At 41.9% G+C, this 72,089-nt stretch overlaps 1 long non-coding RNA gene across 1 annotated transcript; it reads right to left on the bottom strand.

The window, feature by feature from the left end:
* Positions 1-30,414: 30,414 nt before the first annotated feature.
* On the bottom strand, positions 30,415-35,412 carry LOC120441666. The gene is made up of 3 exons (XR_005614170.1): positions 35,369-35,412; positions 33,657-33,830; positions 30,415-30,478 (listed from the first exon to the last, which is right to left on the bottom strand). It is a non-coding gene; the product is annotated as an uncharacterized LOC120441666 (long non-coding RNA).
* Between the last annotated feature and the right edge of the window lie 36,677 nt (positions 35,413-72,089).

Here is a 72,089-nt window from a genome sequence, read left to right as displayed (position 1 = left end):
ACAGCTGTGGTGGAACCCAAGAAGTCGGAAGGGAAGGTGACGTTCATCTCCACATAGCCAAGGTATGGAACCGCTTGGCCATTCGCTCCTTCTATCTCCAAGAGATTCTTCAGAGGGTGTATCTCTTGGTCAGAGAGATAATCATGGTGGAAGGAGTGAGAGATGGTGGTTACCTGGGACCCCGAGTCTAACAGGCAGTTGAATACAGTCCCTCCAATTGTGACCTGTGCTGTACTTCTGGTTCCAATGAGTCCTTTAGGCAGTGTGATGGAATGTCCATTTTGGCTTCTTCTATAGGGCTTAATATGGTCAATACTGTATAGACTTTTCAGTCTAACACATTTTCCACTGATGTCATCAATTGTGTAGGGACCTGAAAAATCCGGTTCAAGTCTTCCTCCTTTTCGCCCACGTTTCCTCATGTTTAGAAGCAGAATTCGATCCCCCACATTGTACACAACATCTTCTGATGGAAATACTGCCTCTCTTCCATACATCAGAAAAAAAAGTGTGTATTTTGTTGTGGTGTGTACTTTTGACCGCAGTGAAAACAGGGTGGGATCTAGAGACACATCCCAGTTATTCTGCTGGTCATTTACCAATCTTCGGAGGGCTCTAAATGCAGGCATAGAAATATGTAAACACAGTAATGAAAGTTTAATCAGAAGTAAAGAAATTAATAAATTATTAAGTAACAATTAAGTTTGAATAACATAAATAATGTTATTAAAAACTGAAAGATAAAAATTAGGCATAGCTTTTTATGTTGTCGTTGGCCTTTTCATCTAGACCATTGGTCTGTGGATGGTATGCTGCTGTGACACTTCTTTCAATTTGCAAAAGCTTGCAAAGATCAGAGTTGAGCTTCAAGACACAAAGACAAGGTTCTTATACACATTCAAACACACAAAAAATCTTTGACCCCTGCAATGCCTTTTACCCTATCTTGGTTTTCTAACTTTAAATCCATTTCAATAATCTGCTCAAACACACTTAAAAATATTGTTTGATTTTTTCTTTGAAGTAAGGCACAATGTATACAAATATCCAAGCACGCTGCATTTCTTCCCTACACTACTCAGTATTATTAGACTGACAGATTAGGAAGGTTGCTGGTTCGATCCCTGGCTCCCCCAGTCTGCATGCCAAATACCCTTGGGCAAGATATTAACCCCGCGTTGCTCCCCGATGCATCCATCAGAGTATGAATGTGTGTGAATGGTGGTTAGAAAGCTCTTAAAAGCAACAGTTCTTGTGTGATAATGGCATGTTGTATACAGCGCTTTGAGGACTCTGGGAGAGGAGACAAGTGCTATATAAGAATCAGTCCATTTACATTCACAATCTAACACATCCATGAAGCTGTTCATACCCAGTTAAAACATGTTAGCCACAAAATGAAGACACGCAACAAAGTTCATTTTATAGAGATTTTTATCTACTTATGTTACACATAATCAAGAAAACAAGAAAAGATATTTAAAAAAAAAAACTATATACAGTGTTACTTTTAAAATGTATTCCACTACAGATTACATGGCCTAAAATGTAGTTTGTAACTTATTCTGTTAAGTTACTCAATGAGAGTAATGTATTCTGAATACTTTGGATTACTGAATATTATTATCATGCTTTTTACAACTACATGAATGTACTATTGCTGTGTGATGGCTGTGATGCACTGATCTGTGTGAATGTCATTACTATTACTGAAGGTTACTCCCCATACCAATACATGATTTTTAAATCTTAAAGTAAATGAGTAACAGTAGGATGGACATGAGGTAAGGCTGCACTTTTTGCAGTGATCTCGTATAGAAAACTATTTCTGTATCAGTGATATGTTTTCTTTCTGTCTGCTTTCACAACCAAACATGATTATTTGTAGCTAGCACGTTGCTAATGCTATCCATCAAGTCTAACAGTCTATGAGCTAACCTCAGCTAACACCAGCCTCCAGATGCTGCAGAACCTCCTTCCTAATGGAAGTAGTCTGAACAGTTTATGGCTGGGGTGACTGGAGTCCTTGATGATCCTCCCCAATTTCCTCAGGCACCGCTTCCTGTAGATGTCTTGGAGGGAGGGAAACTCACCTCCAATTATCCATTCAGCACACCGCACTACTCTCTGGGGAGCTTTGCGGTTGTAAGCGCTGCTGTTGCCATACCAGGTGGTGATGCATCCAGTGAGGATGCTCTCAATGGCACAGCGGTAGGATGCGGGGGCTTATGCCGAATCTTTTCAGTCTCCTGAGAAAGAAGAGGCGCTGCTGCACCTTCTTCACTGTTTTGTTTATGTGTACTGACCATGTGAGATCCTCCGCCAGGTGTACACCAAGGAAACGGACGCTGCTCACTCTCTCCACAGCAGCGCCGTTGATTTTGATGGGGGTGTGTGCTTCTCTGCTCCTTTGGAAGTCCACTATCGACTCCTTTGTCTTTGTGACGTTGAGGGTGAGATGGTTGTCTCGACCTCCTCCCTGTAAGCCATCTCATCACCTTTGGTCATAAGAAAGCATTCAGCACCCAGACTTTGGCATCTTGTGAAAAACAGTATTTGTGCCAATTCCTTGGTTGAGTTTCCACAATGACTGTGGTGAACACGAAGAGTTGAACAGAGAGGATGAGGAGAAGGCGCTCCGTTACAGTCAGTCATGATGCTCATTGTTTTGGTTCATACTGTAATCAGGATTATTGAACATCTAACACAACAGACACGTCAGCAGCTCACTCTATTCTTCTACTGCGCATATGCAAAAGGTTAAAGTTCAACCAGTAGATAATGTCTGACAGCAGTTTAAAGATGGATCCTGTTGTGTTCTTCATCATCACCTACCTGACACCTCACACCTGTATGTCACCTGCAGCTCAGCCAGGAGGAGGCACAGAGGATGCAGGGAGGGAGAATGGATCTGTCAGAGAGTTGCTGCTGTTTGTTTGATCTGCGCCAAACTAAGAGAACAACAGATCCTCAGTTAATCTGATGAATGATGTTTAAATGTCTCCGAGCGCTCATGTTAACCTAATCAAACCCAACCATTCATCTGAAATACTCGTTTTGTCTTCAAATCAGGGCAAAAATAAATACAAATCAACAAGTGAACTTATTGAAGAAATCCAATGTTTGCCATGAGCACCACCTCCTGCTGGTTCCAGTGTTAGTCAAACGCACACAGCAAAGGACAGTGTGTGGCGTCCTGCTCAGTAAAATAGGCCCCAAGTGAACCAATTTATGGACGCAACACACGTCATGATCTCAGCTGCCCCATTTGAAGTTGTGCATTTGGTGCTGAGTAACATCCAATGAAAGGAAGCAAATGGAGCCAAACTGGAGCACAGACTACTTGGATGGTCTGTTAACTACAGTGAAGCAAACACAGGTGCAGTTTTTCTGTCCCTTTGGCCAAAAAGCCAGAAAAGATGTGACGTTAGGATGGATTAGAGTTCAAGTGACAATAATGAACAGAGCCTGCTGCTGTAACTCCATCAGACTGTTTGAAATTGCAAATGTCGGGGCAAGAATGGTTGGTCAGTGCGAGTCACACTCAAATGTTCCTGCTTATTTCAGTGATGTGAAGTCCTCGTTGTCCTGTAGCCTCTGGACTGCATGCAAAGGGAAAGCATCAGTCATTCAGTGAGGACAGATTTCATTGTCTGTAGTGAAGTTTCAAAGAATCCTTTCTCTGTGACTCAGGAGGATGAAATAGAAACATTGCTTTAGGTCTTCTGTGTTAAAGACACGAATGAAGCAGATCTCAGGCTCAGCCTGGAGACAAATCATTTGTTGACTCACGCAAATGAAAATCCAATATTTTGAGCCAAGTTCATCATCTTTCTAAAACTGAGGATGAAAAGCTGAAGTATGTTTGGCTCTTATAGGCTGTGCAGGAGCCCATTTGGGCCTGTCAGACAGCAGAGGAAGCAGAATGGAGGAGCACAGTGACCTGCGTAGATGGCACAAACAGTGGCGAAACAGCCACAAACAAATCATCCAGAATGATCCCCCTTTCAACCAACAGGTGAACCAAGCGCTCCTCACGGAGAAAAGCAATCACAGCCTTGTTCATCCGAGAGCCATAAGTTATATTCTCATGGCCCACCTGTTCACCAACAGCTAGCAGAACCTGCTCCACGGTGTACTGCAGGTAAAACTGGCCAATTAACTAAAATTCTTCACTTCACACAACACAATGAAATAAACTTGCCGTACCTTTTAACCACCCATAAAGCCCAAAGTTTTCTGGAAAAAACAGTCCAAACGTCCCAAACTCACTCAGCGGCTCCACGCACTCACCAAACACCTTCACACACCCATTCACTCACACTCCCACCATGCAGTGCAGGAAGGAGAGGAGAGGAGAGGAGACCTTTAACACATCTTTATTATATCAGTGCTTCAACTTACAACCATAGCTGAAAATGAATGCCAAATCAACATATGAACAACCCTCCCCTCCCACCATCAACCCCACTCAAATACAGTAAACACAAAAAAAGAAAACAAAACCAGAAAACACTCCAGTCGGCTTTCATCACAAATTCAGAACTAAATCATCATCAGTTATTTTACACAAAACTCCATCAATGCCCCAAATAGAGACAAACTCTTCAATGTTGGACACCATCTTGTAATAAACAAACCCGACTTTCAAACGTGCACCCACCAACCCTTTAAACATAATTTCTAAATTAACAGATCCTGTTACCTTCATTTTGTTCCTCCTTGTGAGCCATATACTCATCTTAGCCTGACCTATTAAAAAATTAATCAAGCAAACCTTCCTACGCTGCGCTGCAGAGTACCTCGGACCCAGGATAAAGAGACCCTCCTCCAAAACACTCCCAAGGCCAGCAAGCCACTGCCGCAGCAATGAAAAAAGGCCAGCTAGCCTGGGACAGCCAAGCCACAGGTGCTGCAGTGTTTCCTCAGTCAGACAGAAAAGACAGTGGCTCTCTGTTCATGGATCCATATGTGCCACGTGTCTGTTCGTAGCCACGGCCCCATGCACTATCCTCCACTGGAGATCCGCACTGCGTTTCTCTATGGGAGGTTTGTACAGGGACCTCCAGCTGCCCCTCGGAGATGACCCCGGAGCCAACACACCTGACCACCTCGACTCCAGAACACCAGCCAACAATCCCCTGTTCAGCACCTTTACAGCCGCCTCATATATAGCCTTCTTTGAAATCCTTGACAGGTCACCCAGAACAGGTGTTCGTAAGGAAAGAAGAGAGCCTCCCTCCTCATCCTGCTCCCCAACTGCAGCACAAACAGACAGTGAAGGGAAGTCAGCTGAACTTGGTTGACCACCTGCAGAGCGAGTCCCCAGTGCAGCCCTTACGAGTCCAGAAAGAACACCCATGACTTCTTCCACCAGCTTCTCCAGAAAGCGCAGAGACCTGATCCCATTCTCCTGAGCCAGCTTGGCAGCCGTGTAAAAAAGAGGCTCCTCACCAACATCACCATAAAATTGAGAACAGTCTCTCTGTACTTTAAAAACAGTCTTCCAAGCAGTCAAAACAGACTGGTAAAAAACGGACGTCTGCGAAAGGTCCATACCAGTTAGGTCTATAAGAAACAGGTGCTTGTCATATGTAAGGTCCTTTATTCTGTGAAGCAGCGTAGATGCAGTCTTGAACCAGGGTGGTTGTTGTCTTTGATAAAGATAACGCTGTGCTGTCTGAAGACGGAACGCTGTGATGCGGCTGTGAAGGTCAATCAGACTCTGACCCCCCTCTGACACAGGTAGAGACAGCACAGCAGACCTGATCCAGTGAAACCCTCCCCAGAAGAAATCGACCAGTCTTTTTTGTATCTCCTTGAGAAGAGAGGCTGGAGGTTCAACAACAGTAGCACGGTGCCAGAGGACAGAAGCAGCCAAGTTGTTAACAACCAAAGTCCTTCCCCTGTAGGACAACTGTGGCAGGACCCAAGTCCATCGAGACAACCAGGCACTAATTTTTTCAACAACACCCTCCCAGTTCTTCCCCTGAAAAACATCAGTTCCCAAAAAAACCCCCAAACACTTCAGTCCCTCCCTGTTCCACTGTAAGTCTGCCGGTAACACTGGCTCCTCTTCATCAACCCACCCTCCCAAAATGAAACCTTCACACTTTGACCAGTTAACCTTTGCGGTGGATACTTGCTCATATAAGTCCAGTGTCTGTCTGAGTGTGTTAATATCACTTTGACTGGTTATAAAAACCATAACATCATCAGCATAAGCTGACAATTTTACTGTGCTTCCTGCTTCTTCAAAGGTCAAACCTGAGAGTTCCTGTCTAAGATGGTGTAAAAGGGGTTCAATGGCCAGTGTATACAGCATACCAGAAAGAGTGCACCCCTGCCTGATGCCTCTATGAGTTATCTTTTGCTTTTATGAATGTATACGCCCATAACTCAGCTGCGGGTCGTGTGCGATTATTTCGCAAAATTGATGATGAATTATCAAAATTAAATAGTGGTTCAATAATAGTGGTGGGAGGGGACTGGAATTGCACAACCCACCCTTCAGTTGACTGAAACACAGGAGAGCCCCGCCCACCTTCGGGCTCACTTTTGTCTACAGTCATTCTTCAGAATGATATGACAGATGTGTGGAGAAAGCTCCATCCCACAACCAGACAGTATACATATTGAGAAGAGATATTTTACTGTTATTTTGTCACTGCATTAGAATCATATAATAAGCGTTGCATTAAAGCATTTATTGAAGCTATTGACATTACATTAAAGTTTGGATGACAGTGATTGTTATAACCTCATGTTAATCTTCTATTTACAGGTGTTGGTATAATCATATAGTCTTTCATTGCAGGTGTAACCATGATCATCTTTATACATATTGCCGCTTGGTGCTTATCATAGAGTTGTGCTCATGTCAGTAAGGGTTAAAAGCTACAGTCAGCGGGATGTCTGACTGATCTTTTGAGGGAAGTGGCGTAGAGCGTAGAAGGCCGCACATGCTTACAAAACACATATACCATGTTATTCATCATGATCCTTTATTCATTTATATTCTTTTATTAAGCTTTGAATAGTGGCATTTGATTAGAACATTTATTCAACATATCACATATACAGGGAGTGCAGAATTATTAGGCAAGTTGTATTTTTGAGGAATAATTTTATTATTGAACAACAACCATGTTCTCAATGAACCCAAAACACTCATTAATATCAAAGCTGAATGTTTTTGGAAGTAGTTTTAGTTTGTTTTTAGTTTTAGCTATTTTAGGGGATATCTGTGTGTGCAGGTGACTATTACTGTGCATAATTATTAGGCAACTTAACAAAAACAAATATATACCCATTTCAATGATTTATTTTTACCAGTGAAACCAATATAACATCTCCACATTCACAAATATACATTTCTGACATTCAAAAACAAAACAAAAACAAATCAGCGACCAATATAGCCACCTTTCTTTGCAAGGACACTCAAAAGCCTGCCATCCATGGATTCTGTCAGTGTTTTGATCTGTTCACCATCAACATTAGCGTGCAGCAGCAACCACAGCCTCCCAGACACTGTTCAGAGAGGTGTACTGTTTTCCCTCCTTGTAAATCTCACATTTGATGATGGACCACAGGTTCTCAATGGGGTTCAGATCAGGTGAACAAGGAGGCCATGTCATTAGTTTTTCTTCTTTTATACCCTTTCTTGCCAGCCACGCTGTGGAGTACTTGGACGCGTGTGATGGAGCACTGTCCTGCATGAAAATCATGTTTTTCTTGAAGGATGCAGACTTCTTCCTGTACCACTGCTTGAAGAAGGTGTCTTCCAGAAACTGGCAGTAGGACTGGGAGTTGAGCTTGACTCCATCCTCAACCCGAAAAGGCCCCACAAGCTCATCTTTGATGATACCAGCCCAAACCAGTACTCCACCTCCACCTTGCTGGCGTCTGAGTCGGACTGGAGCTCTCTGCCCTTTACCAATCCAGCCACGGGCCCATCCATCTGGCCCATCAAGACTCACTCTCATTTCATCAGTCCATAAAACCTTAGAAAAATCAGTCTTGAGATATTTCTTGGCCCAGTCTTGACGTTTCAGCTTGTGTGTCTTGTTCAGTGGTGGTTGTCTTTCAGCCTTTCTTACCTTGGCCATGTCTCTGAGTATTGCACACCTTGTGCTTTTGGGCACTCCAGTGATGTTGCAGCTCTGAAATATGGCCAAACTGGTGGCAAGTGGCATCTTGGCAGCTGCACGCTTGACTTTTCTCAGTTCATGGGCAGTTATTTTGCGCCTTGGTTTTTCCACACGCTTCTTGCGACCCTGTTGACTATTTTGAATGAAACGCTTGATTGTTCGATGATCACGCTTCAGAAGCTTTGCAATTTTAAGACTGCTGCATCCCTCTGCAAGATATCTCACTATTTTTGACTTTTCTGAGCCTGTCAAGTCCTTCTTTTGATCCATTTTGCCAAAGGAAAGGAAGTTGCCTAATAATTATGCACACCTGATATAGGGCTTTGGAGTTGACGTCACTGGAGGTGGGCCACGCCCCCTTTCCGCCATGACAGTAGGCTAGACACAGGATACAGCTTCAGCTATGGTTCGTACGTGTTGTGTTATCAGTTGCAACGTTTGATCACACGATCGTGAAGGCAAGAAGCTGGATAATGGGCTCTCTTTTCATCGTTTTCCATCCTGGAGGCAACGTGAGGGATCCCATGTATCCGATATTACTAAACAAAGACGTCAGGCTTGCATTGCAGCGGTGAGACGAGCGGATCGAGTTCTGTGCAATCCCCAGCTTTTTGTTGGTTTGGTCTCCGCATCTTCTTTCCGGTGAGTTCTAAATTAATTCATATCACTATTAAAATGCTTTTAGTGTTATTTTCAATGTGCTGAGGTCATAGATAATGAGATAAAACATGCTAATGTGTGATGCTGCAGAACCACGTCATGTCATCATGTCGACTGAGTAGCTTATGATTTAGCATTATTGCAGGCAAACCAGCATATGAAATGGATGTAACAAATCCAGACTGGGCACCAACACTGCTCATGGGCCTCTAAAACATACTAAATTGCTCTCATTGTACACTAATCCGCACATAACTTCCAGATGAATCACACACCTGTCATGTGCACTAATTTTATCTTACAGGCTTTTATGCAGCTGCAGAGTCTGAAGGTGTGCCCGTGCAGAAGTAATCGATGAAGATCTGACAGAAGAACAACAACAAAATTACAATGTCATAGCTGTGGACAGCAGTTGTGTTGGACAAGTGGAGGTTGAGGTACCACCTGTAAATGTGGACAGTGGTGATCGGACAGACAGCATCACAGAAGCTAAAGGGCAGACGAAGCATTGTGTGTGCAATGAACAGGGCAGAGCAGAAATAAACACAACACTGCTTGATAAGATTGTTAAGGTTTGCTGTGTTTTGGTGAATATGTGCCCCAGTGTGGTTGTCAAACCAGCACCAAATGAAACTTTCTCTTGTTGAGCATTCATAAAGCTGTTGTGTTGCATGTGTAGTTCATTGTAAATATTTGTACTTTGTGTGAAGTAGTTTCAATAAAACAGAAAAGAATAGTATACTTTTTTTTTTTTTTTTATTCTTGATCTTATCACATGTACTTAGCAAGTACATAGAAATGAAATGCAAACTATTTACATGGCAACACACAGCTGGCATCAATCTTGAACCACAAAATGAAACATTACAGGCTATTTAGAGCAGCACATTGTTTGGAGAAGTATTTCCCAACAAGTTCAGGAAGACACACTTTAAGAAAGAAGTCTTGTGCTTGCTTTAAACGTGGTTCCCAGAAATCCACATCAGGGAAGATGCGTATGACAGAAGGTCTCTCTGTGTCCACACAACGAGGTCACAGTGCAGTTTCATTCATTCGTTGTGAGTGCAGTACCTGAAACACACAAAAACCACTTTTAATAAAAGGTCTGTAATGAACCAAGGCTAATATAGATGGTTTGGCTGTACGTGCAAATCAAAAACTGTAACAAGGAAGTTGTTTAGAAAGTTATCATGTTCAAACCGACTTACCTTTTTGTCTTAACGACAACGTACAGTTGTCGCAGGCGTGAGGCATAAAGATGGACAAATCTTGCACCCAGCCGTTCGTGAATTGGATGTGGGCCTCCAGGGATTTATAATTCTTAAACTGGTTTGCTGTGTATGCGCTGACTCCACAGACAAGGTATGCAAAGATTGGGATAGGACAAAGGCGGTAAGATAAAATTAGTGCACATGACAGGTGTGTGATTCATCTGGAAGTTATGTGCGGATTAGTGTACAATGAGAGCAATTTAGTATGTTTTTAGAGGCCCATGAGCAGTGTTGGTGCCCAGTCTGGATTTGTTACATCCATTTCATATACTGGTTTGCCTGCAATAATGCTAAATCATAAGCTACTCAGTCGACATGATGACATGACGTGGTTCTGCAGCATCACACATTAGCATGTTTTATCTCATTATCTATGACCTCAGCACATTGAAAATAACACTAAAAGCATTTTAATAGTGATATGAATTAATTTAGAACTCACCGAAAGAAGATGCGGAGACCAAACCAACAAAAAGCTGGGGATTGCACAGAACTCGATCCGCTCGTCTCACCGCTGCAATGCAAGCCTGGCGCCTTTGTTTAGTAATATCGGATACATGGGATCCCTCACGTTGCCTCCAGGATGGAAAACGATGAAAAGAGAGCCCATTATCCAGCTTCTTGCCTTCACGATCGTGTGATCAAACGTTGCAACTGATAACACAACACGTACGAACCATAGCTGAAGCTGTATCCTGTGTCTAGCCTACTGTCATGGCGGAAAGGGGCGTGGCCCACCTCCAGTGACATCACGCTCCAAAGCCCTATAGGGTGTTGATGTCATTAGACCACACCCCTTCTCATTACAGAGATGCACATCACCTAATATGCTTAATTGGTAGTAGGCTTTCGAGCCTATACAGCTTGGAGTAAGACAACATGCATGAAGAGGATGATGTGGACAAAATACTCATTTGCCTAATAATTCTGCACTCCCTGTATGATTTCAGTTAGGTTATTGCACACATGAAGAGTTGGCCTCTGTCCTTATAGACAGAGTGAATGCTGAGGTCGAGGCACACACGCACACACACAAGCAGTAGTTAAACTCATGTGTAGGGGAGAGTTCAAATATTTAAATAACAATATGCAAGGTCTTGTAGCTGTCTGATTATGCTTGCAGGAAGGACTGTTTGTTCCAGGGGATAAGCAGAGTTAGAAGATTACTGGGAAGGATCTGGCCTCGGGAAGAAGAAGATAATAATGGATTGGATTTCATATAGCGCTTTTCAAGGCACCCAAAGCGCTTTACAATGCCACTATTCATTCACTCTCACATTCACACACTGGTGGAGGTAAGCTACAGTTGTAGCCACAGCTGCCCTGGGGCAGACTGACAGAAGCGAGGCTGCCATATCGCGCCATCGGCCCCTCTGGCCAACAGAGTAGGGGAAAGTGTCTTGCCCAAGGACACAACGACCAGGACAGAGAGCCCAGGGATCAAACCGGCGACCTTCCGGTTGCAGATACGCTTCCCAACACCCTGAGCTACGGTCGGGGATGTTCTTTTAATGTGTTAAAAGTTGTCAACATTCATTGTATTGTACCTACTTTACGCATGAGGGGGCGTTCTAATACCCTGATTTTCATAAAAACTATTGTTGTGTGGTTTTCGGTGAGAGATCTTATGCTGTCTGCGTGCAGTGTTCATCTCCCACACGTGTGTGCATTAAAATCATCGTTTGACTTGACCCGGCCGGACCAGTGTTGTTATTTTGGTTTTCCTCCTGTATCCATCCCCAATATTTTGAACCCGTGACAGTTTGGGGGCTCGTCCTGTGGTATTGGGGTGGAAGTTAGAGGTTTGGACGGTCCGAGGTGTTCAGACAGACAGGCGCGAGTCAGTGGTCTGAAGTGAGTGGGCAAGCCGGCACATCTAAAAGGTGAGGCACTACCTGTTGAATTATTCTAAAGTGTGCCAAATTGGACATGAACAAAATTAAAAGTCTGCTCACTGAAATTACTGGTGAATGTCTGTTTTGATTTTGGTGAAAATCTCATGAGAAGTTGAGGTTGAAATAATGAAAATGGAAGGTTGAAAGGGTTAAAGTCCCTAAAAAACAGTGAAAGTGAGTTCGAGTCTCACGTAGAAGATAGGGAATTGGTTATTTTGTGGGTTTGAGTCCCAAATTGGTCAGAAGGTTAAACCTGCGTCAGTCATACACTTTCTCTGAGGTGTTGATTGTTGTTTTAAATTATTATAAATTTTTTAAGAATGGCAGTGCAGCTGCTAGGAAGCGCAGAGCCCGGAGGTTGTGCTCCCTCTTTGGTTCGGACGCGGGCCATCGACCTATCGGCGAATAGGGATAACACAGTTTGGCTTAACTGCAGATTACAGGGCAGCCTGGAATAAGCTAAGAGTTTGAGGCTCTTTGTTTGCGCTTTTTTGGGTAGCAGAGGTGCGTCCTCGGGCCTTGGAGGCTTTTAAATTCAGTTAGGGATTTTAGAAATTAGACCAGAAACAGTTAAAGTCTGATACTGGTGAATTGAACGCAAAAAACCTGGGGTTTGTCCGTTTGAGGAGGTTATGGTAAATTTCTCGAAATTGGTTAGGCACGAAAAACTGTCAGGCCTGAGAGTGAGTGTAAATATAAGACGTCTATGTAATATAATGTAAGAAGATTTTCGTGTGTAGCAAAGCCTGTGACTCTGACAGCGTGCTGCAGTGCTGCAAGCTATTTTTAGACCATGTGTGAACATGCAAATGAGGTGGCTGCTGTGAAGTGCACAGAGGACCTTCACTTTCTGTTTAGGGTGTTATTGAGTTTATAAGTATGATTTGCAAATATTGTTAAAAGCCTGTAAATAAGATGCTGGTTTTGCTCACCATATTAGTAAAAATGAGTTTTGATTTATTGTTGTGAATATATGATTAATGGCTGTGGTTGGCATATTTCTCTTGTGATGCAAAGCCGGATGTTTTAGAGTTTGAAAATGCTTTTGATTCAAGCAATGTATTCGTGATGCTATAAGAGTTGAGTTTCTTCTTCTTTCAGTTTGAAAACGCATAGATATGTTTGAAAAATGCAGTTACCTTTTGATTTTAGTATAATGTATGGTGTATTTCAGCATGAGTCACTGTAGTCTATGTTGAGGTTATGTGAGTGTTTACAATTTGGATTAACGGCTGTGAGTTAATTTGAAACAAAAGTTGAGTGTATTTAGAAAACCGGATACTTAATCCACAGAAGATTTTTGAGCTGTAGTCCAACCTGTAATTATAGTGTACGGTCACTGATCACAGCAGACGATATGAAGAGGGCTTTGCAGCTGCTGGGTGTGAGTAGCTGTGTGTGTGTGACAGGAACTCTGCATGCCCATAAAAGGCAACTGCCTGACTGTGTGAAGTGTGAACCCAGAGAGAGTGAGTAAAATCCACGCAGATGAAGCAAATGGATCTTTTAAGAAAAGAGATACTAATTGTATGTTTTAGTGTGTTAATACAGGTGGATTTCTCTCAACATGGAAACTTGAGTACAGCGGCAAAAGGATAGATTAACAGAATTGGGAGGACAAACAGGCCAGGCTTTGGCTTAAAAGTTTACAGCTTGACCTCTCACTTTGTCCCCACCCTGAGAAGAAGCTTAAAGGACAATTAATTTCCTGATGAAGACCGAGAAAACATCGTGGACTTGAAGAGTTAACAGCAGGCAAAAGACAATGCAAGTGACCCATAACACTGAAGGGTCCAGCAGCATGTATGAATATCACTGATGGAACATGAGCTTTGAACTACAAGCTGGAAACCTGTCAAGTGACAAGACTGTTTGAAGCCACTGGATGTTATTTTGCCAGGCTGGGAGTTAACCTACAAGGAAGACACAGAGAAGAAGAAACCGCTGAATTGGTGACTGTATTTGTTGGAGATTTTAAGGCCACACAGGACACTGCGGGCGGGCGTACAGGATATAATTGAATTGAAATTGAAGGCTGAACTTATGATGGTTTAGGGATGTCCACCACATGACAACAAAGAGGTAAACAAAAGAAGGTAAAATAAAGAGTGAAACTAACTAACAATTACATTAATGAATAGAAAACACACATACACAAATTGTTACATGTTTAATTATTTTTGGAAAGTATCAGAAGCGAGACAGTTTGAATCCACAGCTCAGTGAAAAGATGCATGAATTAAACCTGATTATAAAATACATACGCAATAAAGTAGCAGCTTACACACAACATTAACATGAACACTTAAATACATGATATAAATTGGTATTTCTGACCGGAGAGAGAGAAACGGGTCGTTTAAGCACTGATGATAATAATGACAATGTCTCAGTTTTGTTATTTGTAGGTGCCAGAAGACCTAATTTTCCACATGCAGCGGTCGGAAGAAAGTTATATTAATATCACTGGAAAGGGTCAGGCAAGTTTCTGGCTGAATTGTTGATGGCACCATGTGTCCGTGAATCTCACAAGCAAGCTCTAGCTCATGGCTGAGGACCAGGAATGCTGTTATTTAAGGTGGGAAATAAAAATTTGAGGTAGCAATCTTGGGAAAGTACACTGACTGCTTAAGGTGGAGAATTGTGAAGGAGTCTGAAACATTGCAAAGACACATATACAAAAACACACACACAACCAGAGAAATGTGAAAGGAAGGCACCTTTTAAGGTAACGCCTTGTTTGAGAAAAAGTTAAAAATAAACCGCCTACAAATGCACACACACACAATGAAAGAAACAGCTTACACTCATGAACATGTGAAGATTTTCCAGCAAGGTTAAAGCAGCAAGACTTAACATACACCTGTTGTTAAATGATAAAGTTTATCCACTACTAACAAATAAACTTTCTGGGTTGCAGGACAACAACTTAACTTCCAAATGAAAGAGTTGTTTCATCACTGACCAACCAGTGATGAAGCAACAAATTTAGTGGATAAGAGTCAAATTGTGAGATGTTTTCTGCTGAGTGAATAATACAAGTGATTACAGGAGGAGGGAAAATCACTTTTTGTTCTTTTAAACATGATCTTAAGAATTTTAACACGTACCTGTGTTGTCCTGTCAACTTGGTGGGTTATGAGTTGATTATATGGTGAGAAAAAACAAAAAAGGGGAGAGAAGGCTGACACAGGGCCTGGCCCGGTGTTTCTCCCCTCTCTGAATAACACAGCCAAAACAACATCATTTTCCTGTTTGTCTGTTTTTGTTTTGTTTTTGTTTTTTCTCTTTATGTTTAATTACAGGCTGCTTTGCCAGCCCGGAAAGCCGAGGCTGACCTGGACTCCTGCTCTCCCCTCTACCATCTTTGATGTGACCCTGACCAAATGCTGCAGCAGCTGGATCCACAACAACAACAACCTGAAAATGTAAACAGTGCTGCAGGAAAGCGATCTCATGCAGCAGAGACGGAGAGCGTTAAATCCAAGGCTCGTTTCACTACACGGGGGAAATTTCCAGACAGCTTCAGCTGACGGAGCTGTGACGAGACGCCCAGTAGGCCCGAATGAAAAGTGGGGCCGAGCAAAAGAATGCTGACCTTAATAACTCTGCATTTAACACTGTGCAGGACAATGATGGACCAACACAAATGATCGGGCAGCAAAAAGGGCGTGCCAGAGACAGGAGGAGTAACTGAGGTCAGGAGGCACCTCAGAATGGACAGAAGCACCAGAAGAAAAAATAAGCTGAAGGCACAGGTGTCGGGGCTCGGCCAGGAGCTGACTTCTGAGAAGAGCCGGACAGCAGAGCTGCAGAAGGCCTTGGAGCAAAGCAAGGAAAACATCAATAAGCTTCAATATGACGTGTACGGAAAAGACTCTGAGGTTTCTGCCCTCAGTAAGAGCTCAAGGCATCAGAGCAGAAACTGAGCAGGGCTCAGGAGGAGCTGGACAAGGAGAAGATGCAGGTTGCACTTCCGGTGAACATGGACACTGGAGAAAAGGACTGCCTGATTTGGGGCCAGAACCAGGACAGACTGAACTTGACCTAGCTTTGTCCTTGAATTGTTTTCGAGAGTGCATGTGCGAGGTCAAGCAATGGCTCCTGGCAAATACTCTTATCCTTAATGATAAGAAAACTGAAATTGTGGTCTTTGGCAGTAACGTTCTTCGTGCCCAACTTCGTGATGCTTTTGGTTTTCTCACTAGTTCCTTTTCTGACACTGCTAGGAATCTGGGCGTGTTACTTGACAGCTCGTTTAAACTTGATAAACAAGTGTCTGCTGTTGTTAGATCCAGTTTTTACCAACTCCGCCTTATTTCTAAGGCCAGGCAGTATATCCCGCATAAAGACCTGGAAAAGCTCATCCATGCCTTTGTAACTTCGAGGCTGGATTATTGCAATTCACTCTATTTTGGTCTCCATTCTGCCCTCCTTCATAGATTACAGACAGTCCAAAATGCTGCAGCACGCATTCTAACCAAAACTAGGAAGTTTGCCCACATCACTCCCGTCCTAGCTGATTTGCACTGGCTGCCTGTGAAATACCGCATCCAATTTAAAATTCTGCTGATTACTTTTAAAATCACTAATAACACAGCACCGAGCTATCTTAAGGAACTCCTAAACTCATATGTTCCTGCTAGGGCTTTAAGATCATCTTCACAGTTACTGTTGGTGCAGCCTAGATCTCGGCTGAAGTCTAGAGGTGACCGAGCGTTTGCCCTGGCTGCACCAGAGTTGTGGAACAACCTTCCGATTGGCATCCGGGCGTCTGATTCTATTCAATCTTTTAAATCACGGCTTAAAACGTATTTGTTTAATCTTGCTTTTTCTACCGGTTAATGCTGGCCTTGTTTGCATAGATTTATTCTATTAATTTTCCTATTATGCTTTTATTTGCGCTGTGTATGTCATATCGCCATTGTGTATTGGTGGCATTTTCCTGTGAACATAATTTTACATTTTTACATTTTTATGACCCTGATTATACTTGTGTTATCTCCTTGTTTTATGTTAAGCACTTTGGCATACCGCTGGTTTTTAAATGTGCTCTATAAATAAAGATTGTTGTTGTTGTTGTTGTTTGAACGGCAGCAAGGGTGGCAAACAAGCTGAAATGGAGGAGGGCAGGACCCCAGAGCACGCTTCAGGCTGTGGTTTACCCAGAACACCAGAACAGGAAAGTGATGAACACAAACACACACAAACACACACATCTACATACACTGACTCAGAATGAAGAGAAATACACACATGAACACATGTGCACTCGTTGATTGAGTGAGAAATGACACACACACACACAAATCGAAATGCTGATTCACTGAGAAGTGATACACACACATATGCTGATGCAATGAAGAATGCTTTGCTAACAAATGCTTATGCTGATACACATAATGTTGCACACAAACATCCAAACACAGAATCTGTTACAACAACAAGAAGCCATTGATTACTTATTGGTTAAATGCGTTTCATGTCACCCAGAGGGCATTTGTGTAGATTTAGGGGACAAGGTCTAAAGCTGGTTGGTTATGAAAACAATGTCTGTGCGTGATGTCTGTTTGTGGCTCAAGGCCTTGAATGAATTGTTTACTGTGCTTGACACAGCCTGATGAGGAGCAGTGATACAGAATGAAAAGGGTGAATTAACGGTGTGAATTTATTTCGGAGCGCCACAGTTTCTGTGATTGAGATTTGATTGAAGGAGGAACAAAAGTTGCTACAGCACCTGAGGTTCTCATTCCCACACCATGTTGCTCCGGGAGGAAGAGAAACTTTTTGGTGAAGTTTTGGTTGATTTTTGGGTTTTGCTTAGCATTAGGTTGATTTTATCAGTGATGTTTGGGTTGTTTTCTTTCTCTAAGAGAGAGATGATTTTATGTTTGGACATGTCTGAAATGGGCCCCAGTATTTGGTATTTTGTTAGTATTTTGTTGGTTACGTTTGTTTTTGCTTTTGTTACAGTGCACTGAGATAAGAAAATCGGAGAGGTGTGATCCACCGGTGGTGATATTATGATATTTTGTGAGTTCATGATTTAACAATCAGCTCTTTAAACCAGGTCTAACAGATTGAAATTTAAAGCGCTATGAAATATTCTTACTGGAAACAGTTGCAAAGTGCGCTTCTCCATGATTATAATGGGCTCTGGAGAAATTCACTTATATGGGACACTGATTACATCATATAGTCCTGAGTCTAAAAGGATTGCAGCGAGTCAATCGAGTCCAAAAAACAAGGAATTGTTTCCTTTAAAATGATGACGTCATCTTGCTGGTGATGGATACTCGAATAGGTTGCGCGTGAGACTCCATTATCAGCAACATCTGGTATGAATGTGTGTGAAGGTATGCATGTGACTGGACTGTGATAGACTGACGACTAAAAGTTTGACTGACTCGATACTGAGACAAAACGACACAGACTTTAGGATTAGTAAATGTGGAGCAACAATTCACCCAGCCTGCAACAGATGGGTGGATACTTTGTTTTGTTTTGTTTTTGCAGGAGCAGGAGGATAAGAGAGAGCAGAGGGGGAGAATGTAGCTTCACATGAGAGTGTGGAGCTGCAGACTTAACCCTTTGGTGGCTAATTTTGAGTTACTGATGTTTGCATTAAGAAAATTGTGTTTTATTAGCTGTGTTTCGATTAAAGTATCCCATCATATTGTTGGGAATGCCAAATGCTAAAGTGAAGAAAAGGTTTGATTTCATTCATGATTGGAATATGTTACTAATAACCATAGCATGTCATGTTACGGCTGTGTGCAGACAGGAATAGGACCCAAGGTGCAGACTCCGGAGACAAAACGGTGAACTCAAAACAGCTTTATTGCTGAACAAAGAAAATCTACAAAACCTAAACTGAAAAGAATCTAACGAAACACACACACACAGGGAGCCACAGGGAGATACACACAGCATGAGGGACGACGCGACACTGACTCAAAGAAACACAGGGTTTAAGTACACTGGGAAGTAACGAGGGGAATGAGACACAGAAGGAGGGCACAGCTGGGAGAAATCAGAACTAACGAGACAAGGAAGCAAAGCAGGACACATTCACATAAGACCCGGACCTTCAAAGTAAAACAGGAAGTAACACAGACTGAACTTACAGACAGACTCACAGGCAAGCACTACAGAGGGAACAGAGGTGGGAACAGGGCAGACACAGACACTGACTGGACACGAGGATATAGCCGACAGGGGAGACAGCAACTAAGGATAACACAGAGACATAAACCATCAGACAGAACTTCAAAGAAACCAAAGACTAGAAATGATAAATATAATAAACTCAAAACCCTGGGTCAACGACCCAGGCATCCTAACATAGCAGGCCTCTGTAAAAAGTCAATTAACTTTTATAGAGGAAAAAGCCAAAAACTCTAATAATATCTATGAATAACAGGGAAATGGTGGACTTGTCACATTCAAAATGGAGATATGTAATAACAAACACTGGTCCACGTGATTTAGGTTCTTTCTTGAAATAGTCAATAATTTAAAAAGCTGAATATAACCGACAGGGGCATATGATAGGATGTGGAACTGCAAAAGAACAAGAGCAAAGTAAAGAAAGAAAAACCTATTGTGTTCAGTTTTGGTAAATTCAAATTAAAAGGTACCACTACACTCAGAAGATTAATATGAATTCTGTATGAAGTACATGACTGGTGACTGGAGAAATATTATGAAAGGTGAGAAAGGTAAGCCCCGATGGGGGTGATAAAACCATAGATTTGAATTGAATTCTTATAATTTGGCACCAAACATGAAATTTCTCAAAAACTGTGTTGTTGTTGTAAATTTAGTTTGTGTTGCATCTGATATGTGCTAACATAGAAGTCATTATACATGGGCTCCACTCGTTAAAGGGGGACAGAGGGCCTTAGGACTAGGAAGAAGCAATGGACCTCGCTAAACTGGATTATGAGGTGTAGGTGATCTCTTTTAAAAAAAAAGAGAGAGAGATCAAAGGGGGAATTGTAAGATTATTATATCGTTTTATGCCACGTTATACCCCTAATTAGAGATTGTGAAACTATTATGTAGTTTTAGTTGAGTTATAAGAAATACTGTTTTCAGAGAGTTATGACCTTATTTGGCTGATTAGAAGAGAGCAGAATGTACCGGAGAGGTTTTCTGCCTCATCTCATCAGGAGGAGATAAGACGGGAGCCAAGGCCGCTACTGAGGCGCCATGTGAGAGAAAGAATGTGAACGTTTAGGCTTTTACGTTTATGCTTAAAAGTGTTGAATTGTATGGAATAAAATAATGGTCGATCCAGCATTTATACACCGAGCATTGTCCTTCCTTTAGCCCAGAGACCGGAAGAATTGGGAGAACTTAACAACTAAAGATTATTCAAATCTTGACAACAAGCATAAAATTCTCCAAAATTTAGAGACAGAGTGGAATTCTAGATAAACATAATTTAGCAAACCACAGAAGGATGGCGTTGGACATCCTGAGGGTGGAGAGGGGTTGGTGTGACCAAGGTATGGTTTGGCTGTTGTATGTATATTTCAAAATGATACAGCTCTGGATGGACCAGTTACCAGGCCATGGGAGGATGACAGACTTTATTAAATGAGGAGAAGGAATTTTCTGGGATTGAAGAACCTTCTGGGTAGGTGGTTGACTTAAACATGCATAAATCAAAAGCTATCATTTTAGTATTGAATGTTAATTGATTGATAAATGGTCACGCTTACAGCTGTATTGACTTGTTATAGACACAGTCTACTTCATGTTCAAGAATTGTAATTAACAGATTGAAAATAGTGACACTAAGAGAAGAGTATGCAGTGCCACACTATCAGATGCCAGTGACGGTTGGGCTCAGTGATGAATCAGGTGAGCTGGATTAATGGCTGAATCAAGACATAGATTCCCCTGCTGTGCTCAGTGAGGGAAAACCAGGGGGAAGTAAACTTTTGAAAAATTTTTTTAAAAAAAAGGCATTTTATATGTGAAGTTCATATTAATACAGGTTTTGTTTCTAGGCAATTCTGCAGACGCAGGCTCTGGGCGGAGCCCGGAGTGTAACAGATCTATCATGATAACTAATTTGATTTCATTCCCTAGCACAGGATGACAAAGCTGGAGGAATGATTTGGGAGAGGAGAATTTCTGATGCTTCCTGAGATATGATGTCACTAACCTTTTCTTTTAATTTTCTAGCTCGGATGAATGGACACAAGGGAGTGTGTCAAAAAAGGGGGAAGTTGAGTTTTAACATGAAACAATGGTTTTATGAACATTTTTATGACTTTTCTTGTGTGTTTAATAATTTAGGTATGTAAAACTTAAACTTATAATGACCTTAATGTTCCCAGAATTTTTGGGGGGAACAACTGAGAAGCATAGATCAATATTTCCATGTTTAAGCGTTAATGATTGAAATAAACTAAATAGCGTTTAGGAGATAAAATGCCTGTGTTCACAAGGAGCTGAGTACCACACTGGAGTGGAAACTGTGGGACGGTAGGTTGAAGGAAAGACATGATTTTTGTGAAAAGGGGGGGGGGGCAAATGTTGGAATTAAAAATGGTTAATTTGTTTTTGCTGTCTTTGATTAAAATGAGTGGTTAATAATTTTCATACACACATTGCAAATGTGCTCATGATGACTTGGCGCTCGGTCTTTTGAAGGTCATAAGCTTCGTTTGGCGTGATTGTCCGGACTGATATATTGTAGGTATTGGCTTTGAGTGCAGAGGGCTAAATGCAAACACGCTTACACACACATAGATTATGGTTAAAATAGGTCGCTGGGTCAGAGAGCCCTGAACATGATATTCTAAACCAAATTTGCAGTACTTGAAGAACAATGGACAATAACATTAGATTATGAAGATTAGGCAGGGAGGTGTTTTGGTTTTCTGTCTCTTACAGAGAAAGGAACAGACACCAGACGACGTAATGGAGATACGAAGGTGGTTCGCAGCAGAGACAGACACAGAGGCGTATCTTATGCCAAGACAGCAACTGGATTCAAGGGTCATGGCGTTTGGGCTCTGACTAGTCACCTGGGGAGGATGGATCCCATCAACACAGCAATAACCATGAAGGGGTTGGCCAAAATCCAGGGTCACCAGACCAACAAGGAAATTTCGGGGCCACAGTGACCACAGGAGTAGCGAGACTGAAGGGAAGCTTTGAGTAGTGGCATTTGATTAGAACATTTATTCAACATATTACATGTATGATTTCAGTTAGGTTATTGCACACATGAAGAGTTGGCCTCTGTCCTTGTAGACAGAGTGAATGCTGAGGTCGAGGCACACACACACACATACAAGCAGTAGTTAAACTCATGTGTAGGGGAGAGTTCAAATATTTAAATAATAGTTTGCAAGGCCTTGTAGCTGTTTGATTATGCTTGCAGGAGAGACTGTTTGTTCCAGGGGATAAGCAGAGTTAGAAGATTACTGGGAAGGATCTGGCCTCGGGAAGAAGATGATGTTCTTTTAATGTGTTAAAAGTTGTCAACATTGATTGTATTGTACCTACTTTACGCATGAGGGGGCGTTCTAATACCCTGATTTTCATAAAAACTATTGTTGTGTGGTTTTCGGTGAGAGATCTTATGCTGTCTGCGTGCAGTGTTCATCTCCCACACGTGTGTGCATTAAAATCATTGTTTGACTTGACCCGGCCGGACCAGTGTTGTTATTTTGGTTTTCCTCCTGTATCCATCCCCAATATTTTGAACTCATGACAGTATGTAAAAGTTTCTGAGAGCAATGTGAAGGCAGCTAGGCTTGATAGGTTATATATCAGCCAGATGTATAATAATAGACTAGTTAAAGCAGAGATTTCACCTGTTGGTTTTTCTGATCATCATTTAGTGACTGCAGATATTTCTTTATTGATGCACTCTAACATCTGTTCGCACTGGCACTTTAACGTGCAGCTGATTCATGACAGAGAGTTCTGTCGAGCTTTTTCTGACTTCTGGTGCCACTGGAAACTAAGGAAAATGGACTTTTGCAATTTGGCTCAATGGTGGGAGGTGGGGAAAACACAGATTAAGCTTTTTTGTCAACAGTACACATCACATGCAACGGCCACTGTTTATTTCATATTCTGTATAGTTTTTCATATTTATATCCTGTTCATAGCTTGTACTCACTACAGCCTGTACATACTTATAGTTATAGCCAGTGTTGGGTAAGTTACTTTAAATCAGTAACTTAGTTACATTACTAGTTACTTCTCTAAAAAAGTAACTCAGTTACTTCAAGTTACTCGTTACTTTCAAAGTAACTAGTTACTAGGGAAAGTAACTTTGGTTTTACTCAGAATTCTCTTGTTAATGTGTTGCTTCTGTAACTGGATACCCAGCCAGACTGCCAGTCTTCTAGCTTGCTTACTTGCCACAAGTGCACTGTGCCACCTACCAATAGAAAGGAAAAATAATGTGCACATTTCCACGAGAAATCCCACGCCTGGACCGTCGTTGACCGCCGCCATGATTCTAGCCTGCTTTTTACATCCAACACAAAAACTGCAGTCGTGGTGCTTTTGATTGTACTCAGAACTTGGAAATTCTGCCTTCTGAATAGGAAGATGTAGGTAACACCAGACTGCAGATGAGCTGCATACAGAGCTGGACTGGGACAAAAAAAATCGTCCCGGGCATTTTGACTAGAGACCGCCCACCATTATAGGAAAAATCATAAAGCCTTTGAATGAAAACAAACACTGTTGTGACAGTGATGTACACTGTTCTGATGGTATATATGTATCAATCTATCAATTGTTTGTTGTAAGACTCAGATAATTATTTTTTTTTTAAGCGAGACATTTTAAATGAGAATAATAAAGAAAAGTATTTCCTTGTGCCCCCTTTCCTGTTAAATGCCCTACCTGCCCCCTGGCAACACTTTGCTAGACCCGCCCCTGCACAGTTACCAGCTGTCAGCTACGTGAAAAAGGATCCTGGTGTTATTTGTCTCTCAGAAACAGTTCATAACTTCCTTCAACTCATTCATGTCACCTAAAAGGTAAACCTGTTTCTCCATCACCTGTTCAGCTCTGATGATTCAGTAAGGACATCTCCTGGTTTCATCTGCATGTTTCCCTCTCACCAGATAACCAAACCGATATCATGACCAGCAGCTTTACAGCTGTGGCTCCAGCAAACATCAGCTGATACTAGAAATTAATATTAAATAAATTCTAACAACAGCTGATCAAGCTTAAATGTGCTGCTGTTGTTTAACGCGACATCCGCTGGTTTCCTCTTTCTGGCGCAAAGTGGGCGATAAATAAACAAGAGAGAAAAGCCGATCAGCTGATCATTGATCAGTTTCCTGATTGAAGTAGCAACAGGAGAGAATGAGAGAAGAAGAGGCAGCTGTGCAGCTTCAGCTTTGTGTCTTTTTCATTGTAGCTGAAGTCCGGGACAAACTGTGTTCCTTTTCACCTCAGTACGAAACGCGTAATATTTTCTCTGAATACCAGACGATTCTGTTTTTTACGGGACGGTTGGCAACTCTAATAATTAACCGTATGAACAAAATAAAGTTCACCATCAGTAACATAGCACCCACCCAGCTGTATAGAAACTCCGTCATGCTAGCTAGCACGCAGTACGAAAATGTCAGCATACCGAAAATAAACTCCACCTAAACTTGGTTTATATCTGACCCAGATAGACTGCAGGTCATAACTTCTTACCTGAAGTTCAGTTCACACCTGCTAATGTTATTGAATCTGTGGAAGCTCCGCGATATCCACCACACGAAGTAACGAGTAACGAGCCTATCTAAATCCCAGTAACGAGTAACGCGTTCCTGGTTTTGGCATAATAACTAGTTACCGTGCTCGTTACCACAATAATAACGTAGTTACTGTAACGCGTTACTTAATAACGCGTTAGTCCCAACACTGGTTATAGCATATTCATAACATACCTTCATACCGTGCACATTATAACATACCATAATAGACCCATTTCTGTAATATACTTACATATCTATATTATAGCTAATATATATTGTAATATATCTATATCACGGCTAAAGCACTTTCTGGATGGATGCAAACTGCATTTCGTTGCCCTGTACCTGTGACATGTGCAATGACAATGAAGTTGAATTCTATTCTGTTCTATTCTATGAGGCTGAATCGGCTGTGTTGGAGTCTGCTGTTTCCTTTGCGGAGATGTCTTCAGTGGTTCGACAACTCAACGGTGGTCGGTCATCAGGAGTTGATGGTCTTCCTGCGGAATTTTACCAGAAATTCTGGTTGCTGCTAGGAGAGGACATTCATGAGGTTTTCACGTACTGTATGACCACTGGGATCTTGCCAACAAGTTGCACAAGGGCAGTTTTGACTTTACTGCCAAAGAAAGGGGACCTGGGCCTGCTTAAACATTGGAGGCCTGTCTCTTTGCTTTGTACAGACTACAAGATTCTTGCAAAATGTCTTTCTAACAGGTTGAAGACCTGTATTGACATGATTGTTGATGTGGATCAAGCATACTGTGTCCCTGAAAGAACTGTTATGGACAACTTGTTTTTAATTCGAGACATTATTGATCTGGCCAAGCTCAAGGACTTGGATGTGGGGTTTTTATCTCTGGATCAAGAAAAAGCTTTTGATAGAGTTGATCATCACTATTTGTTTAAAACTTTAGAAGCTTTTGGGTTTGGGAACATTTTCATTTCTTGGATCAAATTGTTGTATTCAAAGGCTGCTGTCATGTTAAAGATGGGGGGAGGGTTAAGTCGGCCTTAAGTCGGAGGGTTAAGACTCAAGGTAAAACTGGCCAATTAACTAAAATTCTTCACTTTACACAACACAATGAAATAAACTTGCTGTACCTTTTAACCACCCATAAGCCCAAAGTTTTCCAGAAAAACAGTCCAAAAACTCGCTCAGCAGCTCCATGCACTCACCAAACACCTTCACACACCCATTCACTCACACTCCCAGCATGCAGTGCAGGAAGGAGAGGAGAGAAGAGAGAGGGAGAAAGAGGAGCAGAGAGGGAGAGAGGAACAGAGAGAGAGAGGAGCAGAGAGGGAGAGAGGAACAGAGAGAGAGAGAGAGGGAGAGAGAGGAGCAGAGAGGGAACAAGATCCAGGTGAGACAGACATGTTAGTCAAATGGTTGTTATGCAGGCTTGTTTGCGTAACAAGTAAATAATTATATAAACTTTTCTGAATCTAAATAGTGGACTTTGGTAGAATTAAAAATAAGTGTAATGCAGGTCTATGGTGATTTTTAGTGCTACTATCATCTAGTTTAGTTTCTGCTGGCTCCCCCCCCCCCCAATCCCACATGTATACTACCCTTTAGGGCTAAGCCCTGGGTGTATAAAATGTCTGGCTCCGCCTCTGAAGTCAACAGTGTCCATGACACACAACGTAACGTTCGATAATGTGTCATGCGCAAACGCATCAGCTCTAAGAGCTCTACCTTTAATGCCTTTAATGCTGCAACCTGCCCGCAGTATAGCAATCAGCTGATAAGTGTCTCTCAGCAGAAGAAAGCAGGTGGCTCTTGTTTAAAAACATCCAGCCCAGATACATCCAACCCCACAGGAACACTGTTTCCCTCAGGAAATGATTGGTACCACTGCAAACAAGTTCTCTTAAACACAGCAATTCAGTTCACCATAAGCACCTATGCAAGGCCTCATGTCTCTAAGCTGTGAGCTCAGGGATGGCACATTGGCCCACTAATGTACCAGCTGGCCCAGTTAACATGAAAAGCAAAGCCAAACCAATCTATGTGAAAATGTGAGCGTTCCTCTAAAACAAACCAGGGACAATCACACGTGCTGCCCGTCCTCCAGCTGGCTGCCTTTTGCTGCACCACTTGCTTAGTGTCTTCTTAAATCACTACTTGAATCTCTGCTGTAGGCTAACAGAACTACTGTGTGTGTAAATGACAACTCAGTCCTCTCAGACTCTTTACTAGTGACGGTCTGCTTGAAGCTGATGCCCTGCTGGCAACTGAAGGAAGAACAACAACAAATGTGAGCTGTGAGTGGTAGAAGCTCCTTGTTAACCGGAAGAAAACCTGATTTATTCTGACCTCATTTGAACCTTTAAAACATTTTTCTTCTTAACCTTCATCAAACCTTGACATTTCTTTGACCTTTAAACTTCAGACTTCAATGAAACCTTAGTTTCATAAGAGGCTGTCTTTGTCACGGTCCTGTGGCCCAGTGTTTTGATTTTATATTATTGTTTAGTGGTCTGTTTTCCTTTTGGTTCTTGGCTAATGACTGCTGGTGTTTTGTATTTCTTAGCTTGTGTATTCCTTTGCCCCTGATGTCACTCTGGCCCCTGTACTGTGTTCCTTCTGTTCCCTGTCAGAGTTATGCATTCAGTCTGTGGATTTCCTGTTTTATTTTGAAGGTTCATATCTTATGTCAGTGTTTCAAGTTTTGCTTCCTCTGTCTCGTTAAGTCTAATTTCCTCGTTCCCTCATGTTCCTGTTGCTACAAGATAAATACATATTCTTAATGCTTATTTTCTGTTCATATTGTTTTATAGAGCCCAGTGTAGGAAAACGCCCTTGTGAGTTAGAATGTAGGCCAAAAGTCACAGAGCAGACTGCACGTCTTGTGCAGAAAACAGGAAGTAAAGAAAGGGGAAGTTTAGTGCAGAGACATATTAATAAACCAAACACAAAAAATCAGAACTAAGTAAACTGTGTGTCGGTGTGACGTAGTGCAGAAATATATATACGGATTTAGCTGGCAAAGAATTCAGACCTGAGCTTGTGTGTCTGTGTGACAGGTCTCCATTTCCGGAAATGTAAAATAAAGATTATTTTTTGAGCTTGACCACTCTGAGTCCAGTCTTTTTCGGCCGTCAAAAGAATACAAAAGAACCTAGATTTAATACTGCCTGTGTATTTATTGTGTGTGTCCTGCAGTGTTCAGCATCGTGTCGTACCCTCAGATTTTGCCTGTGTGTTCCAGTTTGTGTTTTCCCTGGTTTTCTGCTTTGTTTTCTGCCAGCAATAACGCTGTGGTTTTTGAGTTGCATTCAGTCTCCCTGCATTTGGATCTTCACCTCTGCCTACCTGCACACAGAGCCCTGACAGTTTTACAGAGAAATGATTCCCCTGAAGACAAAATAGGAACAACATCCTACATAAACTTCATAAAGTTTCATTAACAGACAGAACAATGTATTTCAAACTTCCCCCAAAACAAACATCCACCGCACCTAGGGTGTAGGCTCCACACTTTGAGAACCTCTGCTCTAAAGAATGCCTTAGACTGAAATTTATCATGAAACATGTTTATAAATGGATGAAACCAAAGATTTCATCAAACCCTGATTTAGAGACAACAGAACATTTGGTTTGATTTCACAAGATAAGAACGACGACTGAGTGGGAAGATTGTTTTATGTTTAGTCAAATCTTTCATACATAAAGTCGGATTACAAAATCATCCCCTAAATTTGTTGTTTTATTCAAGGAATTGAAATTATAGAAAAAATGACTTCAAGAAAAGAAACCCCAAAAACTCTCTGATACTTTAAATCATCTGATTTGGATACCTGAGATCAAATATATCTCCCCTTGTTTTGTTTTATTGTGGCATTAATTTAGTGTTACATCCTGTTTGTTTGCTTCCATCCGTGTATACATTCATATTCACTATTATGTTTTTATTCTTACATTGCTGTGTAATCACTGTTCCCTCTGCTAACTGATTTGACCTTTTGTATCTTACAATAATATTTGTCATATTTGTATCTGTGCCTAAAAGATAAGAATAAACAAGTTTTCCATGCTAAAACACAGCTCCACCTCCTGCAGTTCTCCCTCTGAACCACTAGATGTCTCTGTTATCTAAATGAAGAAGTGCAGCACAGCAACCACAGCAGCGTTCAGATCACACGTGTCCTGTTATTATGTATAAAAGCATGAAACAGGTGAGACAGGTGGGATCAATATTAATGTTGTGGAAATATATGAAAAAGCAACAGAAGAGTGAAAACATTTCGTGTTTCTAGAAAGATCTTTCAGCTCATAGCTGCTCACAGACTGTATTTACAAGTGACAAACTGCACCTCTACAGTACATCTACAGTATATATCAAATCTATTCAGCCATGTTTGAAAGCCTTTCCAGGTGTGAAGAGTAGAAAGATATTTTGCTGCTATTATTTGCTGCTATTTTTATAATCATCATTACCATTTCATTATTAATAGTGATATTGCATTCAGATGTTCAAACATATTGGTGTCATATTAGTCTTTATTACAGGTTCAGTGAGAACCACTTTAAACTGTGGAGTTGAATCTATAACCCGAAATGCTTTTGAATCTATAATCTTAAATGTTTATATGCAGACTGCATTGTAAAAGAAAGGCCCTAACGTTGAGTATACTCTGTGCCAAAATGAGACAGGAAACTGCAGACTGACAGGAAACGCCATGCTTTGCAAAAGTGAAACCAAAAGCAGAGTCTGAGTGCAAGTATTTTGAGTAGGTTATTCTTTATTATCTTTTATTCATCTATATCTTTTGATTAAGCTTTTAGTAGAGGTTCTTGATTAAAACATTTATTCAACATATTACATATATAGTTCCAGTTAGGTTATTACATGTAAGGATGAGCCTCTGTTCTGGTGAAAGGTCAGAAGTGCAACGGGTGAGATGAGAGAGCATTTAAGGATGAGACACACATACAGCTAGTGGGTTCATTTATAGGTGAAAGTTTAATCATGTTTTGCTTGCAACTGCAAAATTGTGCCTGCATGAGTGACAGTTTGTGCAGAACGTGTGCCTGATGTTCCAGACAGATAAGCGCTGGCAGGATGGTGACAGGATGCACCTGCCGACAATGTTCTTTTTAAACTGTGTTAAAAGTCATTGTGGTTTTGAGTTGACGTATCATGTATCGTATTGGTGAACGCAAGAGGGGGCGTTCTAATACCCCGATGTATAAAACTGTGTTCTGAAGTTTTGAAGATCGAGATTTGATGCTGTTTGTATACAGTGTCCATCTCCCACGCTGCGTGTGTTTCATTAAAATCTTCGTTGACTCCACCTGACAGGGTCAGTGTGTTATTCCGATCTCCACCATCTCTCTCTCCTCAAAATGAACCTTAACACAGGTGAGTTTGAGCCAGGAGGGTCTGAAGCCAGAGTGAGACAGAGACTGTAGGAGGACAGAGCAGCAGCAGAGCAGTCCAGATCCACTGATGATCCTCTGTCAGATCCAGAGGGACACACAGGGATGATGCTGGACTCTACATTGTGTCTGACAGTGGAGCTGTTCTCAGAGCAGTTCACTCTGCAGCACTGACAGTCATCTGCACTTCATTCCTCTGTCAGTCACTGATGGATGAAGCTCTCCTCTCCACCTCCCAGTAACATGGCCCAGTCAGAGCGTCTCTACACACAAGCTGCTGCTGCTTCAACCTCTCTGGATCATCAGGACACAGCTGCTCCTCTCTCAGCACACACACCGTCCTGTTTACCATCATCACCTCCACCTGCAGAGAGAAGGAGGAAGAGCAGAGGAGATAAACGAGTGTTTCCAGAGACTCTAAATCAGCTGTCAGTCAGTGATGCAGCACATCCAGTATAAAGAGCAGCAGGGACTTCAGTGCTGGGACTAGGGATGGGTATTGATAAGATTTTCACGATTCTGATTCCATTTTCGATTCTGTTTAACGATTTGATTCTTTATCGATTCGTTTTAAAAAAGGAGAACACTAAGGTCGATTAGCTTAGAACTTTGTTTTATATCTTCTCTTTGAACAAGATAGAAATTTAGGAGTAACATGGCCTTACGAACCCAACAGTGAGATCTTAAGAGATCCACAGCCTACGGCTCTTCAATGGGGTGTCACAGGGTCCCCAGGAAAAAAAACTGTAAATGTAAAACAATAAAATAACTATTTTTCTGTAGCAATAACAAAGTATAACATAAATTATTCCGTAGCAATTACACAAGAATATCCAGTAATGTCCCCGCCTACAATTAAACACATTCACTTACCGAAAATTGGGGCATCTGCTGTGGCAAATGGGTGCAAGCCTTTGACCACAAACTTAGTCACTGCTCGGTGACATTCGTCTATCCTGGCCTGAAAGGAGACGCTACCAGTAGACTGCAGCGAGAACTGCCAGCCAGACTCTGTCTGTCTCATCATGGTCACCTAAATGCACAGTAATGGCAGGTTTTGTAATAAGGCAGATCGCGCTAACATAATATGCACTGTTAGCTGATTATTTACCTGCCGCATTAACGGGAGAGGACGTGCAAACGTTACCGCTGCTGCTGGGTTGAGATTCACGAGTCCGGAGCGGAATTAAAAACACGACATTCATTTAAGGTCATCGCGTGTTTTGTGAGCAAATGCTTTTGCATATTCGTAGTGTTTTCTCCCTTAAATGAAATATCTACTTTGCAAGTATTGCAAGTTGCCCTGTTGTCATCCGTTCTCGTAAAGTATAACCAAACTTTTGAGCGTTTGAGCCGCTTAGTGTTTCCTGCCAGGTAAATGACGCTCCGCAACGTGGTGACGTCATTCGGGGCGACTGGAATCGATAAGAGAATCGTTTGCAAAACTGGCAAAAAATTCCAAGGAATTGAAACAGTGGGAATCGGTTCTCAACAAGAACCGGGTTTTGATACCCATCCCTAGCTGGGACTGTACTAGGACTCACAGGCCGAGGGGGCGGTGTGGCAGCAATTTCTCACACCAGCCTATTAATCAACCAAAGACCAAGACAGACTTTTAATTCATTTGAAAGCCTGATGCTTAGCCTCGTCCACCCCAGCTGTAAAACTCAGAAACCAGTCTTGCTTGTTATCATCTATCGTCCACCTGGGCCTTACACAGAGTTTCTGTCTGATTTCTCAGACTTTTTATCTGATTTAGTGCTCAGCTCAGATAAAATAATTATTGTGGGTGATTTTAACATATGTTTAACGTATGACTCTGGATACTGTAGCTCCTGTGAAAACTAAGGTCTCAAATCAGAAGTACCTGACTCCGTGGTATAATTCTCAAACACGTAGCCTAAAGCAGATAACTCGTAAGCTGGAAAGGAAATGGCGTGTCACAAATTTAGAGGATCATCATTTAGCCTGGAGAAATAGTTTGTTGCTTTATAAGAAAGCCCTCCGCAAAGCCAGAACATCTTACTATTCATCACTGATTGAAGAAAATAAGAACAACCCCAGGTTTCTCTTCAGCACTGTAGCCAGGCTGACAAAAAGTCAGAGCTCTACTGAGCCAACAATCCCTTTAACGTTAACTAGTAATGACTTCATGAACTTCTTCACAAATAAATCTTTAATCATTAAAGAAAAAATTACCAATAATCATCCCACAGATGTAACATTATCTACAGCTACTTTTAGTACCATTGATGTTAAGTTAGACTCTTTTTCTCCAATTGATCTTTCTGAGTTAACTTCAATAATTAATTCCTCCAAACCATCAACGTGTCTTTTAGACCCCATTCCTACAAAACTGCTCAAAGAAGTCCTGCCATTAATTAATGCTTCAATCTTAAATATGATCAACCTATCTCTAATAATCGGCTATGTACCACAGGCCTTCAAGCTGGCTGTAGTTAAACCTTTACTTAAAAACCTTGAAACCTTGTCTAGAAAAGAGCTATATAAATGCAATCCAATCCATTATTAATTCAATTCAATTCAATTTTATTTATATAGTGCCAAATCACAACATAAGTCGCCTCATCACATGAGCCAAGGTGTAAAAAAGGGTGTGGGTGATTATCAGCAGAGATTTCGAGAGATGAAACGTCTTCAAGAAAGTTAAAGAAGTCACTTTTCTTTCCAGGTTCCTTAGATTACCATGACTGGATGGTGAGAACCTACACAGACATATCATGAGAAATTTTCAGTGTTTTGGTTCAGTTCCTACTCTCACCCCAACCGGTCGCAGCAGATGGCCCCGCCCCTCCCTGAGCCTGGTTCTGTCGGAGGTTTCTTCCTGTTAAAAGGGAGTTTTTCCTTCCCACTGTCGCCAAAGTGCTTGCTCATAGGGGGTCATATGATTGTTGGGTTTTTCTCTGCACCTATGAAGCACCTTGAGGCGACTTTTGTTGTGATTTGGCGCTATATAAATAAAATTGAATTGAATTGAATTGTTACTTCACTTTTTCTAATCTTTGGATTTTTATTGAAGTTGATGAAAATGTTTTTCCCTCCTAGTTTGAGTTTGGACTTTCATTCATTAGAAGAAGCTTGGTGTGTCCACTCTGAGCTCTGTAGGAACCCCAACAACAAGCCCAACAATCCAGATGTTCCAGCTGTTAACTGGAGGAATTCCATCCAAACATCTGCTCTCACTAAAGTCTTCCTCACCTACAGACTGTGTTCTTCACTGCTTTAAACTTGGAAATGAATGCAGTCATTGGTCTTCGTGCTGCTTTGTTCAGAGAGCTGATTGGCTGTTGACAGCGTTTGATCAGAGCGTGTCAGCTGTTACTATGGTGACCATAAAGGTGACAAAAAGGCAGAAAAAGGAAGTGTTTGTGTCCAATCCTGAAGCCTGTCACCATTCTCCTCTCACAGCTTCACTGAGAAGCTGCAGCTTTATAGGAAACACTGGATCTTTGTTTCATACTGGCTGTGTTTAGTACAATACTGCTGACAGCACCACCCACTCACTCCATCACTCTACTCACCACATAGTCTCCAGTCTGCAGTCTGGACTCTGCTGAAGATCAGACAGCTGCTTCACATCTGGATCCTTCAGGTTATTATATTGCAGGTCCAGCTGTCTCAGATGGGAGGGGTTGGACTTCAGTGCTGCTGCCAGATAATCACAGCTGATCTTTGACAAACCACAGTCCATCAAACTGTATGAAGAATGAAAGATGTAAGTTTATTAGACAATTTAATTTTAAAACACTGTTTTAAAAGAGATGAAACATTGTTTTAAAATTTAATTTTAAAACAATGTTTTAAAATTAAGGTGACTGAAAGGTGAATAAATAACTGTAAGTGAGTAAAAGTGAGTAAAGTATCAGCAGTATAAAAAGAGTGTAGAGTACTTTATGTTTCTGGTTTGGGAAATGGTCTTATCGGCTGGAGTTAAAAAGCAGGGTGGCTTTGGGGACAAAGGTGGCTCTCCTCCTCTCAGTCCTGCAGGAAATGCAGCGGAGGCATCGCCCAGAGGGGAGCCATTGAAATGCGAGGTGAAGAATGCGAGAGGGGTCATTGATGATTTTGGCTGCCTGTCTGAGGAACTGTTGGCTGAAAACCTGTGCCAGGGTTTTCAAGCTCTTATTACTGGAAATTTTAACATACATATTTGTTGTGATGATGACCTGCTAGCCAAGTATATCCTTGCCCTAATTGAATGGTAAATGGTAAATGGCCTGTATTTGTATAGCACTTTTACTAGCCCCGCCTAAGGACCCCAAAGCGCTTTACATACCCAGTCATCCACCCATTCACACACTGGTGGAGGCAAGCTACAGTTGTAGCCACAGCTGCCCTGGGGCAGATTGACAGAAGCGAGGCTGCCATATCGCGTCATCGGCCCTTCTGGCCAACACCAGTAGGCAGTAGGTGAAGTGTCTTGCCCGAGGACACAACGACCGAGACTGTCCGAGCCGGGGCTCGAACTGGCAACCTTCCGATTACAAGGCGAACTTCAAACTCTTGAGCCACGATCGCCCCAATTGACTCTTTTAACCTTACACAGTGGGTCAGTGAACCAACTCATGTTAAAGGCCATACTTTGGATTTGGTCCTCTCAAATGCTCTGAATATTTGTACTATGGACATCGACAATGCTGGTATTTCTGACCATTTTTTGGTAATGTTTGATGTTGAGCTATGTGAAATTGAATTAAATTCTGAAAGCTGTCGTCGCCCTGTACGCATCATTAACTCAGAGACTGTGGCTAATTTCACTACGGCCTTTTTTGATCCAGATTGTACGGATACGAACTGTTATACACCCCCCCTTGGTTGATGATTTTGCCAACTCTATGCTATCCACCTGTTGTTCCATCTTAGACACTATGGCCCCTATAAAGATGAAACGTCCCAGGACTTCTCCTCAACCTTGGCTAAATGACACTATACGAGCCTTATGGCGTGCCTGCCGTCCATCTGAAAGGAGGTGGAAGGAAGATAGGCTTTAGATATCGTATGACATTCTTTGTAGGAGCCGCTCTCTATACCAGAACTGTTAAGGCAGCTAAAGCAGCTTTCTTATCAGATATTATTGAGACTAACAGCCACAACCCCGAATGCTAATAAAACAGACTTTACCATGAAGATCCTCAGTGTGGATCAGTACAATATCAGCCTTATGTCTGCAGTTTAGTTTCAGCACAACTTTAACATCATATTCATCTCAGAACAACTAAAACATGTGACTGACCTCAGAGTTTCAAGCCCACATACTGGACTCTCCAGAAAACCACACAGCCGCTTCACTCCTGAATCCTGCAGGTCATTGGAGGTCAGGTCCAGCTGTCTCAGATGGGAGGGGTTGGACTTCAACGCTGCTGCCAGATAATCACAGCTGATCTCTGATAAACCACATTCCTTCAATCTGTATAAAGAATGAAAAATGTAAGTTTATTAGACAAAGTGTGTGTCCATGTCTGCTTACAAAGACATGTTTAGTGTTGTTGTGTAATGTGGACAGATTCAAGTCCTCCTGGCCATCCCTGACATCATACCTGAGGGAATAAAAGGACCTGATATTCAGCCTTATGTGTTAAGCGTGTTGAAAATGGTCAGAGAGCTAAACAGAGCTTTTCCCTATCTGCTAGTAAGTAGATCATCTTTATTCGTAATCAAAGATAAATTTGGATTAAATGGATTATGCTATAATGAACGTGTTAATGAAATGTGAACTGAATAAAGACATGAAATGAAATAATCATTGCTTTAGTTAAAGGGGGTCAAAGGTCAGACATGAAGGAAAGTAAGGTGAGGCTGAAGATCAGTGAATCTGATGTAAACACCCGATTGACTGACTAGATTTTAGAAAGAAAGGTGGGCGAGTTGAAAGTATAAACTGGGATGCATGGAAGTGTTCTGGGTCAGTCTGTGGTATCCTGTGAGACGAGCAGTTCAAAGGATTCCAGAAGTCGGAAACTCCAGCAGAGGAGGGAAGGGGAGATTGGCCACAGTGGACTGGAATTACAGACTGCTTATCATCTTCATCATCATCATCATCATTGCTGTATTGGATTATAATTCTGATAAGGATTAGGACTTCCATCAGTCCTAATCAGTCATATTCTTTGCTTTGCTCTTGTCAACCTGCTTTGATAAAATCTGCTGCAGTTTAAACTGAGTATTAATCTATGTTAGTGTAAATACCTCTAATAGGTTACCTTGGTCTTTCCAGGTGATATCTTCCCAGGGAGTCTGGGGTCCAGGCTTCTAAAACAATCCCAGCTTAACAAGCACTACAAGAGGAGAGCTGCCATATCCTTCCAAGACGCCGGCACAAGTTGTTGCAGCAGCTTATGGCTCTCCGTCTTAGTACTCCTCTCTTTTGTGTAGTTTCCTTAGTTTGTACATCCTTTTAATTTCTTTGTGCACTATCGGTTCTGCTTTCAAAATTCGCTACACCTGCCAGGATCTCACAGACATAGGGGACCTGCACCAGACATTGTTTCGTGGTACTTTCATCGCACTCACATAGCGAGACTGTTGTCTCACTAACAGTTTGCATACCTCTCTCTGTCTTTATGAATCTACAGGTCCTTCCTGATTGGCGAGCAGGCAGCGGCCGATTGGTTTTAAAAGATCCCTCAGCAGCAGTTGTCAGCGGCAGTGACTGACAGCAGCAGCAGACCTGACCCCCTTTAGCTACGTGCATGAAAGCTGGTGCAACAACGGGACAATTATATACAGTCACTGCTCCCCGAACCTTGAGTACATGTCAGTAAGAGTAGTCTTCAAACAGCTAACAGATCATCTGCAGAGGAATGGCTTATTTGAAGAGTTTCAGTCAGGTTTCAGAGCTCATCACAGCACAGAAACAGCTTTAGTGAAGGTTACAAATGATCTTCTTATGGCCTCTGACAGTGGACTCATCTCTGTGCTTGTCCTGCTAGACCTCAGTGCAGCGTTCGATACTGTCGACCATAATATCCTATTAGAGCGATTAGAACATGCTGTAGGTATTACAGGTACTGCACTGCAGTGGTTTGTATCATATCTATCTAATAGACTCCAATTTGTTCAAGTAAATGGAGAGTCCTCTTCACACACTAAGGTCAATTATGGTGTTCCACAGGGTTCAGTGCTAGGACCAATTCTATTTACATTATACATGCTTCACCTAGGCAGCATCATTAGAAGACATAGCATAAATTTTCACTGCTATGCAGATGACACCCAGCTCTATCTATCCATGAAGCCAGGTAACACACACCAATTAGTTAAACTGCAGGAATGTCTTAAAGACATAAAGACCTGGATGGCCGCTAACTTTCTGCTTCTTAATTCAGATAAAACTGAGGTTATTGTACTCGGCCCTGAAAATCTTAGAAATATGGTATCTAAGCAGATTCTTACTCTGGATGGCATTACCTTGGCCTCCAGTAACACTGTGAGGAACCTTGAGTCATTTTGACCAGGACATGTCCTTCAATGCACATATTAAACAAATATGTAAGACTGCTTTCTTCCATTTGTGCAACATCTCTAAAATTAGAAATATCCTGTCTCAGAGTGATGCTGAAAAACTAGTTCATGCATTTATTACTTCCAGGCTGGTGTCAGGAATAGAAATATTGTCCTGCTATTAGTTGCTGCTATTTTTATAATCATCATTAACATTTCAGTATTAATAGTGAGGTTGCATTTAGATGCATTCAGATGTTCAAATATATGGTTATAGCCTTTATTACAGGTCCAAAGAAGAACCATTTTAAATGGTTCTGTTGAATCTATAATTTAAATGTTATTAATGCTTTTATGATCTCTGTGTAGAGGGCAGAGACAGGAAAATACTCTCTGTGCTAAAATGAGACAGGAAACGAAACGCGTCTGCAGAGCATGTTTTGCAGAAGTGAAACCGAAAGCAGAAAGAGCCAAAGAGTTAGTATGCATTTATCTTTGATTTAAGCTTTTAGTAGAGGCTTTTGATCAAAACATTAATTCAGTAGAGTACACCTATAGGGATCACTGATAGGGAAAGTTCAGTTTAAGGTCAACTAAGGTTCAGAAAAGCAGATGCAAACTCTGCACGCACAGACAGACAAATAGTGAGAGGTCATGACACGTGCGCAGTACATAGCATGCACGCCGCCTTGCACGCGTGTCACGCACTCACACACACACCATAACAGATCTATTTTGGTAGGGCAGAAATGCAGAAGTGTGCCAAGTACTTGAGGAAGTGCACCCGACAAGCGACAGCGAAGAGGGGAAGCACCGACCAAGACAATGTTTTTAGAGCAATGTTAAAGGTCATGGAACATTTTGTGGTTTGGATTGACGTAAGCTGTACTATTGTCTATTTTTGTAAAAGAGGGGCTTTGTTATTGTACCCATATAAAACCTTGTCTCATGATTGTAAGTTCAGTTCAACACTGATTGGGTTGTTGAACTCACACATGTGTTCATTAAAATGCCGTCTAAATTGCACACGCCTGGATCTGTGGTTTTATGGATTCTTCTCTCAACATTGAACCCTAACATTTGGGGGCTCGTTCCGGTGAGAGAGAGGGAATGTTGGGGTTTTGGTGAGATCCGGGGTCCGTGGTAATTGGACGGGCAGACGGTAATCAGTGGTGAAAGTGAGCAGGCATTCCCCGGGGCATTTAAAGGTAAGACACTGCCTGTTGAAATATATTTCCAAAAGGTGTCACATTGGGCATGTCAAATTAAAGTCTGCTCACTGAAAATTACTGGTGAATGTCTGTTTTAATTTTGGTGAAGTTTTCATGAAGTTTACCGGTTGAAGTAATGATAAGGAAGTATAAGTGACAGTACTGAGTAATGAGAATAAAGGAATGAAAAGAGAATTAAAGCAGTTGGACTGCGAAGTGAACTTTAGAAGGATAGGGAATTTGGTCATTTTGTGGGTTCAAGTCCCGTTGGTCATTTGGTCTCGTGTGATGGTCATTTTGTGGGTTAGAGTCCCCTATGTCCACAACGGAGGTCTGCCTCAATCTTAATCCTGTTCCGGATGTAGATTGTTGTTTCAAATTATTCTAAATTTTTCTAGGGCGACAGCGGCGTCTGTTAAGAAGCATTTTCTCCTTGGTAACGCTTGCACCTGGGCAGGACGCTGACCCTTGGCCTACCCTGAAGAGTAGGGATAGTACCGTCGACAGCGGGAGAGAACTTGGGAACCTCTGAAATTGCTAGGAGTTAGAGTCTCCTATTTTTGCGCTTATTGGGTATGCTGGCAAATTAAGTTAGGTTTAGAGATCTGGACAGGACAGTCTGGGACCGCCCTGGTGAATTGAGCACAAAAAGTCTGGGACTGATCGGTTGGAGCCGTTATGTTCTATTATCGAAATTACATAGGAGTTGAAAAGGCCTAAAAAATCTGTGCAGTTGTAATTAAAGACGTCTGTAATATAAAATATGAGATCTATGAGTAGGATCAGTCTCTGTGTCAGTCATGCACAGCCGGATGTGCACTGATTGTGTGTGTAAATGCAAATGAGCAGCAGTGACGCGCAGAGAGGGTGGTTTCAGTTTTCGAGAGGACTGAGCTTTTTGCTAAATGCCTGTATATAAGAGGTTGGTTTTGCTTATTATGAGAGTGTAAATACAGTGTGAATATATTAGTGTGGATGCATAGTAAATGACTGAATTTTGATAGATGTATATTTCGTGAGCCATAAATGTTGGTGTGTTTTATTTTTCAGTTATGTGTGTGTGGGGAGAAGCTGCGAGACGATGAGAGGTTTCAGTTTTCTTTTTCTTTTTCTCTTTTGACTTGCTCTTTCTGATCATGGAAGGCATGTCCAAAATACTCGTATGAAAGCGTATTTTGTGTGATTTTAACTGTGTGAAGGCTGTCAGTATTTGATTTGAGTGACTCTGCATGATTTGTCTGAGTGAGTGGAAAATGGAAGTTTGAGAGAGAGAAAGGCAGTGCGTGTGAGACGATTTATGGCGTCTGAAAGAGGTTAGAACTTTTAAAGGTGTGTATGGAATAAAGGAGTGTGAAATATATTTCTTGTGTGATGAAAAAGTAGGATGTGCTAAAGTTTGAAAGTGTTTTTAATTCAAGAAAACAAAAAAACAAAGGAGTTAGATTAGTTTGAGGAACAGGAAATATTGCTCTGTGTATCGGGGCTGCAGCAACAGGAAATAGTGAACAGGAACTGTGCATGCCCATATATGGGAACTGAGTGTGTGCAGAAAGAACACAGAGAGACAGACGAGGAAATGGGAGCAAATGAAGCCTTTAAGAAAAATGAATATATTACTAATTGTATGCTTTAGTGTGTCAATACAGGTGGACTCTCTCAACATTGGAACCTTGAGTTCAGCAGCAGAAAAGTAGATTAAAAGAATTGGGAGAATAAGCCAGTTTTTGGCTCGAAATTGTGCGGCTGGATCTCTCACTTTGTCCCTGAAGCGGAGAAGAAGTTCAAAGGACAGTCAATCGCCTGATGAAGACCGATAGAACATCGTGAACTTGAATACAGCAGGCAAACGGCAGTGCCACTGATCCATTAACACTGATGACGACTGACGACCAGCAGCAGCATGTAAGAGTACTGCAACATGTACTGTGAAAATACAGGCTGGGCAGTTGAACAGTGGGATAGAGAATTGTGGAAGAGCACCGGACATTGAGTGATATTTTGCCATGCTGGGACTTAATCTGAAAGAAAGACTGTAAAGAAACAGAGAAGAAGACAACAGCTGAGTTGAGACTGTGTTTGCTGGAGCTTTGAAGCCCGAACAGGACATTGTGCAGAGAGGACCAGTGAGAGATGAAGCTGGACGAGTTTGACTGCGAGAATATAGGATATAATTGGATTGAAAATTGAAACCTGAACTCATGAATTGTTTAGGGATGTCCACTACAGCATAACAAAGAGGTAAACATTAGAAAAGGTAAGAATAATGAACGAAGATAATTGTCATTACCTTAATGAATAGAAAACACACATACAAATTGTTACATGTGAGACTATTTTTGAAATGAATCAGAAGTGAGATAGTTTGAATCTAAAGCTCAGTGGTGAAATGCATAAATTACATATGAATATATAGGATGCAATGAAGAAACAGCTTACACGTAGTGTACATTAACATGAAGACATAGAAATGCAATGAGGAACTCAATGAATTAATTTAATGAAGAAGCAGTTTACACCCAATTAACATAAAATGCAGGGAAGAACACGCTTACATGCCTGGCATAATTGGTGTTTCTGATCAGAGATAGAGAAATGGATTATTTAACCACTGGTGATAATAATGAAAATGTCTTAGTTTTGTTATTTTCAGGAGTAAAGCAGACTTGGACCGGCTCTCCACAGCAGCAGTCGGAAGAAAGTTAGAGGTTAACATCTATGGATAAGTTAAGGCAAGTTTCTGGTTGAATGGTTCACAGCATGATGTGTCCAGGAACCTGAAAAGTAAGCCCCAGCTCCTGGCTGAAGACCAGGAGGGCGGTAATTTAAGGTGGGAAATCAAAATGTGGGTTAGTAACTCGGGAAAAGAAAACTGACTGCTTAACTGGAGAGTTGGGAAGAAGTCTGGGAGACTGTGAAGTCATAGATGCAAAATAACATATACCCATACACACACAAACAGAAAATGCATTAACCTTATAAAGACAAGCTCTTGAAGCTTAATGAACAGGTATTGATTTAAAACCTGGCTAAGAACATAAGCATATGCAATGAAGATCTGCTTGCTGCTTGTATGAGTGAGAGAATGGTGTGAATGGTTAATACAATTGATGGAAAGATTTAAAATAGATGGAAAAAAAAAAAAAAAAAGTGTTTTATAAGAGTGACTCAGGAGTGCTCTCGTGCTGAGTGATCAAAATCAGTGATTATTATAGAAAGAAAATGAAAATAATTCAATAATGTGATAAAGTTTAAACATGTATTTCTTTTGCCAAGTTAAAATGTTGAGATATGGCTGAGTATGGAAAAAGTTTGAGAGCTCGTGTGAATGTGGACAGAGGAGCTTGCTGTGTGGGTGTGATTGAGGCCTTAAAGGAGGGGTAGATTGTTTAGAGGTGCAAATTTGATTAGGAGGTTTATAAATTAGTGTTGACACATTGTTGTAAGGTGTTAGGCTGAATCTGAGTATGGTAATGTGCTTAACCGGGGTTATTGTTGTGTACGAAACGGTGTAGCTTTTGGCGAGGTTTTCGGTGTGTCGAACGGGTGAAATTTAAGATTGTTTCAGATTTTGGAGGCTGTTGTTTTATTTCCAGAGAGGGTGTTTGATTATTTCCAGAGAGGGTGTTTGATTATTTCCAGAGAGGGTGTTTGAGTAAGACATGGATATGTCTGAGAGGGGCCCCAAAAGTTTTTTGTAGTAGTAAGTGCACTCAGGAAAAACCTGTCAGGTGATTTTGTTTGGTACTTTGATGAGCTAATAATCAGCTCTCTTTTTCATTTTTGTTCTAAGCAGGCCTGGAAGAGAGTGAACGGACGGCGCTGACAAAATTACCAAGTACGAAAATCAGGTGGGCTTTACAGAATTATAATTGATTACAATCAGAGATTGATTGGCGGCAAGTCTCTGTCTAAAAATGGATTGTATCGATTCAATCCAGTCAAAAGTATAGAGAACTATTTTCCTAAACAGGAAAACGAAATAAAACGAATGATTGAGCTCATTTTGCTGATGTGGAGCATCTGATGACGTCTTGTGGAGGGCTGCAGATCAGCAAAAATATCATGTGTGAATGCATGGGAGTGAATGTGAGTGGTTGGACCAAGGGGGGAAATAAATAAAAGGTTGACAAACAGGAGAAGTGGAAGACTTAAATCTGGGGATGCTGATTTTGGGATATTGATGTGTGCTTTGAGAAAATTATTTACTGGGGTTGGATTATGTTATTACATTATAGAATGCTAAATGCTAAGAGGGAAACATTGATGTAACTCAAGTTGCCATTAACTGAGGTAACACATGATTAATAACTGTTCTGTGTGAGTTTATTTTGTGTCATGACACAGACTGGATCATAAAGGGAGAGTATGAAATGTAAAGTACAGGTTTTGTTTCCAGGAGGTTCCAAGGATCCAGACTTTGCATGGAGCAACGAGTGAAGGAGATTTGACATGATGATTAAATTGATTTTGTTCCTTAAACACAGGTTTTCAGGGCTGGAGCAAAACACCGGAGAGGAGAATTGCTGAGCTGTTCTGAGAAATGAAATGACTAACCTTTTTCCTTTTGATTTGTTAAGCTTGGGTGAAGCATGTTGAGTTTTTGCCACATGAGATGTGTCAAAAAGAGAGGGATTTAAGATTTAATTTGTTTAATGTGAAAGGGGTTTTACTAGGATTTTATAACGATTGGGGTTGTTTGATAATTTAGATATGGTAAAACTGAGGCAGAGATTGTTAATTCTAAAGAAAGGAGTAAAATGAACTGAATTCTGTTTAGAAGATAAATTGCTGGGGTTAAAAAGAAGTTGTACACCAAATTAAAGGGGAAATTGTGGGAATAAAGGATATGCTTTGGGGAAAATAGTGAAGATTTTATGAGTAGAAAATGTGGGATTTCTTTTGATTTTTAGGATAAGTTGTAACAGTGACATAATGCTAGAATGTTGTTATAAGGTAGGCTTTAGGGTAGAGGAGAGCTTTTTATGAGGATGTTAAAAGTCTCGCTGACTCAAATGAATAATATTGGAGATTATATATGTAGAAATGATTTTTCATACACATTGCATTTTTGTGCCTTTGACGGAGTTGTGGCTCAGAGAGTCGTCTCTTGAGGGTCATAAACTTTTGGTTAACGTTATGATTAGCCAATCTACTGTGAGAATGACCTGAGTTATTGAAGGATTGCACACGCTACAGACATATAGAGTTCATTAAGACCTGACAGTATTGATTCCAGGCAAAAGGCCTGAAATCCATTTAGCATTTAACTGAATAGGAGTTTCGTTTGTAACTAAATTGGGTGACATGTAAAATATGGAGATAACACATGCAGTTCTAAATTAGTCCTCTTATATAAAATGCAGTTACAGGATAACAAATACTTGTTGAAGGGATCAAGTTTTTGCTTTAAACCAGGTCCAAGGGGGAAAAGCTTATGTATTTTGGTTAAAACTGATAAAATATAATGACTGATAAAATATAATTAGAATGTACCATTACATTGAGAGTAGTAAAATGAAATAAAATGATATATTAAAACAGGACCTTAAACACAGGAACTGTGAGTGTTAAAATGAAGTTAGTGTCAACACACAGAAGTTGTTCCTAGGGAGCTTTTAGCTATGATGAAAGTTATTTAGGAGTAATTGATTATATGCTTAAACTTAGTTGATTAAAATGGTTGTTTTCTTTGATCCTTTTAGTAGAATAAGCCCTTATAATGATTTTATGATGATTTTTCTTGTGAAAGGTGACTTTAGATGAGAGGCCCTTGCAGCAGTGACAGTTTGTGCACAGGATGTTGATGATCAGATAAGGAGCAAAGAGGAAGCATATGCAGAGACGTGCTTCCTTCGATTCTCTTGAAGGCAGTGCTTGAAGAGTTTTACAAATGCTGAGTACGGTTGATTAAGATTTGAAAATAAAAGTCAAAAACCAAATATGAAATTAGGTTCATGTTTTGAGAACAGTCGAGGAACAGAGTAACTTAGAGCATAGTAGGGAGAAAGTGTTTTCTATCCTTTGCAGGAGGCCCAGAAGAGAGGGACCCAGAAGAGGGAGCAGAGACCACTTAAGCATGAAGTGTTCTCAAGTGGGAGCGGGCATTTTATAACTAAGACCACCTAGATGACATGAGGTTGTCTGATTTGTTAAGTCACAGGATGCCAAGAGAGGGTCAGAGCTAAGAACAGTGATCCTAATGTCCATGATGTCTGGGATGGACAGGGGAGCAGCTGAATGGGCCAAGGAGTGACCCAACACACAGTATGGTGACCTCTTGTGGTCAAGAGGTCAAGAGAGGGAGTGTCAGGAATAGAAATATTGTCCTGCTATTAGTTGCTGCTATTTTTATAATCATCATTAACATTTCAGTATTAATAGTGAGGTTGCATTTAGATGCATTCAGATGTTCAAATATATGGTTATAGCCTTTATTACAGGTCCAAAGAAGAACCATTTTAAATGGTTCTGTTGAATCTATAATTTAAATGTTATTAATGCTTTTATGATCTCTGTGTAGAGGGCAGAGACAGGAAAATACTCTCTGTGCTAAAATGAGACAGGAAACGAAAGCTGTCTGCAGAGCATGTTTTGCAGAAGTGAAACCGAAAGCAGAAAGAGCCAAAGAGTTAGTATGCATTTATCTTTGATTTAAGCTTTTAGTAGAGGCTTTTGATCAAAACATTAATTCAGTAGAGTACACCTATAGGGATCACTGATAGGGGAAAGTTCAGTTTAAGGTCAACTAAGGTTCAGAAAAGCAGATGCAAACTCTGCACGCACAGACAGACAAATAGTGAGAGGTCATGACACGTACGCAGTACATAGCATGCACGCGCCCTTGCACGTGTACGCACTCACACACACACCATAACAGATCTATTTTGGTAGGGCAGAAATGCAGAAGTGTGTCAAGTACTTAGAGGAAGTGCACCCGACAAGCGACAGCGAAGAGGGAAGCACCGACCGAAGACAATGTTTTTAGAGCAATGTTAAAGGTCATGGAACATTTTGTGGTTTGGATTGACGTAAGCTGTACTATTGTCTATTTTTGTAAAAGAGGGGGGCTTTGTTATTGTACCCATATAAAACCTTGTCTCATGATTGTAAGTTCAGTTCAACACTGATTGGGTTGTTGAACTCACACATGTGTTCATTAAAATGCCGTCTAAATTGCACACGCCTGGATCTGTGGTTTTTATGGATTCTTCTCTCAACATTGAACCCTAACACTGGACTACTGTAATTCTTTATTATCAGGATGTCCTAAAAACTCCCTGAAAAGTCTTCAGCTAATCCAAAATGCTGCAGCAAGAGTCCTGACAGGGACTAGAAAGAGAGAGCAGATTTCTCCTGTATTGGCTTCCCTTCATTGGCTTCCTGTTAAATCCAGAATTGAATTCAAAATCCTGCTCCTCACATACAAGGTCTTAAATAATCAGGCCCCATCTTATCTTAATGACCTTGTAGTACCACATCACCCTATTAGAGCACTTCGCTCTCGCTCTGCAGGCCTACTTGTTGTTCCTAGAGTATTTAAAAGTAGAATGGGAGGGAGAGCCTTCAGTTTTCAGGCCCCTCTTCTGTGGAACCAGCTTCCAGTTTGGATTCAGGAGACAGACACTATCTCTACTTTCAAGATTAGGCTTCAAACTTTCCTTTTTGCTAAAGCATATAGTTAGGGCTGGACCAGGTGACCCTGAATCCTCCCTTAGTTATGCTTCAATAGACGTAGGCTGCCGGGGATTCCCATGATGCATTGAGTTTTTCCTTTCCAGTCACCTTTCTCACTCACTATGTGTTAATAGACCTCTCTGCATCGAATCATATCTGTTATTAATCTCTGTCTCTCTTCCACAGCATGTCTTTCATCCTGTTTTCCTTCTTCACCCCAACCGGTCGCAGCAGATGGCCGCCTCCCTGAGCCTGGTTCTGCGGAGGTTTCTTCCTGTTAAAAGGGAGTTTTTCCTTCCCACTGTCACCAAAGTGCTTGCTCATAGGGGGTCATACGATATGATTGTTGGGGTTTTCTCTGTATTTATTATTGTGCGATCTATTGTACAATATAAAGCGCCTTGAGGCGACTTTTGTTGTGATTTGGCGCTATATAAATAAAATTGAATTGAATTGAATTGAATTAAGATGGAATGATAAATGGACTGATTCTTATATAGTGCTTTTCTACTCTCCCAGAGTACTCAAAGCGCTGTATACAACATGCCACATTCACCCAATCACACCCTTTCTCACAAGCACTTTCTCTATACTTAGTGCTTTCTAAGTACATTCACACATTCACACTCCGATGGATGCATCGGAGAGCAACTCAGCGTTAGTATCTTGCCCAAGGACACTTGACATGCAGACTGGAGGAGCCAGGGATCGAACCACCAACCTTCCGATCAGTAGGTGACCTGCTCTATCTCATGAGGTACAGCCACCCCCAAGATGCCGGCCTTTTTTTCTACTGAGAGAGCCAACAGTATTGATCATCCCGGCTGTGTACATTCCACCCAATGCCAACATAAACGTTCTCCGTTCTCCGTCCTGCTGAAACCATTAACAAACAGCAGCGGGCCCACCCTGACGGTGTTCACATAATTGCAGGTGACTTTAATAAGACCGACACAAAGACTGTACTCCCAAAGTTCTATCATCATGTCAAATGTCCCACCAGGGAAGAGAACATTCTAGATCATGTTTACTCCAACATTAAGAATGCATAGTGTTAAGGTTCCAAAATATAGGGAAGTAAATACAGGTGGAATGCAAGTAACCACACTGGTCCAAAAGGTAAAGTCGGACAATGATTTTAATGAAACTTTAGTTCTCATGAGATTTTCACCAAAATCAAAACAGACATCTACCAGTAATTTCAGTGAGTAGACTTTTAATTTTGTAATATCCAATCTGGCACACTTTGAAATTCAACAGGTGGTGCCTACCTTTTGTTGTATGCCGGCTTGTCACTCACTTTGACCACTGACCAATGCCTGAGCGCCTGACGCCTCGGACCTTTCTCCGTCCTGTCTCACTTCCCCCCTCGGACGAGCCCCCAAAATGTTAAGGTTCCAAAATATAGGGAAGTAAATACAGGTGGAATGCAAGTAACCACACTGGTCCAAAAGGTAAAGTCGGACGATGATTTTAATGAAACATGCAGCGTGGGAGCTGAACACTGTACGCCGACAGTATCAGGTCTCATCGCCCAGACTTCAAAATACAATTTTATATGCATCAGAATATATTTAGTGACGCCCCCTCATTGCGTCAGTACATCAGCTTCAAAACCACAAATGTTCTATTTGACAACTTGAGACACAATTAAAAGAACACTGGCTTCCGTCTTCTCCCCGGTGGTTTCCCGCAAGCCCGCTCAGCTCTCGCCTCGTGCGCCTGCTTCTTCATCAAACAGTCACGTACACCAACATAAAACTGCAACCCTAGCAACACCTGCTTAAACTTTCACCTACAAGTGAACCCTCTAAGTGTGTGTTTGTGTGTGTGGTTACATGTATGTCTATGTGCTAACCACAATCACACCCCATTTCACCTGCCGACTAGCTTCTGGCCTCTCCCCAGACAGAGAGACAGAAGCCGCTCTCGTGTATGTAATAACCGAACCGAAACTATGCATGTGTACTCTACTGAATAAATGTTTTCATCAAGAACCTCTACTAAAAGCTTAATCAAAAGATATAAAAGTATAAAAGATAATAGCATCATCGAAACTGCTCCTCAGACTAGCTTTCACTCAGACTCTAGTTTCGGTTTCACTTCCTGCAAAGCATGTAACTTCAAAAACATGTAACTTCCTGTCTTATTTTGGCACAGAGTTACTCTTTCACACTGCAGTCTGCATATAAACATTTAAGATTATAAATCCAACTCAACAGTTTAAAGTGGTTATAACTGCACCTGTAATAAAACTTAATTGGGTGCCAATATGTTTAAACATCTAAATGCAATATCACTATTAATAAATGCGTCAATGCAAATGCTTGTTATATGATTATGATGCAATAGTAATAACAAAATAATAAAAATAGAATTAATAAAATGAAATAATAAAAATGGCAGAAAAATAACACCTCAATTCCTCACAATAGAGAGCCATACCCCTCCCCCTCCTCAGCCAGTCTGACCACTTCTCCCTCCTGCTTTCCCCAGCCTGAAAATGCACACTGCAGGACTGCTTCACACAGACAGACTGGGACATAATTGAACACCAGGACGTAGAAATTTTCACAGTATCAGTACTGGACTACATCAATTTCTGTATTGAAAATGTGACTGTGGACAAAAGAATTTGGATTTTCCCAGACCAAAAACCCCGGATGACCAGCCACCTCCGATCACTCCTCAAAGTCTGTGACACTGCCCATCCTCATTCTCACCTGGTTCCTGCACCGCTCCACTCACTGTAACGGTACATGATGTCAGACGCGTGTTCCTAGCAGTGAACCCCAGGAAGGCTGCTGGTCCAGATGGATTACCTGGCAATGTGCTAAGAGGATGTGCCCAGCAGCTCACCCTCGTCTTCACCAGAATCTTAAACCTCTCACTGGATCAGGCAGCCATCCCATCCTGTCTAAAATCAGCCACAATCATCCCAGTGCCAAAGAAGTCTCCCATCACTAGCCTGAACAATTAATGCCCGGTAGCCGGTATTCATGAAATGCTTTAAGAGACTGGTCCTTCAGCACATCAAGGACTTCCTCCCCCCAGAATTCAACCCCTACCAGTTTGCATACCTCGCATCCATGGAAAACACCATCGTCATAGCCCTCCACTCTGTGGTGAGTCACCTGGAACAGCGGCAAAGCCACGTGCGAATGCACTTTGTGGACTACAGTTCAGCTTTCAATACAATCATGCCTGGATAAAGAACTTTCTCACAAACTGGCCCCAGACTGTAAGACTCAGCCCTCATCTCTCCTCCAATCGCACACTGAGCACCAGCTCCCCACAGGGATGTGTGCTGGGCCCCCTCCTTTATTCTCTCTATACGCATGACTGCAGATTGACCCACAACAACAACCTCATCATCAAGTTGTCTGATGACACCACGCTAGTCAGCAGAACAGTGCACCCTGTGTAGGAGGGAGAACTATGTAGGAGATGCACTGTATCTCATTGTACAATGGTATATATTCTATTCTATTCTATTCTATTCTATTCTATTCTATTCTATTCTAACAAGTGTGACTGATATGATTTGACATGCAAGGCTACAAAGGTTTATTTGTATCAGGACAAGCAGGGAAGAAACCTGGAAAGAGTCGAACCAGACTTCCTGTATAAAGGTGGTTCCACAGATTGACGATGACATCACAATTAAAACATGTTGACTGACCTCAGAGTTTCAAATTGATATCGGGGATTCTCCAGAAGAACACACAGCTGCGTCACTCCTGAATCCTGCAGGTTGTTGATGCTCAGGTTCACCTCTCTTGGATATGAGGGGTTGAGCTTCAGCACTGCTGCCAGATAATCACAGCTGATCGTTGACAAATCACAGAAACTCAACCTGTATAATGAATGAAAGATGTAAGTTTATTGGACAAAGTGTGAGCTTGAAATCATTCAGTGTTTCATCATCTGTTCAAAGCTGAAGAAGGTTCAGAATGTAGAAGTTTCAGAATTGGAAACTCCAAACAGCTGAAGCCAACAGGAAGCAGCTTCAAACAAACACAACAAGAGAAAAAACTCTGAATATTTCACATTAAAGTCGTACATTTCCAATGAGTATTTTAAAGACAGCATCACCAATGATCATCTTCTGCTCAGTAGAACTTTGGTTTTCCACATGTGAGTGTTAATGATGCAGAAAAGACTGTGAACGCAAAGAGCTTTGAGCAGTATCATTACGTCCTTTTTACCTGAGTTTCCTCAGCTCTTATAACAGCAGTGTTATAAGAGGTACAGGTACATGCTGCCTCTGCTTCAGCTATGTTTATGATGCACAAACTTTAGGAACCAAACACAGACTGGCTCATTTCAATCATGCTTACTTACAAAGACACTTTGAAACTTTTATCAGTATGTTTCCTGTCCTACTAGGAGGGATCAAACTCTGCAGCTTTGTTCTGGATTAGTGAAGAATGCTCAGAAATCCCTCCTACTGCCCAAGCTTGAACATCATCAGCACTTTAACACTGAGCAGAAGTACATGGAAAAGGCCTTTTGCTCCATGAGAGTAAACAAGTCTCATGGACCCGATCATCTTTGTGGCCCTTTACTCTGATCTATATAAGAACAGAAAAAAATCATCAAGTATCCAGCCACAACATTTTTACTCAGGTCCAAAAAATGATGAAAATATAAGGCTGGATTCTTGATTTGGAACTAACAGGACTCAGAGAGGCCGGATAAACGTCGTCCTGTCCCATCAGGTCTGCTCCTCCCCCCACAGGGATGCTGCTCTTGCCCTTTTTATTCATCCTATATAAAAATGTGTGTGAGAGCAGCCACGGCCCGCTCCTCCATGGTTTTATTCAAACTCATCTCATACTGAACACACAAACTTTGTAGGAATCATCAGTAATTTTTTTGTTTGTCAGGTTAGCTTCAGATTAGGAATTTAGTCTTTTTCCACTTTGAGTCACAGAGAATTACATGACGTGACAGAAGCTGATTGGTCAGCTGCAGTGATGGTGGTGGAGCAGCATTAATGATGATGCTGTAGAACAACAGGAAGACGGGGATATCAGACTGTTAGTGGGTTTAATCATTCCTGCTGCACTGTTTGTCCTTCTTATTGCAGTGACCTGCTGAGAGCTCACACTGGTCTCTGTAGAAATGATGTCAGTCTGACTCGTCACACGTTTGGAGGCGTGTTTGATGTTTGTTCTTCTGGAAACTCTCAGTATCAAATATGGAAGATGCAAAGGAAACACGCTTCAGTCTGTATGGACCTGTTTCTGTAGCTGCCACCATCATTCTACATGTTTGTACATCAGCTTATCAAATCCTGTCTGCTGTCTTCATTTATTACTCTTCACCTGCTTCACTGTCACTGTGTGGGCGGAGCTGCCTGAGCCCTGCCCACACACAGAGCTCCTCTCTGGACCTAAAATTCTGCATCATCTCCGCCTCCTTTCTATATCCTCCATCTCTCTTTTCTCTTCTTCAGTGTCCTGCAGCCACTGAGCCTCTCACAGCCGTTAGCACGCCCATACCTGAGCAGCTAGCATTACCCAGCATGCTGTGAAGCAGTGAATCAGTGAATTTGTGAATGTGCAATAATTCCTACTGGTTTTTTTTTTTTTCACAGATTGCTGTGTGTTGTGAACTTTGATGGCCACTGGCCATATGTTGGAATAATTGGTTGAAATGTGAATATTGTACTGCTACAGTCAATGGACTAGACCAGTGAAGAAGAAAACAGACTTGACCATGAAGATCCTCAGTGTGGATCAGTATAATATCAGCCTGATGTCTGCAGTTTAGTGTCAGCACAACTTTCACATCATATTCATCTCAGCACAACTAAAACATGTGACTGACCTCAGAGTTTCAAATCGACATCGGGGATTCTCCAGAAGAACACACAGCTGCTTCACTCCTGAATCCTGCAGGTTGCAGTAGTTTCCACTCAGGTCCAATACTCTTGGATACAAAGGGTTGGACTTGAGCGCTGCTGCCAGATAAGCCCAGCTGATGTCTGACAAACCACAGTCCTTCAAACTGCATAAACAATGAAAGATGTAAGTTTATTAGACAAAGTGCTTGAAATCATTCAGTGTTTCATCATCTGTTCAGAGCTGAAGAAGGTTCAGAATGTAGAAGTTTAGAAAATGGAAACTCCAAACAGCTGAAGCCAACAGGAAGCAACTTCAAACAAACACAACCAGTGTTCAGGGACCATCTACAAAGTGCAACACTAAAAGAACATCACACACTAATTTGCTTCCACCACTTTCACACAAACATCTACTGTCAATATTGATATTCCTGCTCCTCTGGATTCACATAGAGCCTCTGCTGTTTATTTACCCGTTGCCATGGTGAATCATAGTATGGGGCTCCATAACTCAGACTGAGCACGCTCAGAGCTGATTGACCTGACTCTGATCAGCTGATCTGGAACAGGAAACTCTGCTATATGTACATTATTACATCTACACCTGAATCTCAACACTCACAACACTCCAGCAGGCGCAGCCATCGGCCATCAGCTGTGCAACACTTACACAAAGGCATCAACTGTGTTTAATATTTAGGCACGTAGATCATTTATGTGCTTCAGCTCTTCTTACATTTTACTGCCAACATATTTCATAAGGAGCAGCTTTTCCTTTGAAAGCCAGCTGTCTCTGTTTCCTGTTTTCATTGTTGGATAATGGAACAAGTTGATGCTTCAGTGCGTTGAATTGTGTTACACCAACAAAAAACAAAAAAAAGAAAAGCAGAGGTTTCACATTGTTCAGGCAGAATCGAGCGTTGAGGAATGAATTCACACATCAATAAACATTTTCATCAGCACAAGCAGGACAATGAAAGCAGGAAATAACCCCAAACTTTCTCATTCTACAACTTCAATAACTATGAATTATAGTTCATCCACAGACCCACAGTCTCTGATTGCTCTGAAATCTCACTGACAGCCAGTAGAAATAAAGAAAAGTCCAGACTGACAGTCTCTGTGGGGTTAGGCAGTGAACTGCTCACGCTGCGTTCCAGTGCATCACAAACTATTGGAATTGGATCCAACTTTGTGAAGCAGATTTCTTCGCAGCTGCTGTTTTGAACATTTCCTCATGAACTGTATTAAACTCTGTAAATGAACTGAGAACTATTTCTACATTTGAAACCATGGATCCGTTCACTTCTGTATGTTAGTGTATAAATGAATGTTAGACTGATCTCCATGGAAACACTTGGTCTCAGCTGCCTTCTTTCTGTAGTCAGTCCAACAGAGTCCTTTCTCTTCTCCAGCTTCTGTTTGAAATCCTCTCACAGAGCCTGAATCCTGCTTTGTTGTCATGTTTGGGCCTGTGTTAGGCTGCTCTGTGTTCCTCTGCTTTAACACACACCTCACCACAGCAGCTGTGTGGGTCGTCTCTGTAGCAGCCAGATCAGCTTCTGATACATGAACATCATAACACCTCCTAACTTCACCTTTAGTAGCTTTGACATTCATATCTTTCTTTTCTCTCTCTCTGTGTTTCTACACAAGCTCAAAGTTTCTGAAGCCTGTTTTTATCTGCTATCATCAGATCTCCAACAGCCTCATTCACATCCCTCACACACTCTACAGCCTCATCAGTACTGACTTCATCTTCACTGACTGATGGAGCACAACATGAACCTGTGGAGGCTGAAACACTGTCCTATCAAACATCTCCCCGTCACCACTCCACTTCTGTCAGGCTTTAAATGGATCCCGCTCAAGTCTGTCTCTTCTATTTGGAGCCAAAAGAAAAACTGTTGTTCAGTCGTTTAGAAAGACACAACATTTCTGAAAGCACTCAAATATCTTCACATTTGTCTTCAGACACATCCTGAACATTTAGGAACTAAACAAAGTTTCAAACATCATCCAAAGATCTGAAATATAGAAAAAAAAAAAAAAACAGCAGCTGCAGTCAGTGAACTCACCTCAGAGTCTCCAGTCGACAGTTTGGACTCTCCAGTCCAGCACACAGAACCTTCACTGCTGAATCCTGCAGCTTGTTGAAACTCATGTCCAGCTCTGTCAGATGGGAGGGGTTGGACTTCAGAGCTGAGGCCACAACTTCACAGTGAGTCTCTGAGAATTCACAGTTTATCAGTCTGTGATTATAGAAAATATAAAATGTGTTATTATAAAAGCTGAAAATCTGCATTATAAACACAGACTGAACAGAGTGAGGTCATAATCTGAGGAGCCTGATCTATACTTAAAGTTTTTAAATCCTCTGTTTCTGTGTCACCAGCTACACTTTCAATAATTTCTTTAGGTGAAAATGTAGTGGAGTAAGTTTCAAATATTGATTTGTTAAGCTGGAGCGCATTTGTTCTGACATTTTTGGAGATATGGGTTCCTGCTGTTGGCTCACATTGCAAGTTGTGATGGAGCACTCAGAGCTCATATACTGCAGTTAAACATGTCTCCCAGCACACGGCTGACTGTATTCTGAGGTTGGACATGATTCAATTAGATTATATCTGTCAGGAGAAGTTTATCTCTGTGTTTATTTGTTTCTGAGCAAGTCGTTTGGCTGAGATTAGAAAGTAATCTAAGATCTGATCTGATACATGTTTTAACCATTAATTTTGATTTAAACTGATATTTAACATATTTTAAGGAGGAAAGAGAAATTTCACCAGAGGATGTTGATGCTGTTCATGGATACTGAAGACAGACAATGATTTATTTGTCCTTTTCTTAATATTTCTGCTGCTCTTTCTTTCTGTGTTAAAATATTTGAACTGACAGTTTTAATTCAAAATAAATGGTTAAAAGGTGACAATTAAAATAACAACAAAGTTGTGGTTTGAATGTTGATATTCTGTGAGCTATTTAATCACACAGGTACAGGACATATTTTATGATATGTTTAAGTTTATGCATGTTTGTGGTGTGATGTGCATGTAGTGGGCTGTTATGATGTAAATTGTATGGATGTGTTTGGAAACAGAAAGATTATTTTGTTGGATAAAATGACAGTGATTAACCCATCAGCTGTTGGCAGCGCTGGTACACTCGGTCAAGTGAACCACCTGTCACCTGACTCAAACAAGCTCTCCTCCTCCACAGTCCTCCTCACAACCGAACATCACAGCAAACATCTGGATTTTCCCATTCCAGTCCAGCTAGCCAAAGAATGAACAGCCACTTCCTGCTACAGACAGACAGTAAAGTGGACAGTCTGTCCTGTTTTAACATAAACTCACTGCTGCAGCACTAAAGTGATCCCCTCACACTCATGTTTAGTTTGAGTGTCCTTATTTTCCTTAGAGGTATCCATCCTGTCACTAGTTAGCTAACATAAACGAATGTGAGTCTGCCAACCAACCAACCAATCACATGACATCACGTTGCGCGCTGACAGAAGATGGCGCTAAACATGTTTTTAAAACTCTAACTTTAAGCACTTGTTTCTTAAACCCAGCTTCACAGACAGAGTTACATCTGTGTCCATGTTTTAGAGCAGGGCTCAGTGGTGTAAATGAGCCTTTATATGTGTTTCATCTCCATTTTAACATTTAACTCAATTCAATTCAATTCAATTCAATTTTATTTATATAGCGCCAAATCACAACAAAAGTCGCCTCAAGGTGCTTCATAGGTACAGAGAAAAACCCAACAATCATATGACCCCCTATGAGCAAGCACTTTGGCGACAGTGGGAAGGAAAAACTCTCTTTTAACAGGAAGAAACCTCCAGCAGAACCAGCTCAGGGAGGGGCGGCCATCTGCTCCGACCGGTTGGGGTGAGAGAAGGAACTGAACCAAAACACTGAAAACTTCACCTGATGTGTCTGTGTAGGTTCTCACCATCCAGTCATGGTAATCTAAGGAGCCTGGAAAGAAAAGTGACTTCTTTAAGTTTCTTAAAGACGTTTCATCTCTCGAAATCTCTGCTGATAATCAACCACACCCTTTTTTACACCTTGGCTCATGTGATGAGGCGACTTTTGTTTTGATTTGGCACTCTATAAATAAAATTGAATTGAACTGAATTAATAATGGATTGGATTGCATTTATATAGCGCTTTTCTAGACACTCAAAGTGCTTTACAATTCCACTATTCATTCACTCTCACTTAAGAACAAAACAAGTACTGACTGTCATGATATTGATATGGTAACGGTAAAGAGAGTAATTGATGGTATTGTAAAACCACTACAATATATTTTTAATTTGTCTTTCCAGGAAGGGGTTTTTCCACAAAAAATGAAAGTTGCAAAAATTATTCCCATTTATAAATCAGGTGAAAAGCATTGTTTTACAAATTATAGACCAGTGTCGGGACTCTCCCAGTTTTCTAAGATACTGGAAAAACTATTTCTAAAAAGATTTGATAGCTTTGTGGATAAACATGGATTGTTGGCGAATTGCCAGTATGGGTTTAGAAATAATAGATCAACAGCTTTGGCAGTGATGGATTTTGGAAATAACAGAATGTATGGATAACAAGAACTATGCACTTGGAGTCTTTCTAGATCTAAAAAAAAAGCTTTTGATACGGTTGACCACAAAATTCTAATAGTCAAACTGGAAAAATATGGGTTTAGGGGTGTGGTATTGGATTGGATAAAAAGCTATGTGATGGATCGACAGCAATATGTACAAATAAATGAGTTTAAATCTAAATTGATGGATACTGAATGTGGAGTACCTCAAGGATCAGTTTTGGGTCCGAAAATGTTTATTATGTATATAAATGATATTTGTAAAGTATCGAAGATACTAAAGTTTGTAATTTTTGCAGATGATACCAATATACTTTGTTCAGGTGTGGAATTTCTTGTTTTTGCTTTGCTTTGTTTTATTCTTTGCTTCGAGCCCTGTGTACAGGAGCTGCATGCAAAAAGATCTTTTGTTAAAAGGGTTGGCGTAATAAGCAAATGCTTCAGCCAATGCCTTTTGATTAGCCTTGTCTCATGCTTTCTTGCTTTGTGGTAATCTTTATTCTGTATTCACTGAGATATTTGAATGCTAATCAATCAATAAATCAAATCAATCAATAAAAATCAAAAATTTCAACAGGTTTTGGAGGTGATCACACAGGAGTTAAAGATATTAAAGAAGTGGTTTGATAGAAACAAATTGTCCTTAAATTTAAATAAAACAAAATGTATGTTATTCGGAAAGTATAAGAAAAACATTAACATTGAAATTTGTGTTGATAATGTATATCTAGAAAGGGTTAATACCATAAAATTTCTTGGTGTGATCATTGATCATAAGGCCTGTTGGAAATCACACATCACTTATGTGAGGGGAAAGTTAGCACGGGGCATTGCTGTCTTGGGGAAAGTAAAACAATTTCTGGATAGGAAAACATTGTACATGTTATATTGTGCTTTACTATTACCATACATGAGTTATTGTGTAGAGGTTTGGGGAAATACATATACAAGTAATATTCAGACTATAATCATAATGCAGAAAAGGGCTATTAGACTAATAAATCAGGAGGTGTACAGGGCTTTATTAAGATGCAAGCTATAAAATTCCAGGATCTGGTGAAATTTAAAACAGTGCAAATTATATATAAGGCAAGGAAAGGGATGATCCCAATTGAAATAATGGTTCTTAGAGAGAGAAGGGAGGTATAATTTTAGAGGGAAGTGGAATTTAAAATTAGAAAGAGTAAGAAAAACATTGAAAAGGATGTCTATTTCAATAGTGGGAGTTAAATTCTGGAATGAGTTAAAAGAAGAAATAAAGGTCAGTAGTGATATAAACCAGTTTAAAATAAAACTCAAATTTTTTTTTTTAAATAAGTATAAGAATGAAGAAAATGCAATTAACCCAAGACAGCAGTCAAAGTGATGTTAATTTTCTTCTGCAAATTAGCAAATCTAAATATAGTTTTAGTTGAACACAAGAAAATATTTTTTGTGATGTTATGTTCTAAGTTGAAGGCATTGTGTACATTTTGATGTTCAAATTTAGATGATGAGGGTGTAAACCTGAGGGGGTAGGGCTAAATAAGTATATACTTCTGCCTACTCCTTTTCAAACAACTGCATGGAAAGATTTTATGAAATGTTGGTGAATGTATATGTTTGAAATAAAAAAGAACTGATCTGAACTGAACATTCACACACTAGTGGAGGCAAACCACATTTGTAGCCACAGCTGCCCTGGGGCAGACTGACAGAAGCGAGGCTGCCATATTGCACCATTGGCCGGCCCTCTGGCCAACACCAGTAGGCGGAAGTGTCTTGCCCAAGGACACAACGACCAAGACAGACAGAGCTGGGGATCAAACCGGCAACCTTCCAAGATGAGCTTCCCAACCCCCTGAACCACGGTCGCCCTCCATGTTGACCAACATGATCAATAGTTGGTCAACTACCCTCTTAAGGGACACTCCCACTAGGATTAAAATCCGGGACTCTCCTTTCTCTCTCCAGTTCCTTAATCTTAATTATGTAAATTCTCATGACCATTGATCAACGAACACTGATCAAAGCCCACTGATCAAAGCCCACTGATCAATGGCGATGAGTACCATTCACAGAGAGTTGGGGAATGGCTGCAATCACAGCATTGTAAGATGGTGAAAGATGTACCCTTAGGCCCCCTCCTCCATTCAGAGATGGTCTTTCCCTACCTGTCTGTGAAGGTTCTCAGTCTTCCCTACCATTACAGTCTCAGCTAAAACATATTAAAATGTGTCTTGATGCATTCTCAATCATCCAGGAAAGTAAATCTCCAAAAGTTGAATCTGTTCAATTTGTTTGTTCATTTGCTGGAATTTGAACAAACTGCTTTAATAAATTAAAAAAGTGACTTCAGCAGACTGAAGAAGTCACTTGGATGAGTGACGAAACGTTTCTCCCACAAAACGCTACGTCCAGATGAACAGATTCAACTTTTGGAGATATTAAAATGTGCAATGCCAAGGAATGTACTCTGTACTCCATTTCAACGCAAAATAATAAAACAAAGTAAATAAAGGAGTGTGATTCTTATTTTAAAAATTAAACTATTAACCTACATTGATCAATGATGTTAATGATCACATCTGGACTCACCGAGCCTTTCTGCAGTTCCTCACAGCTGGAATCAGTCTCAGACGGCCCTCCTTTGAAGCTTTGTACTTCTGCAGGTCCAAGTCATCCAGAACCTCCTCTGACATCTGCAGCATGAAGGCCAGAGCTGAGCAGTGGATCATAGAGAGTTTCTTCTCTGATCTGATCTCTGACTTCAGGAACTCTTGGATCTCCTGATGTACTGAGAGGTGGTTCATCTCCATCAGACAGTGGAAGATGTTGATGCTTCTGTCAGGAGAGATTTTATCACTGTTCATCTTCTTCAGGTTCTTGATGACTCTCTGGATGATTTCTGGACTGTTCTCTGTCTGACCCAGCAGACCTCCTAAGAGTCTCTGGTTGGACTCCAGACAGAGGCCATGAAGGAAGCGGACAAACAGGTCCAGGTGGCCATTTTTAATCTGGAGGGATTTCTCCATGGCTCGTTTAAGGAAATCATCCAGAGATGACCCACTGTACTTTCGCCCCAAAAAATCCCTCAGCACCTCTGTCTTCCTGTTGGTGAAACAGTGGAACATGTAGACTGCAGCCAGAAACTCCTGAATGCTCAGATGAACAAAGCAGTAGACTGGTTTCTGGAAGATCACACACTCTCTCTTGAAGATCTCTGTACAAACTCCTGAGTACACCGAGGCCTCTGTCACATCCAGACCACACTGCTCCAGGTCTTCTTGGTAGAACATGATGTTTCCTTTCTCCAGATGTTCAAACGCCAGCCTCCCCAGCTTCAGAAGAACTTCCCTGTCAGCCTCCGTCAGCTCCTGTGGACTCGTCTCATGTCCCTCGTGGTACTTGTTCTTCTTCCTCTTTGTCTGAACCAGCAGGAAGTGTGAGTACATGTCAGTCAGGGTCTTGGGCAGCTCTCCTCTCTGCTCTGTAGTCAACATGTGCTCCAGAACTGTAGCAGTGATCCAGCAGAAGACTGGGATTCTACACATGATGTGGAGGCTCCTGGATGTCTTCATGTGGGAGATGATTCTGCTGGACAGCTCTTCATCACTGAATCTCCTCCTGAAGTACTCCTCCTTCTGGGCGTCAGTGAAGCCTCGTACTTCTGTTAGCCTGTCGACACATGTGAGGAGGGATCTGATTGGCTGCTGCGGTCGGGAAGTTATCCAGACGAGAGCCGAGGGAAGCAGATTCCCCTGGATGAGGTTTGTCAGCAGCTGGCTGACTGATGACTTCTGTGTGACATCAGACAGCAGCTTCCTGTTGGTGAAATCCAATGAAAGTCTGCTTTCATCCAGGCCGTCAAAGATGAACAAAAGCTGAGAGACAGCCAGCTTCTCTGCTGTGACCTTCTGTAATGTTGGATGGAAAACATGGAGCAGCTCCAGAAGACTGTACTGCTCATCTCTGATCAGGTTCAGCTCCCTGAATGAAAGCAGAACCACCACACTGACATGTTGGTTCTCCAAGCCCTCTGCCCAGTCCAGAGTGAACTTCTGCACTGAGAAGGTTTTTCCAACACCAGCCACGCCGTTGGTCAGAACCACTCTGATGGGTCTCTGTTGGTCAGGTAAGGCTTTAAAGATGTCCTGGCACCTGATTGGAGCGTCATGGAGGGCGTCCATCTTGGAAGCTGTCTCCAGCTGCCTCACCTCATGTTGGGTATGAACCTCTTCACTCTGTCCCTCTGTGATGTAGAGCTCAGTGTAGATCCTGTTGAGGAGGCTTCTACTTCCTGTTTCATCACTTCCTTCAGTCACACGTTCACATCTCCTCCTCAGACTGATCTTATGTTCATCTAAAACCTCCTGCAGACCAACATCTGCTGAAAGAAAGAAAACAGAAAGAAAACTCTTCAGTGTCTGAACAACAACAAGAAGTCCAGTTTTCAGAAATGAGTCCATCAGCAGACAGATGTTCAGTCTTACTTTGTACACAGCTGCTCTGACTGGCTGTCTGCAGTCCAGCTCTGCTTCTGGATCTTTCTCCACACTGGGGACAGGAGGAGTCTCCTGATGAAGCAGACTGGTCCCAGTATGAGGAGATGCACTGTCTGCAGAACCAGTGTCCACAGCTGGTAGAGACTGGATCCTTCAGGACGTCCTGACACAAAGCACAGCAGGACAGCTGCTCCTCCTCACAAACACCGCTCCTCTTCCTCTTCCTCCCTCTGTGAACACATTTCTTTATCAGTAAAATCATTGACTGTCAGTGACAAACATCCAGATTTGATGACACTGTGCAGAAGCTCTGATGGTCACAGAGAAAAATCAAAGTGGAGAAACTGGTGTTTGAATTCAGAATCAGAGTGATGTTTCCTTTGAGTCGACTCAGAAGAATGACAAAAATGAAAATATCTTTTCTGGGAGTTTAACACAGTCATGTTTCCAGCACTCTGACTTACACTTATTCCATGGAAACTCACTCTAACCTGAACCACAGCTACAACCCAACAGCGTTTGAGCCTCATCTTCTCCATTCCTGACAGTAGAGGTTAAATATGCAACCAAAAAATAAAAGAATTTGGTTCAGTCAAAAGAAATTCGCACGGTGACCAAGTTAAGTAACCCCAGTATAGCAGATAACTATGGGCAGAACTTTGTGCCATCAAAAACTGAATTTGAACAAGATTGAGCAATTCAAATCTGAATTGCTCAAATTGAATAAAAACTTCTAAAACTGAATTTGAATTAGTCTAATTTGAAAGTCTACAGCATCTTGAGCTGGAGTGGGGCACAGATTAAGACGTCAGTCATTCATCAGGTTGAATGACCAGCGGATAAACACAGGTTGGTAATAAATGTATTACATGTATAAGAAGAAGCATCATGTCAATAAATGAGAGCAGTACAATAACTTTTATGCTTATTGCACCTGTTACCTAAAAATGATAATTTAGCGTAGTTTGCCCTGGGTTCAGCTTTGACAAATATGATCAACTGTTTCCAGTAGAATCCCAAAGTCGTCATCTTGGATCTTCTCAGAGTCCTGTATGCTTGCAGAGACTCCTACAGTAGAGAAACACTCAAATGAAAGTCCAAATCATTGTACTTTAGGTTTATTTATGTCTTACACAACGTCCCAACTTTAGCTAAAATGAATAGTTAGTCTAATTCATAAGTGCAGCATTACTGGATGCTGCAGGCACGATCCAGTAATGCAAATGAGTCTGAAATTGAATTGTAGAACTGAAATTGAATGGTGCGACATGAAACTGAAAGTATTCAAGAGCTAAATTTAAGGAAGGCTGGAATAAAATTTCAAATTCAATGAATTCATTTTCAAAATATAAAATTCACTTTCAGGGCAGTACGGTGGCACGGTGTTTAGCACTGTTGCTGCACAGCAAGAAGGTCTTGAGTTCAATTCCACCATCAGGCCGGGGTCTTTCTGTGTGGAGTTTGCATGTGTGGTGGCAGATTTCTTTTCTCATTTATTAATAACATATTTTAACCATATCACTTTAGTATAGTAAGAATGTGATCACAAGTGGGGCCCAAGTTTTATTGCACCTTTACAGCAGACTCATTTTCCTCTTGAGGGCACTGGGCATCCTGTTGTAAAGGAGGTGACGGTTGGTCAGAGCATTTCTTACACTGAACAGTTACGGGTCTGCTAATAATTGATCTGCTGTGGAATGTTCTTTGTTTAAGAGTGTCTGTGTCTGCGTATATAAGATGTAAGGGTGGTGGCCACAATTCAGAGATGGTCCTAGTGTTTCACTGGGATGCTCTCTCCACTATGCAATGTGTTTATTAAACCCACTTCAAATCAAGCTCACTGGGTGCGTTGCAGGTTATTGTTAGATTTTCCACAACACATGTTCTCCCCGTGTTTGTGTGGGTTCCCTCCAGGTACTATGGCTTCCTCCCATCGTCCAAAGACATGCAGTTTGTGGGGATAGGTTAATTGATTAATCCAAATTGTCCATAGGTGTGAATGTGAGCACAAATGGTTGTCTGTCTCTGTGTGTTAGCCCTGCAACAGATTGGCGACCTGTCCAGGGTGTACCCTGCCTCTCGCCTGTTACGAAATAAATATATATTCTTAATGCTTATTTTCCGATTATATTGTTTTATGTATTTTAATAATAAAGGCCTTTATAAACCAAGACCAGATGTGAGAAAGAACTAGGTCAGAGGGTGACAGGTCGCCTAGCAACAGAGGCTTTAGTAAGGGGAAGTTAAGAAACAGGAAGTTTAGTGCAGAGCTGCAGAGGCAATATTAAGAACCCGAAACCAGACAGAAAAAGCGGAACTAAGTAACATACACACATTAGTCAGACCAGAAGGAGTTGTTTTGATCGAAACTATGTGTGTCTGTGTGTGACGTATAGCAGAAATATATATACGGAAGTAGCCTGTAATGCTTTCAGAACTGTGAGTGCGTGCTCGTGTCTGCAGTTCTCCATTTCCGGAAATGTAAAATAAAGATCATTTTTTGAGCTTTAACCACTCTGAGTCCAGTCTTTCTCTGTCGCCAAAAGAATTCAAAAGAACAGAATTTAATACACCCTATGACAGCTGGGATTGGCTCCAGTGCCCCCCGTGACCCTGAAAAGGATAAGTGGAAGCAAATGGATGGAAAATTCACTTTCAATTTAGTGATGATCATTTTCAAACCTATACATTGAATTTCAAATTAGGCTAATTCGAATTCAGTTTTAGAAGCTTTTATTCAAGTTGAGCAATTCAGATTTGAATTTAACTTGTTCAAATTCAGTTTTTAATGGCACAAAGTTCTGCCCATAGACAATGAGCTACAACCTCAAGTTGTCCTCTGAGCTGAACAGTTAACATCGGTCTTTATGTGCAGCTCTGAGGAAGTGTCACTTTACTTGGATCATTTCTGTTGGGTTCAGGTCACGTGTCCTAGAACATCATCCTTTTAATGTTTGTGATGACTCAGCTCACAGACACTCATCCTGATATTTTCCTTTAAAATTTGATGGTATAGTTAATCTGAGTTTACAGTTTATCTGCATAAATCTACAGAAAAACAGACGCAAACACCATAAAGCATCAGTTTCACCATAAAGAATAAACTGTTGTTTCCTTCCTTTTAATTCAGAGAAAAAGTTTGATTTTGATTTTCAGCTGCAGAGACGTTCAAAGACAATCAGGACAAATCAGTTTCATTTCCTTCATGAAAGTTTTCACTGTCAGGAGACATTTTAGTCAAAAATCTGAAACATGAAACTGATTTTTACAAATTAGAAAGTGATCACGATCATTATTTACACTCTGAATAAATGAGTTAGCAGCTCTCTTACATTGTTGCTGCAGGTCCATGACTGTAATGTGGAGGTGTTTGTGTGACCCCGTCACTCCTCACAGACACACAGCTGGATGCTGCAGATGCTGCTCCGTCCTCTTCCTCCATCTTCTTGATGTCAGGGTGGAGTTAGTCTGAGCGGTAAACACACACACTCAGAGGTGCTGTTGTACTGGAAGCATCACACTGACGGGTTTCTAAACACGGAGTGCTGTGACGAATGTGTTATGGTGAGGGTTATGAGGGGTAACCTGCCCCACTCCTCATATTTCGTGACAATTGATGGTGGAGTCATAATTTGCTGTTGTGGTGCCAAAAAGTGACTGCAGATGTTTCTGTGTGTTTTTATGTCTAATATTTTTATGTACACACTGTAACAAACAGGATTTATGTTCTATATAAGATAAAGAAATGAGCTTCTACATTATAATCAGGTCCTTTTTCTTCAGATATCTTTACAGAAGTGTGATGGTAGATTTGTTAAGTTTCTGCTGCTCTGTTGGTCAGATGGAACAGATGGAAAAAGACATTTTTAATGTCAGTGAGAGTTTTTCTATTTATTTATATATTTTTGAATAAAGGATATATTAAAGTCGCTTTGCCAGAAACAGACTGCAGCTTCTACTCTGTGACAGGAAGGTTCTTCCTGCCTCAACTTGACTTCATGTCATTCATGCTTGAAATGCTCCCAGTAGTGTGGGACACATGAACTAGGAACGGTTTTAGTTTTAGGTTGTATATAATAGTAATTGGGGGTTAGAGCACTTTCTTTCTTTGAGGTTTTTTCTTTACATTATCTGACTTCACGATGACATAAAAAGTGAATATGCTGCACTAGGATAACAATAACAACATTGACATCAGCATTAATGATGTATAAAAACTTTTTTGTAACAAAAACATCATAAAACATCAGAGTGTTGCTTTAGATTGTGTTCATTTTAAGCAGCAGAACCTGAAACACACAAACGTCTCTCCAAACAACAACAAACAGCTCGAACAGCTGAGAAACTGCAACAGCCTCTAAACACAATACGACAGCAGAAACTAAAGGTTATACTCATCCTGTTCTCCACGGGGGGCGCTCTTTTCAACTGCATACTTCCTGTTCTCATCTGTCTGAGCTCGCAGAGACTCAGGGTCTGTCTCAATATGCGTTCTCGTGTACTCGTGATACGTCATCAGTCGGAGACCAAGTACTGTTCCAATTCGAAGTACGCATCAAACCGAGAACGTGAAAAAGTCCTGGATGTGTTCTTGCTCCGCCTGTTTTATTGAGCATGCATCGATGGTGACTTGTGTGGACTTGGTGCAGCTAAATATCCCAGAATGCATTTCGTCCGAAACTCAAACGCGGCAATGGCGGACGAGCGGGGCTAAAAACTTTTAAATATTACTCTTTCTGGGTCACACAATAAACTTTTTAGTTATTTTCAATCTAGAATGTAGCTGTGTAAACTTCAAATATCTGCTCGATTTATCAAGATATCATATATTTTGTCACGGACCCAGCTCCAGGGATTCAGGGTCCGTGAGCAGTGTGGACTATATTGTAATTATTATTATTATTGTGGTTATTGTTATTATTGTTATTATGGTTGTGTCTGCTGTCCTGTGTTCCGTGTTTGTGTACTGTCAGGTGTTTATGGGTGTGTGCATGTGTGTGAGGGTGCGGTCGTGGCAGGCACTTTTAGGCCTGGTGGGTGTGGCCCTGCCAGCTGACCGGTCCCACCCAGGAATCCACACACACCTGGCGCCGATCAAGCCTCGTCAGAGGAGCTTCAAAACAGTGTGGCTGAGAGCTCCTCAACGCTGGATCGTTGAGTGACTTCCCGTCAGTCTTAAGTTTATGTGCAAGGTTAGTGCAGGTCTGCTGTTAGGTTTTGTACTCACGGCTACCTTTTGTATGCGTGTTTCCCCAGGAGGCATTGCGGCATCCAGGAGGCAGCACACGGATAGTACACAGGGAACGGAGACAGAGCACGGAGCACGGGATAAGGGAGAAGACACGGAACGGGAGTTGGGATCGCACGGGGGATTTATTGTTGTTTGGATTTTCACCCCTGTAAATAAACGCACTGCCTTCAGCGTCAAGTCCTGCATTTTGGGTCCTCATTCCTCACATCCCCACGGTCTGCCACACAGACCGTGACAGAACGATCCAGCCAGATGGACCCAGCGGACTCAAGACCGTCTCACAAGAGGAGTTGCTCGCCCAGCTCTGGAATTACTGTCGGAGCATTATCCAGGCGGCAGATCCACATCAGAGACACATACAGGTCGTATTTTTTGATACTTTCCTGTCTTCAACCACCTTTTCTGTGAGCTTTTTGGACATTAAGAGATTGATTTCGATTATAACCATACTGAGGGCAAGTTCCAGCTTTGAGCTTTTGGGTTTGGGCTGTCCGGGTAAGGAGGATGTGGCGACCTCCTTAGGAGCCCTTGCTGCCTTTTTCTTTTTTCATAGGCAGATAGCTTCCCCACCGTCGCTTGCAGCTCACTTGTTGGACCCTCCATTGCGGGGGAAACGGTTCCCACGCTCTCTGCACCTCACCACTTCTCCACTCACCCCCTGTAACGTGCGGTGGAGATGAAGTCAGCCGCGGAGGTGTGCAGGTGGATAGCGAATGAGCAACAGCTTCTGACTTTCCAAAAGTACTCATTTATTTACAATATCAAAAATAAAAAAATGCCACCTCTACCACACATTACTAAAGAGCACACTAGTCCGCGTACACACGGGAGCATCCATTACAGGGAGAGTGCGAAGAAGAACAAAAAAGGGGTGACACACCAGTCATGAGACAGGTGGCGCCGCCATGTGGTGATACACTGCATTACAACAGCAACTGTTACATAGTCCCCCCTGGTGAGAAAAAGGCTGTCCTCAGCCGTACACAGCTGAAAAAGCACACACCACACTTAACAGTACCCTATACATAGAGGTTACAGCTAAGATTGGCGCACACACAGGGCAAAAGACCATTTAAAAATTAATTTGGTGAAAGCAAGATGAATATGTACAGTGGAAAATCATTTTTCCTTTTTTTTTTTTTTGCACTTTTTCAAGTAAATGCCAAGAATGAACCTTAACTCAATAAAGAGCCATAAAACCGGATTAAGTAGAGCAAACAGAAACAGCTACATAGCATGACTCAAAATAGCAACGCAACAAGACACAGCATCAAACAGGTTTAACCAAAACATTTCACTTCAGATCAAGCCTGGTTGTGTGAAAATCATTAGTCCATCTTTTGTTGTTCCAGCCAGACGTAATTCTGGGGCAACGTCTGGGCCTGAGATTGTAATGTCCACCAGCAGCTGGGTGCTGAACAGACCTGGGTGAAAGACTGTCTGAAACAGCGCCCACACCAGAAGAAGAGTCAATGTCCGGTAAATCAAAGGGGAATGGCTCAGAGTCAATGTCAGTGTCTGCAGGGGGCCAGGGTGGGCCTGAGAGTCAGAGTTCAGATCCTCTGCGGCCTCTCTCCCAGCAGGCGATGAAACAGAATGTTCTTTGAAGTGAGAGAGTCCCAGGTATGGAACGGTTGCATGTTCACAACATGATAAACACCTGCATCCACACCGGAGTCCACCCAAGTGAGCCTGTAATTAACATCACTGAGTCTCTGAGATACACACAATGGTCCCTCAAACAGTGGTGCAAGTTTAGCAGTAAAGTTAGACTGAGCGTCCGACCTGGGGTGCGTCTTAACTCTCACAAGGTCACCAACACGAAACGTGGCATGTCGATGTCTCAAGTCATAGTAATGTTTTTGTCTGTCATGGCTATAGTCCAGAGCTGCTTTGGCGTGGTCGTGAGCTTCCTGTAGGGAGGCTCTCAGAGTCTCAGGGTAAGGTACACCCGTTCATCAACACCTGCTGTAGAAGGCTGAGTGATAAGGTCAAGCGGGGTGTCTAACTCACGACCATAAAGCATCATGGCAGGAGTCATACCTGTACTGTCATGGGGGCGGCACGAGAGCAAAGCAAATCTGAGGGAGAAACTTGTCCCATGATGTGTGTTTATCACCTACATAAGCGCGGATCGCAGTTTTCAGAGTCCGGTTGACACGCTCAGTAGCATTCGTCTGAGGGTGATAAGCCGTAGTTAGTCTGTGCACCGAGCCTAAGGCAGAAACAACATGTTCAAAAAGCTCACTCACAAAAGGAGACCCTCTGTCAGAAATCAGGTAAGTGGGTGTACCATGTCTAGCAAAAATGTCAGTGACAAATTTACCAGCTGCTACCTGAGATGTAGCTTCTTTGACAGCACTGGCTTCAACCCATTTAGTCAAATAGTCAACAAACACGATCAAATATGCATTACCAGCGGGGTGCGGGGCAGTGGTCCAACAAAATCCACACCAACATACTCCCAGGGTTTCTGGGGACAATAGGAACCATAAGACCGGCTGCTTTTTTCTGACTTGGCTTGGTGAGTTGGCACACTGAGCATGAAGTCACATAGCGCTTCACATCAGCTGCCATTTTGGGCCAAAAGAACCTAAAGCGCAGTCTAGCCAGTGTCTTAGAAACACCCAAGTGACCTGCTGTGGGGTGGTCATGGTAATAGTCCAGCAAGGTGCCTCTCATGGAAGTAGGGGCAAACAGTTTCAGCTCTTTCAAAGGGTGCAAAGCACATGTGGACTTGGGGTCTCTGTAATACAAAAGAGAGTCATACACGACATACTGTAACAAGGTGGCACTGTCTGAGCTGTTCAGAGAGTCTGCTTCAATGTCTCTGAGGAGTGGACCTGCGACGTGATCATCTAACTGCAGCTGTCTCAATTGTGAACGGTCAGCCAGAATGACGGGGGGCAGAGTACGAATGTCCAGGCTGCCCATGACAGCATGATCTGGTAAAAGATCTGTCGGCCTGTCAGAGGTCAGAGGCAAAGGGTTGCGTGACAGTGCATCGAACTTTGTTTTGTGCACCAGGTTTGTGCACTATTGTGAAATCAAAGTCCTGCAAGCGAAGTGACCAGCGGGCGAGTCGGCCCGTTGGGTTTTGACGAGACATGAGCCACCTGAGACTGTTGTGGTCAGTGAAGATAGTAACATGAACACCTTCAACATATGGGCGGAAGTGTTCCAGGGCCCATATCACAGCAAGGCACTCCTTCTCTGAAGTGCAGTAGGGAGTTCAGCTTTGTGAATGGAGCGACTAGCAAAAGCCACAACATACTCACGACCCTTGTCATCCTTTTGCATCAACACTGCTCCGAGACCAATGTCACATGCATCGGCGTGAATGGAAAAGGGACGGTTGAAGTCTGGAAATGACAGGATCGGGCTGATGTGACATGGTCTTTCAAAGTGTCCATGGCTCTTTGACAGCTGTCGTCCCAGTGGAAGGCATTGTCCTTTCTGGTGATGGCGTGAAGAGGTTCGGCATGGCGGGCGTAATTCTGAATGAAGCGCCGATAATAGCCAGTCAGGCCAAGGAACTGACGGACGTGTTTCACTGAGGTCGGGGTATCAAACTCCTTAACCGCCTTTACTTTGTCTGGATCGGGTTTAACACCTGATGATGTGATGCGGTACCCGAGAAAGGTGAATTCATCAAGGCAGAATTGGCACTTTTTGAGCTTCAATGACAAGCCAGCAGCCTGGAGTCTGCCCAGCACCTCCTCAAGATCCACCAAGTGCTGTTCAAAGGTAGGTGAGGCGATAACAATGTCATCCAGGTAGACTGCGCACGTTTTGTAAATGAGGCCAGCAAGCACAGAGTTCATGAGCCTCTGAAAAGTTGCAGGCGCTGCAGAGCCCAAAGGGCAGCACCGGAACTGGAAGAGACCGCAGTGAGAGATGAAGGCAGTTTTAGGCTTGGAGTCTTCTGCTACAGCAACCTGCCAATAGCCTCGCTAAGTCCAATGTCGTGACAAACTTTCCCAGCAGCCAGAAAGTCCAAAGACTCATCCACACGAGGCAGGGGATAAGAGTCTTTTCGGGTAACTTGGTTGAGCCTCGAAAGTCCACACAAAACCTTGGTTCCGCGGCCGCTCTATTGACAATGACTACAGGAGCTGCCCAAGGGCTTGTGGAAGGTTCAATGATGTTGTCCTTCAACATTTGTTGCACTTGTTCTTCAATCACACGTTTCTTAGCAGGTGACGTGCGATAGGGTGGGAGATTGACAGGTGTTGCATTGCCAGTCTCTATGGCGTGCTCAGTGAGAGCCGTTCGACCAAGATGACCATCAAACAAGGAGCTAAACTTGCTTAGCAGATTGAGTAAAGCATCCTTGTTGTTCTCTGAGAGGCTTGCTTCAGACAGTTTGGCTGTTAAGTCTGAGCGAATCAAGTCCAAAGACATCAGTGCTCCAGGCGAATGCGAGTAATCATTTGAAGGTCCTCTTCATCGCTCTGCGAGTGGGCAGGGGATGTCCTCAATGCAGACTGTTCTAGTGGGAATGTGAATAGAAACAGAAGCTCTTGCCATAAAATCCATTCCCAGAATGAAAGGAGAAGACAAATCCGGTATTATTGCAAAACGCTGGTAAAAGTTCTTGTTCATGAATCCAATATTGAGCCAAATAACACCCTCAGGGATGCAGGGAGCATTATTGGCGAGGTTAACTGCAGGACCATTCCACTCACTTGTGTTTCTAGGGTAAGAGTCATTTACTTGAATGAGATCTGGTCGTACAGCTGAGAGGGAAGCGCCCGTGTCGAGGGTAGCATCCACAGATGAAGCATTGAAGTTCACTTTCGTTCTTAGTGGGGTATTCCAGTGGACTTGTGAAAAATTGTCTTCCAAGTGTCCAAGACTGTGTCCACCCTGCAGTGAATGGGGCATGTGAGGCTCCGTTAGTAACTGGGGGGGAAGGTTGGCCTCTGTGAAATGTCCTCCCCTGGAGTTTCCCCGACTGCTTGTATTATGGCTGGGATGCAGTGCTGCTTAATTCCAACCTTTCATGGCCTGGGTCAGAGGGGCCAGGCGCGCGGCAATGGCTGGACCGGGCCATGCCTAGCGGAGTTTGAGGGTCGTTGTGGCAAATGAGGTTGGGTGTTACAGTTTGGGCAGGTGCGTGTAGTGAACCCTGGCTGGGAGCATTTGAAGCAGTAAGGTTCAGGCTTATAGTTTTCTTTGCCACACGAAGGAGGCTGTGGTCTATGTGGTCCAAGCACTGAGTGAAGCTCATGAGCACGCAGCAGCAGGTCCATTACAGAAGTGACATCAGCGCCGTACAGGGCAACTCTGTATTTTTCAAGAGCATGTTTACTAATTAGGTCGATTCTGTCTTTTTCAGGTGGAGGGCTCTTTAGTTTGTCAAACTCGCTCAACATGTGGGCAACAAAGGTTGGGAGCGGTTCGTCCGGAGCCTGAACACGATCCAATATCCCTCTCAGGAT

Source organism: Oreochromis aureus, linkage group 9, assembly GCF_013358895.1.
Source record: "Oreochromis aureus strain Israel breed Guangdong linkage group 9, ZZ_aureus, whole genome shotgun sequence".
In the NCBI taxonomy this organism is placed as follows: Eukaryota; Metazoa; Chordata; class Actinopteri; order Cichliformes; family Cichlidae; genus Oreochromis; species Oreochromis aureus.
The sequence above is the reverse complement of the archived record's forward strand: the minus strand, read 5'-3'. Positions and strand labels throughout refer to the sequence as shown.